At 38.8% G+C, this 60,948-nt stretch overlaps 1 long non-coding RNA gene across 1 annotated transcript; it reads right to left on the bottom strand.

Moving 5' to 3' along the window:
- Positions 1-12,594: 12,594 nt before the first annotated feature.
- Positions 12,595-30,110, bottom strand: LOC122205972. The gene is made up of 2 exons (XR_006196321.1): positions 29,939-30,110; positions 12,595-12,792 (listed from the first exon to the last, which is right to left on the bottom strand). It is a non-coding gene; the product is annotated as an uncharacterized LOC122205972 (long non-coding RNA).
- Positions 30,111-60,948: the final 30,838 nt, after the last annotated feature.

Raw genomic sequence — 60,948 nt, 5'->3', positions numbered from 1 at the left:
TCCTTACTCTTGCTTATGGGCTTTCCTTTCCACTCAGAGTCCCTTTGACATTTTGTGTAGAGCTGGTTTAGTGGTCATGAATTCCTCTAACTTTTGTTTGCCTGGGAAACTCTTTATCTCTCCTTCTATTCTGAATGATAGCCTTGCTAGATATAGTATTCTTGGCTGAAGATTTTTTCCATGAAGCACTTTGAATATATCATGCCACTTCCTTCTGGCCTGCAAAGTATCTGCTGAAAAATCACCTGATAGCTTTATAGGGTTTTGCTTTTATGTAACTGCTTTCTTTTCTCGTGCTGCTTTAAAAATTCTCTCTGTATCACTACTTTTTGCCATCTTAGTTATTATGTGTCTTTGTGTGGGCCTCCTTGGGTTGATTTTGTAGGGCCTCTGTGCCTCCTGGATCTGGATTTCTGTTTTCTCCCCCAAATCTGGGAAGTTTTCAGCTATTATTTCTTCAAATAAATTTTCTGCCCCCTTTTCTTTCTCCTCTCCTTCTGGAATCTCTATAATGCAAATGTTATTACACTTGATGGTGTCACTGATTTCCCTAAATCTATTCTCATTTTGCATAATTTTTTTTCCTTCTTATTTGCTCAGCTTGGTTACTTTCCGTTACTCTGTCCTCTCAGTGGCTGATTCATTCTTCTACCTCATCTAGTCTACTATTTATTCCATCTAGTGTATTTTCAATTTCATTTATTCTGTTCTTCATTTCTGATTGTTTTTTTTTTATCTCATTGTTAAGGATTTCACTGATGTCCTCCACTCTTTTTTCAAATCCAATGAGTATCTTTATGATTATTATTTTAAATTCTTTATCAGGCATGTTGCTTATCCCTATTTCAGTTAGGTCTCTTGCTGTGATTTTGTTCTATTCTTTCATTTGGACATATTTCTCTTTCTCCTCATTTTGTCTAACTCTCTGTGTCTCTTTCTGTGTGTTAGGAGACAGCTGCATCTCCTGCACTTGAAAATAATGGCCTTATTATGAAGAAGTCCTGTAGTATGCTGCTGTGCTGTGTTCCCTGTTCACCAGAACCTGGAGCTTCAGGGGTATCTCCTATGTATGATGCGTGTGCCTTGGTTTTGTGGCTGAGCTGCTTTTTCCTTTAGTCCAATTGTCTGCAGTGGATCTCTCTGCATGTTGTGGGCAGTGTTTTGCCCTGTGTTGTTAGTGGGCCAGTCTGGGTATGCCTTGGGCTTGAGTTGTGTCATACTAGGCATTTGCCAGAGATGTAGTAGTGCCAAACTGCAAGGCACTTTCCCTGTGTTGCCCTTGAGAAGCTTACATCTGTGAGTGGGTCCAGCAGTCAGACCAGTTTTTTGCCTCTAGCCTATTAATGGGACCTCCATCTGATGGGTATAGATGGTTATCTTACCCCTTCTCTGGGGCAGGAATCACTTTGGAGTGTTGCTGGCCACTGTAGAGGCTTGTACACTGCCAGGCCTGTGGCACCACGCTTTATTGGTTCTGGCCAAGAGTATATTGGAGAGAGCAGTTCTGCTGAAACACAGCACTGGGGGAAGGGGGGAGTTGATGGCAGTACCCCAATATAGTTTTTACTCTTACATTTAGGTATATGATCTATTTTAAATTTTACACATAGAAATTTTAATTAATATTGTTGAATAAATGAACAAATAGCATTGTTAGAATTAAACTATTCATATTATCCACTATTGATGGGGAGTCTGGTAAATAAAAGCTCTCACACAATATTTTTGGGAGTATAAATTGGTACATCCTTTTTGGAGAACTATTTGACAACAGCTGTATAACTTTAAAATGTTTATACCCTTCAATACAGTAATTGTATTTTTAAGAATTTATCTTGTATATTGTAGTTCTCTTAATCAGTCTTCAATTAAACAGCTCACCAGCATAACCAAAAATAACTACAATTCTGTCTCTAAAGTATACTGACAGATGCCCACAACCCAGTGAACATTACACTAAAAAAACTAAAATGAGAAATTGTAACCCATGTGTTTTGGCTATGGTTTATGCAAGAAATATGATGTAAAACTATAATCAGTGACTCATTCTGAAAGACCTTGACTCTGTCAAAAAATTGGAGAAGAAAAATACATTTGTGTGTGTGTGTGTGTTTAAAATTTTTTTTTAATGTTTATTTATTTTTGAGAGAGATAGAGACAGAGTGAAAGCAGGGGAAGGGCAGAGAAAGAGGAAGACACAGAATCTGAAGCAGGCTCTAGACTCTGAGCTGTCAGCACAGAGCCCGACGTGGGGCTCAAACTCATGGACCACGAAATCATGACCTGAGCCGAAGTCGGCCGCTTAACCCACTGAGCCACCCAGGTGCCCCCACTTCAGTGTGTTTTAAGTTTATATAAAACATATAAAATATGTTATATCAATTTTTATGATGTCTTGCTTGAATTGATTAACCAGTCAACTATTGGTCCCAATAGGGTTGGATTGGATGGCTTCTACTCTACTCGTTCAAGAATAGGAATTGCAGCATAACATAAAATAGCAAAAATTTGGAAATGGTGGGTTTAAATTATAAAACATTTATATAATGAAATGCTATGTGACTATAAAAAAAATTATGTGGATCTCAATTTAAAAATGGGCAGAACAACAACAAAAAAGGGCAGAAGACATGAACAGGCATTTCTCCAAAAAGACATACAGATGACCAACAGACACATGAAAAGATGGTCATCATCACTTATCATCAGGGAAATGCAAATCAAAACCACAATGCGATATCACCTCATACCTGTCAGGGTGACTAAAATAAAAAAACACAAAAACAACAGGTGTTGGTGAGGATGTGGAAGAAGGAGAACCCTCTTGCACCATTGGTAGGAATGCAAACTGGTACAGCCACTGTGTAAAACAATATAGAGTTTCCTCAAAAAGTTGAAAATATGATGCAGCAATTGAGCTAATGAATATTTACCAAACCAAACCAAACCAAACAAAAAAACAAAACAAACAAAAAAACACTAACTCATAAGGATACACATACCCCTGCATTTATAGGAGCATTAATTATAATAGCCAAACTATGGCAGGAGTCCAAGTGTCCATCAATTAATGAATGGATAAATATGTGGTATACACACACACACACACACATACACACACACAGACAATGGAATATTATTCAGCCATAAAAAAGAATAAAATTGCTATTTACAATGACATGGATGGAACTAGAGAGTATAATGCTAAGCAAAATAAGTCAGTCAGAAAAAGACAACTACTATATGCTCTCATTCATATGTGGAATTTAAGAAGTAAAACAAATGAGCAATGGGGAAAAAAGGAGAGAGAGAGAGACAAACCAAGAAACAGACCCTTAACTATAGAGAACAAAGTGATGATTACTAGAGGGGAGGTGAGTGGGGGGATGGGTGAAATAGGTGATAGAGATTAAAGAGTACAATTGTCGAGGCACCTGGGTGTCTGAGGTGGTTAAGTTTCTGATTCTTTATTTCGGCTCAGGTCATGATCTCACATTTTGTGAGTTTGAGGCTGGCATTGGGCTCTGCACCGACAGCTTGGAGCGTGCTTCAGATCCTCTGTCTACCTCTTTCTCTGCCCCTCCCCTGCTTGTGCTCTCTTTTTCTAAAATAACATAAATACTAAAAATAAAGTGCAATTGTCATGATGAATACTGGGTGATGTATGTAATTGTTAAGTCACTATATTGTACACCTGAAACTAATGTAACACTGTATGTTAACTGACTGGAATTAAAAAACAAAACTTTACAAAAATGATGTAGATCTATTTATACTGACATCAACATATATCTAACATATTTAAATGAAAAAAATCAAATTACAAAGCAGAATGTATAGTATAATATCATTTCCATTTTTTATCAACAAATTCCAAAAAAACTCTTCATATAAGAGATATAGCTGTATATGTGTGGAAAGGAAAGAATGTTAAATTATGAGTGTTTTCCATTGCTGCTCCTGGTCTCCCAAACTTTCAAGGAAGGAAGAGTCCTTTATTTACCTGACTAATGAGCCAACTATGGGATTACTTTCTCTGAAAAATGAAAAAGCCTACAGACTGCTTTACTTGAGAAAAGAATAGAGAAACATAAAGGAAAAGAAAGGGAAGAGGAAGGAAGTTTGAGAAAAGGTGCCTATGAGTATGGAGGGAGAGAGAGAGAACATGAGCATGTGAGCAGTTTTGAGAGATGAAGAAAAAATGGCTAAGGTAGACATTTTGGAAGTTTTATGGTGACATACAATATCATTTTTCATGTTATTCATTTTCTCAAATGAAAAATGTAAAACTGACATTTGTTCCCTTATTACAGGGCAAAAGATGAAAGAAGTGAAATAAAAATGAATTTTATTTTATTTATTTAAACAATTTTTTTTAATGTTTGTTTTTGAGAGAGAAAGAGAGAGAGAGAGAGAGAGAGTGCAAGGGGAGAGGGGCAGAGATATAGACACAGAATCCAAAGCAGGCTCCAGGCTCTGAGCTCTCAGCACAGAGCCCAATGTGGGGCTCAAACTCAACAAACTGTGAGATTATGATCTGAGCCAAAGTCGGATGCTTAACCGACTGAGCCACCCAGGCACCCCTAAAAATGAATTTTAATTCTACCCAATGCTTTTAGATCAAAGCTCTCTCACTGATAATGCTAAAACAACCAGCAGCCTTTATTTTTGAAGGCATTGACTAAACATAATTTTCACTACAGATATTTGCTCAAGTGCTGTAGCAATTGGGATTGTCAGCTATATAAGATGTGTATATGTGTGTATAATCACATATTGTTTAAAACTTTTTATCAGATCATAAGCCTTCTGCAGTTTCAATGACTGCTTGCTTGTATATAATTTTTTCTTCTTTTTAAAGTAGACTATTAAAAAAATAAAATAGACTTTTTCAGAACAGTTTTAGGTTCACAGCAAAATTGAGAGGAAGGTACAGAGAATTCCCATGTATCCCCTGTCCCCACATATGCATAGCCTTCCTCATTATCAATATCCCTGTATAGAGGGTGCATTTGTTACAATTGATAAATGTACATTGACACATCATTATCATCCGGAGTCCATAGTTTATATTAGGGTTCACTCTTATTGTTGCATATTCTATGGGTATGGACAAATGTGTAATGACATGTATCCATCATTATAGTATCATATAAAGTAGTTTCACTGACCTAAAAATTCTCTGTTTCACCCATTCAACCCTCCCTCCCTCTTAAACCCTGGCAAACACTGATCCTTTTACTACCTCACTAGTTTTCCTTTCCCAGAATGTCGAATGGTTGGAATTGTACGGTATGTAGTCTGAAGATTGGCTTTTTTCACTTAGTAATATTCATTTAAGTTTCCTCCATGTCTTTTCATGGCTTGATAGCTTATTTCTTTTTAGTGCTGAATACTATTCCATTGTCTGAATGTTCCACAGTTTATTTATTCATCCACTTACTGAAGGACATCTTGATTCCTTCCAAGTTTTGGCAGTTTTGCTATAAACATCCCTGTGCAGGTTTTTGTGTGCACTTAATACACAAAACTCCTTTGGGTATATACCAAGGAGCTCAGTTGCTGGATTGTTTGGTATGGGTATGTTTAGTTTTGTTAGAAACTGCCAAAGTGGTTATATCATTTTTAGTCCCAATAACAATGAATGAGAGTTCCTGTTGCTCCACATCTTTGCCAGCACTTGGTGTCAGTGTTGTGGATTTTGCCATTCTAATAGTTGTGTAGTGGTGTCTTATTTTAATTTGCATTCTCTGATGACCTGTAATGCAAAGCATCTTTTCATATGCTTATTTGAATGTGTATATCTTTTTTGGTGAGGTGTCTGATAATGTCTTTGGTCCATTTTTAAATCGGGTTGTTTGTTTTCCTATTGTTGAGTTTTAGGAGTTCTTTATGTATTTTGGGTAACAGTTCTTTATCTGATGTATCTTTTGCAAATATTTTCTCTCAACGTATGGCTTATCTTTTTATCCTCTTGACAGTGTCTTTTGCAGAGCAGAAATTTATAATTTTAATGAAGTCCATCTTTATCAATTTTTTCTTTCTTGGATCATCCCTTTGATCTTGAGACTAAAAAGTCACCACCAAACCCAAGGTCATCTAAGCTTTCTCCTATGTTATTTTTTAAGGAGCTTTATAGTTTTGTGTTTTACTTTGAGGCCTGAGATCCATTTTTAGTTAGTTTTGGGGAAGGATGTAAGGTCAGTGTCTAGATTCATTTTTTTGGATGTGGATGTCCAGTTGTTCTAGCACCATTTACTGAAAAGGCTGTCTTTTCTCCATTGCACTGCTTTTGTTCCTTTGTCAAAAATCCATTGACTGTATTTATGTGGGTCTATTTCTGGGCTCTGTATTCTGTGTGATTGACCAATTTGTCTATTCTTTTGCAAATAACACATTGTCTTGATTACTGTAGCTTTATAGTAAGTCTTGAAGTCAAGTAGTGTCAGTCCTCTGTGTCCTTCTCTTTTATTATTGAGTTGGCTATTCTAGGTCTTTTGCCTGTCCAAAGCTTCAGAATTAGTTTGTCAATATCTACAAAATAATTTTCTAGGGTTTGATTGGGATTGATTGATCTATAGATCAGGTTAGGAAGAACTGACATGACAACATGTTGACATGTTGACCTTAGAAATTGTTACAAGTAGTTCAACCAATTTATTCTATTTACTCAGCAGGTTCTGGTTCATATAAGCTGTGGGAACCAGGATCCAGACAATACTAAGGAGTTCTTGATTTTCTGTTTGAAAGAGCACTTAGACTTCCTGGACTTTCGTGTTTTAATGGAGAAAGTAATAACACACTTGCCAGATTCTATCCTTGCTCTGTGATAGTATTACATGGTTCTGTGTGTGACCTTGAGCAAGCTTGTTCACCTCTTTGTGCCTCAGTTTCCTCACATATAAAATTAGGGAATAATACCTTCCTTTATAAGGTTGCCATAAAAATTAAATAAGGAAATACATGTAAGTGTTTTTAGCATAACACCTGGCGTATGCTATGTATTCAGTAAGTGGTAGCTAGTAGTAGTTTGCTATTATGGAATTTTCTTTCTCCAGAATTTTAAACTATGTCAGAAACATATGTCAGAAACAGCTATGAATTTTACCAAATTTCACACTTAATTCAATCTGATACAAATCTAGCTGTATTCATGGTAAACTTGAAGTAGTAATAGAAAAGAATTTTGTTTGGTTTTGTTTATTATTTTTAATTTAATTTAATTTAGTTTAATTTAATTTTTTAAGTTTATTTATTTTGAGAGAGAGTGCACTGGGAGCATGCATGTGCACCTGAGGGCGGAGGGGCAGAGAGAGAGGGAGAAAGGGGGAGAGAGAATCCCAAGTAGGTTTTGCGCTGTCAGCACAGAGCCAGACATGGGGCTCAAACTCACAAACTGTGAGATCATGACCTGAGCCGAAATCAAGAATTGGACATTTAACCAACTAAGCCATCCCAGTTTTTGTTGTGTAACTTAAGTTATAAAAGGAGTTTAAAGGAGCAATAGAATGAAACATACTTTTTGTTGTTATTGTTAATTCAAGTTAGTTAACATACAGTGTAGTCTTGGCTTCAGGAATAGAACCCAGTGATTCATCTCCTACATATGACACACACTACTCATCCCAAAAAGGGTCCTCCTTAATGCCCATCACCCATTTAACCTATACCCCCACTCACCTCCCCTCCAGCAATCCTCAGTTTGTTCTCTGTATTTAATTATTAATTAATTATTATTTGTAAATGTTTATTTATTTTTGAGAGAGAGAGAGGGAGACAGAGTGTGAGTGGGGGAGGGGCAGAGAGAGAGGGAGACACAGAATCTGAAGCAGGCTCCAGGCTCTGAGCTGTCAGCATAGAGCTTGACGTGGGGCTTGAACTCACAAACCATGAGGTCATGACCTGAGCCAAAGTCGGACGCTTAACTGACTGAGCCACCCAAGCACCCCTGTTCTCTGTATTTAAGAGTCTTATGATTTGCCTCCCTCTTTGTTTTTATTTTTTTCCCTTCCCCTATGTTTGTTGTGCTTCTCAAATTCCACATATGAGTGGAATCATATATCTGTCTTTCTCTGATTTCTTTCACTTAGCATAATAAACTCGAGTTCCATCCACGTTGTTGCAAATGGCAAGATTTCATTCTTTTTCATTGCTGAGTAGTATTCTATTGTGTGTGCGGTGTGTGTGCGTGCATGCATGCGTGCGCGTGCGTGCATGTGTGCGTGTGTGTGTGTGTGTGTGTGTGTGTATACCACATCTTCTTTATCCGTTCTTGGGCAGTAATTGGGTGTTTGAGCTCTTTCCATAATTTGGCTATTGATAGCACTGCTATAAACATTGGGATGCATGTGCCCCTTTGAATCAGCATTTTTGTATCTGTTGGATAAATTCCCAGTAGTGCAATTGCTGGATTGTAGGTTAGTAAGTGGTGAAACAATATTCTCTTCCACCTAGTTCCCCACTCCTCTGCAATCATCAGCATAAATTCCTTTGAGCAAAGGATGATACAGGTGAAAAGTTACAAGACCTTGTAACCCTTTTGAGTTATAAGACCCTGAACTTTTGAGTTTCAAGAACCCAAGGGCCTAAAAGATTCAAGGTATGGAGTTCATGCCATCAACAGTGGATTTGGAAGAATAGATGAAGAGTGAGGCTGCTGACTCCACTCAGGACTAATAGAATGTTTTGGGGCCCAATAGGATGTGGGCACAAAGAACAAGTGTTCATGAGAATATACATGGAATGTGTAGGCCATAGGCCTGAGAGAGAGCCCACCTTATTGAAGGGGTCAGCAGACCCAAAGAGGCCCTACTGCCAGGACCAGGTAGGCATCCCAATACCTAGCAGGGCTTAGGTAGGAATGAACACATGGCAGTTTGAATAGATGCCAACCAGAGACATAACATTATGTCCACCTCTGGAACTTAGGTGCAGCCCAGGAAAAGGCAGGAGGGGGACATTCTACATTCACTGAGATTAAGTTTCTGCCATTGGGTGAAATGGAGGCTCAAAATAGGAATTAAATCTAGTGATATAAAAATAAAGTTAATTTTTTTTAACTTCATGTAAGACTGATTTTAATTTAATTTCAGCACTTTCCTAGAAGGGACTGTCCCAGATCTGTAACTGTTCAATGTTGTATTTACTTCACAGTGTATCAAGCACCAAAAATAAAGTTAATTTTTTACACTCCTGAGTTAAGATCTTAAATCTATTAAGATCTAAATATGTTCTCAATGTCTTACTATAATGTTTTGAAATGTAATATCCTTCTTGTATCTGAAAAACTGTAGGCTGCCTTCCAAAGATCATGCCTAGAAAAAAGATGTCATTGTCCTTTGAGGCTAATTACACACTACACAGAGGTAAATGCTTTAACCACACCTGGGTAGATTTAAAATATATACTTTATTTGGAAGGGCTGCTAAATTTGTAAGAAAACTACATTTTAGCATACCCATTAGTTAAATGTATAGATGCTAAGTTGTGTAGACTTGCTTTACGAAGATGGGCTCTCTCAAACACCACCATCTTAGATAATTCAGCATTCAATGCAACAGCAAAAACATAACACGTTAAATCTGGCTGGATGTAGATAGAGACTGGCATGTTAGATTTAGTACAACTGTAGAATTAATACTCAAAACCCCCATGCTGCACAGTTTTCCCATATGCTACATAAAAATGCTATATAGTTTCTCACTCACAAGCTGCTCTACTAGGGTGCTATCTGATTTTATGCCTTCAACTTGCTTAATGTTTTCATTTATATACAATAGAGTTTTACACCACATCAGTCAAACAACCTATTGCAAAATAATTTATGGTAAAATCATAATAAATTTGTACAAAGTATTGATTTAGCATTAATTTTCAAACTGTGAAAGTCAACGAATTATAAATCTGTAAATAAGCCAGTGAAGCAAAAGACATAAATGACAAAAAAATTAGTCATTGTGTTGTATATTTGCTTTTTAGATAGCTACACAGAGAAAATATATGGGAGAAGACTTCATAAAATTTAAAATTAGTAACATAAAAATAACATAATACACAAAGAAGTAGACTATCTCAACAAAATTGTGAAGAAAATCACCCAAGAATCTGGTTCATAATGTTGACATACTGGCATCACTGTTCAGTTGAATGATACCCTGCAAAGGAAAGCAACTTCACACTCTTATTCTTCCAAAAAAATTTGGAAATAGATTGATAACACAATCTATTTAATTCTCAGAATATCATGTTTCTATTTGTGTGTGTATGTTTGAATATCTTTACTATTTAAAAGACCACATTGAAGACATTATCTTGGCAATGCAATAGTCCAAACCCCAGTAGATGTGTGAATCTCCTCTACTACATGCTTTATAATAGACAATCACCCAGCCTAGGTTTGATCACCTGCAGGGATGGGAACTCACTATCTTTGATACATAATGGTCTATTTGTCTTAGCTTTGTCTGGTTACTTAGAGTTTATGGCAATGCCAGTTCAGTCTCCATATTGGTCAGAGAAAACCTTTTTTCTAAGACCATATTTACCAGATCCTTTGCAACCCAATCTCAGTGGTATCAAATGGGCACAATAGAGATAAGAGTCATTATGTAAATGAAGATACCATTATCATTGTTTGGAAAAAAAGTTAAGCCCTTCATTTTGGCACATTTTATTGAAAATTGGTATCTTCATTAGGTGCTATTAGTTTAGTGAAAAAAAGTCAAGGTTTTCATTTGGAAAATTATGTCATGAGAATGTACATTCCTGTCAAGGGTCCTGAGATCCACTGTGATTGGACTAGTTTAGGTTTAGTTCATGTGCCCACCATTGGCCAGGGGAATGGGATGCATTAGGCCTGGTTATGTGCTTTAACTCTAGGCCCAGGAGTAGTATCTAATTAGGTCACATTGAATGTGACAGTGAGCAGTGAATCACAAAGGAAAATAAGGGCTGTGATCAGGTCTACTTTGAATATTGTGCAGGGCTGTGCACTGCACAACTCCCAAGGGTCCACCATTCACACAGTCCACAATGTGATTGGCACCCTCTTGGAGTTTTTCAGTATATAACCTATGCAGCTATATGCTATAATACTAAGCTGTGACTTGTAAAAGAAATAATAAATGCTGGAGAGGCAAATTACAAATGTCCTCCATACTGATTAACTACTTTTGCTTATCTATCTGTTCCCCAAAAGCTTAAGAGGATACTTGTGATCTTCATTTTCAATCGTTTCTCTGGTCTATTTATGTATATTGTCTCTAAACCCGTAGTTTTCTTTTCTTTTCTTCCTGCTACAATCTGCACAAAGAATGACTTTCAAGGGTAGCCCAGTTGTTTGGGCATTTGACTTCAGCTCAGGTATGATCTTGTAGTTGGTGAGTTCCAGCCCCACATTGTGCTCGCTGCTGTCAGCACAGAGCCTGCTTCAGATCCTCTGTCCCTCTCTCTCTATCCCTGCCTCTCTTGCACTCTCTCAACAATAAATAAACATTAAAAAAAAAGAATAACTTTCATACAAATTTACACCTAGGTTATGTACAATCTTGAAGTGTGTTCTCGAACTCTACTCTTTTGTCACTCATTCAAGAAAGTACATCTGTGGTCTACTGAGCACCACAGGAAAAGAGAGCCATGAGCCTCTGGGGAGTGCAGTGTTCATGAAGTGAGTCCTGCTCTTCCCCACAGCAATCAAGTAGAGAATGTCTTATAAACTGTGTTTTTAGAGAGGTACTGCAAGCAGGGGTTACTGGCATTTTAGTATCACAGATGTCCACACATCTGTTTAGGTGACACCCCTGACCTATCACCTGTGCCTGTCTGAGCAGAGGAAGAGTAACTATGAGAGAAATGAAGAGAGAGATTGAGACTGGGCTTCGTGGAGCAGCCTACATTCTCCTGTATCAGAATAGGGATGTGAGCATTTCCCAAGGGTTGGGGAGCTATAGAGGCAGCTACCTGTCCAACTGAGTTACTCATTGGCTGAAGGTACCCCAACAGCAAGAGGCTGAAGGAGGTGAGGACAGAGGCGGCAGAAGTGAAGCTGGAACCAGACCTCTCAAGACTGAGAACTAAGTTGTGGTGAGGCCCCATCAAGATCTCCATAGAAACCCATATAGTAGCCTTAGAAAGAAGTGGGCAATTGGACGTCTGCCACACAGAAGATAACTTTGGTGGTCATGGTGGTGAGCTACCCAGATCTCCATTCAAGAAAGAACTTGCTTTTCGACTGCAGGGAGTGCAGTTAGTTGCCACTGCAATATCTCCAGGATTAGATGCAGAATTTGAGCTGGGCCTATGCTTTTACTGGGTAGCCCCTGGTCAGTGACAACACAGCAGGAGTAGTAAGGCCTGGCTGCTTCTGCCTGGTGCAAGACTCCTCTAGTATGCAATCATTGCTCCAGAGCTCCTCATAGGTTAGCTGAGACTTTATCAGAACTTCATCGCAGTCTGAGGTTTTCCCTGTCCCAATTATGTTTCCCCCACCCTATCCTTTATTTTTTGCAGGCTTTACTCCTTGGTATCTCATATGCCTAACCCTGTTGCAGCATCTAGTTCTTGGACGACACAGCATCCTTGGACGACACAGTATCCTTGGCCAGTTAGCATTTACCAGAGAAATAATGACAAGCTACTTCCATCCCCAGTTAGAGAAAGAGATGTTTGCCTTTTTCACCCTTTCTGCCACTTCCAGCAGCTGGTGAGTAGGACCAGAAAGGTGAGGAGAGAGAAGTAAAGCAGATGATGGGTCCTTCCCACTCCACATCCTTCCAGTTTTGGGTCAAGCCTGCCCTGGGAAGGAAAGGGGTAAAGAAGAAACGAAGTCAAAATTAGGGTTGCCAGATGTGCAAATAAAAATACAGGACATCCAATTTAAATTTGAATTTCAGATAAATAAGGAATAATTTTTTAGTATAAGTATGTCCCAAATATTGCATGTTTCTTAAATACAACACTTAAGTTTGAAGGTTTTACCAGACCTGGGTTTTTTTTTGTTGTTGTTTTTGTTTTTTAAGGGCTAGACTTTTAATATTTCAAAAAGGATCAGAAAGTTATAGAATCTGCCCAAGATGTTGAAAGGAAGAAAGAGATTCAACATAGCACAGTTGGGTCCATGAGAGAAAAAAAAAAGTTTCAGATTTGTACCCCTGAGGTGAAATTCTTCAATGAACTGGTTATATACATAAGCACATAAAGCAAACTTTTCCAACATTTCTATATTAATTGTGATTAGTAACAATTACTAGTTGCTAGAATGCAACAACAGCTTGGTGTCTTCCAGTGAACCTGGCTCTCAGAGACACTTAAGTGGAGCATCATTTATGGAATTCAAAGGGTGGAGGGGCACCTGGTTGAGCGTCTGACTTCGGCTCAGGTCATGATCTCATGGTTTGGGGAGTTTGAGCCCCACATCAGGCTTGTGGCTGTCAGTGCAAAGCCAGCTTTTGAATCCTCTGTACCCTTCTTTCTCTGCCCTTCCCCTGCTCATGTGGACGTGGGCATGCACGTACTCTCCTCTGTCTCAAATGAGCATTAAAAAAAAAAAAGTCAAAGGGTGTAAAAAACCTGTTTTTTTTAAAGAATTTATTTTTTTAATTATGAGAGAGAGAGCGTGCACACACCCACGTGCGTGAGTAGGGGAGGGGGCAGAGGAAGAGAGAGAATCCCAAGCAGGCTCTGTGCTCAAGCACCAAGCCCCACAGGGCTCAATCTCAGGACCCTGAGATCATGCGCTGAAACCAAGAGTCAGATGCTTAACTGACTGAGCCACCCAGGTGCCCCCCAAAAACCTTCTTATACTCTCAAAAACTCTTAGAGCTGTCCATAAGAAGATGAAAGAAAATAATTTTGTCCTTTTGCCCTGCACTTGCTTGAAACTTCTGAACCTTTAACTTGGGGTAACAAGTTCATCTCATCAGCTTCTAGCCATTGTTGCCTACTGCAGAAGAAGAAGTAGCAATGCACCCTCTTCTCTCAGCTCTCTGTCAAGGTCAGCAGCTGGAAAGAGCCTAGAGTGGAGAGGGTGGAACTTAAAATTACTGATGAAATACATTTGTTCTGAGAAGCTGAGGAGCTAGTTCTGAAGGAATAAACAAGAGACAATTTTCAGAGGGCAAGAGAACAAAGTATAGTGAAGAAATATAGCTCAGACACACATTTTGTATGTATTGGAGTGGGGCAGGCAATTACAAGTTTATGCTTGTGAATGAATTAATTAATTGAACAAACATATTTCTTGGTTCTGGAATCTTTTTTTTTTTTTTTGGTTCTTGAATCTTAATCACATCTGTAAAGAGTATTTCCATAATATTTATGTAAAAACATATATGACTGAGAAGAAACATACCACAATGCTATTTCATACTTGAAATATTTTGAATGATTTTTGGTATATTCTTTTTCTATGAACTGTGTATATATCATTTTTATGATTCTTTAAAAAAAATTTTTTTTAACGTTTACTTATTATTGAGAGACAGAGAGACATAGAGCGTGAGCAGGGGAGGGGCAGAGAGAGGGGAGACACAGAAGCAGGCTCCAGGCTCTGAGCTGTCAACACAGAGCCCGACGCGGGGCTTGAACCCATGAACCGTGAGAGCATGACCTGAGCTGAAGATGGTTGCCTAACCAACTAATCCACCCAGGCGCCCCTCATTTTTATGATTCTTAAACAGACCCATTTGTACTAGCATTTTAATACTATAAATAAATGCTCATAAAATATATTTTTTATTTCTTTTGACTTTTTGCTATTTTCATTGTTTATAGCAATGCAGTGATTAAGAATATTTTTTCATCTGAAATTGACTTGCAAATAATTACCTACTAGCATGCGTCAAATAGTTGTATAAATGGAATGAATAATGGAGAATTCTGATTTTACCCCATACACTCCCATAGCCTTATTGAAAAGTGAGGTTTGTAAATTAATGATTTCATGTTTGGGGACACCTGGGTGACTCAGTTGGTTATACAACTGACTTCCACTCAGGTCATGATCTCAGGGTTCGTGAGTCGGATCCCCGCATCAGGCTCTCTGTTGTCAGCATGGAGTCTGCCTCTGATCCTTGGTCTTCCTCTCTCTCTCTCTCTCTCTCTCTCTCTCTGCCCCTCCTCTGCTTGAACTCTCTCTCTCTCAAAAAAAAAAAAAAAAAGAGAATATTCATGTTTGAGTGTAAAAGACCAACCTAAATAATTTATATGTGCTACTATATTAACACAATGTAGTATACTTTAAGTGAAGGAAGTACTGGATTAATAAGAACCATCAAATTTACAATTCTTTTCATATCAGGCATTTCATAGAGAAATATTCTATAAAGGCCACATAGAACCTGAATTCCGTAAAATCCAGGTAATATATTGGTCTCACATCTGTAAATCAACAATTTGATCTTTACATGGATGCATTCTACTCTATGCCTCATAAGAAATTTAAATTGAAAGTTATATAGGTTTTATATTTTTTTCAATAGAACAATAAAATCCCAGCATAGAAGTCATCAACTGAGCCTCAGGCCTCTAGGCAGAAGCATAATTAAGTCATCTTAGACAGGTAATTGTCCAGCCCAATGAGTGTCTATAACATGCTCAGTATTCCATTCCTATAAGGATCTTTCAACAGAAGTTTCTGTATTATGTTTAATTCAAGTATTGCCTTTCAGTTTAATCCCACTCCATCTGACTTTATATTACATATATGAATTCATCCCATTGTAGAAATTTATGCAGTAAATGTCCTTATTCCATCATTTCATTTTACTCAGTATCACCCTGATGAGAAAAGTGTTTCATTTCATATTTATCATTAATGTTATTTGTGTATTTTAATTCATTTTCTTCTCTTTTGTCAGAGTGTAATGATTTGCTATTACATTGCCCATTTAATTGATATCTGTATATGGTGCTTTCTTTTGATATGGTTTGCTTTGACAAAGCCAAAATGGCTCTCATATATTTATCTGTAATTTATGAGTATACTAGGTTGTAGTGATTTGAGTTCATACAGATGGCTTACCTTGGGTAAAATTACTGAATGCTGAAATGTATGTGGATGAGAGAATATGATCATCTACTATCATATCTAAGATTTCTAGCAACCTATAATTTTACTAGTGTTAAGTTGTTTTCTGTGCCTGGCACAGTATTTGGGGCTGGGAACAGAAATTAGTATGAATAATAATTTAATCACTGGGATGCATCTCCTATTTATAAAATATCCCTTAAAAGATGACAGTGTTAGTCTCTAATCTGTCTAGACAGCATGGTGCCCTGCATTCTCCTTCCCTGTCACACCGAACCACACTTGTAGCTCCAGACAACCTAAATATAACATGTAAGCAAGGATGGGTTTTCATCAAAGCAACCCTATCTGAGAAATGAGGAAATAACCAAAGTACCAGCTGCATAGGTTATGTATAGTGGGGAATGTCTAGAGATGAAATTAAAAGTGCCACACGCTGAAGGGCTTTGTATATCATACAAGAGAGTTTGGGTTTTGTTCTTAAGAAGAATCCATTGAAGGGGCACCTGGGTGACTCCATCGGTTAAGACCCCAACTTTGGATCAGGTCATGATCTCACAGTTGGTGAGTTTGAGCCCCACATCAGGCTCTTGGCTCTCAGCGGGGAGCCCACTTTGGATCCTCTGTCTCCGTCTCTCTCTGCCCCTTCCCTGCTCACGTGTGCATGCAAGCTCTCTCTCTCTCTCTTTCTCTCTCTCTCTCTCTCTGTCAAAAATAAACATTTAAAAAGATGAAGAAGAATTAATTGAGGCAGGGACCTTGAAGAAGTATTATGCAGATTTAGATTTTAGAAAGAGCATTCCACGGGAGAACTGTGGACTTGGAGGTATACAGGTATAAAAATGACAAAGGCTTAATCTAAGGCAATGATGTGGGAATGAAGGGAAGGGGTGGAACTGAGAATTATGAAAGAGACTTATGAAAGAATAAAGAGGATTGAGTGGTTGATTAAATATGGAAGAAGAAGAAAAGATTTGGATGACTCCCAGGTTTCTGATTTACACTTTGAATTGCATAGTCATGCTAGAACCTGCAACATTATATGGCTTCCTTGAGTCATTCCATGCAGGATTTCCTTACTGAACCAAACATGATTCTTGACTGCAAACAATAAAAACCAGAGCAGCTGGGTGGCTCAGTTAGTTAAGCATCCGACTCTTGATTTTGGTTCAGATCATGATCTCACGGCTTATCAAATCGAGCGCCACATTGAGCCCCACATCCGGCTCTTGGCTGACAGTACAAAGCCTGCTTGGGATCTCTCTCTTCCTCTCTCTTTGTCCCTCCCCTGTTCATGCTCATGCACACGCATCATGCACACTTGCACATGCTCTCTCAAAATAAATAAACATTTAAAAAGAAAAAACAGAACTTAATTAAAAAAAAAAGGAAATAATAAAAACCATCTCTGATGATCGTAGGTATAAAAGTAATTTATGGAAGGTGTCTGAAAGAGAGTGCTAGTTGTTACTTAATTTCTGTTCTTTCCTTTTTACTCAGTACTGCCTACCAGAATAAAGACCACATTTCCCAGCCTCCCTTGCATTTAGATCTGGCCTTGTGACTAACTTCTCATTAATGAAATATAAGCAGAAATAACATATGCTACCTCCTGCACTTATCCTTAAAGGGTGGAAGCATATGGCTCTTCCCTTTTCCCATCATATATGTGATGGCTGGAGCTCCATTTTGGACTATAAGGAAGAAGTCTGTACCTTTAATTAAAAAAAAAATTTTTGTTTTAGGGGTGCCTGAGTGGCTCAGTGAGTTAAACATCCGACTTCAGCTCAGGTCACGATCTCATGGCTTGTGGGTTCAAGCCCCGCCTCGGGCTCTGTGCTGACAGCTCCAACTCTGGAGCCTGCTTCAGATTCTGTGTCTCCCTCTCTCTCTGCCCCTCCCCTGCTCATGCTCTGTCTCTCTCTGTCTCAAAAATAAATAAAAACATTAAAAAAAATTTTTTTTGTTTTAATGTTTATTTATTTTTGAGAGAGAGAGAGAGAGAGCGCGCGCACAAGTGGGGGAGGGGCAGAGAGAGAGAGGGAGACACAGAATCCGAAGCAGGCTTTAGACTTTGAGCTGTCAGCACAGAGCCTGATGTGGGGCTTGAACCCACAAACTGCAAGATCATGACCAAGGCTGAAGTCAGACAGTTAACCCACTGAGCCACCTAGGCACCCTTATTCGTGGAATTTAAGAAACAAAGCAAACGAACAAAGAAAAAAGAGACAGACAAAGAAACAGATTCTTTTTTTTTTTTTTTTTTTTTTTTTTCAACGTTTTTTATTTATTTTTGGGACAGAGAGAGACAGAGCATGAACGGGGGAGGGGCAGAGAGAGAGGGAGACACAGAATCGGAAACAGGCTCCAGGCTCCGAGCCATCAGCCCAGAGCCTGACGCGGGGCTCGAACTCACGGACCGCGAGATCGTGACCTGGCTGAAGTCGGACGCTTAACCGACTGCGCCACCCAGGCGCCCCCAAGAAACAGATTCTTAACTATAGAGAACGAACTGATGGTTACCAGAGGGCATGGATGAGGGGTGGATGAAATAGGTGAAGGGGATTAAGCGTACATTACTTGTAATGAGCATTGGGTAATGTATAGAATTGTTGAATCACTATATTGTACACCTGAAATGAATAGAACACTGCGTGTCAGTTATCCTGGAATTAAAATAAATAAGTTAGTCAATTAGTCATGAGAATGAAAAGTACAACATGGGGAATATAATCAATAATATTGTAATAACACTGAATGATGATAGGTAGTAACTACATTTGCAGTGAGCATATATATAGGATTGTCTGATCACTATGTTGTACACCTGAAACTAATATTACATTGTATGTCATCTATACTTTAATAAAAAAAATTATACAGGTAGACATTAAGGACTCATTAAACTGACAGAAGCCCGGAGGGCTTTGAAAAAAGGCTGAATACAGGGGAGACACGGAGATACAGTTTTAGCACCATGCTACTGCTGCTGGGAGCAGTCTGATTCCAAATGCCCCTAGCCTTTGGTTTAGACACTCAAGATGCAAAATTCTAGCAGAGAGCATTTTATTGTTTGAGTTAGGCCATGTGTCTTCTCCCTAGTGACACCAAAGGGCAGCTGGAGAAAAGATCTGGTGGTCCTCTGTTTCCATAGAAAGCCTCAGCAGTGGGACATGTGTGGCAAGGATAGTCCACACATTAACAAAACACACAACATGGAATTTCACCCAAAGGAATATTGAGCTACTGACAGAGGGAAGGCAAGGATGCTGGACACACACAAAAAACAGCAAATATGGACTACTGAATGAAGGCAAATTAAGAGAGGCTATTTTTCCATTTAACTTAAAACTTTCTTATTTCAGTGCATCCATTTTGTCATAAAGCACTGCATTTTTCTTAAACAATACGCTTACTTTAAGTGGCACACATTTATCATTTCTTCTTCTAAATTCTGTTGCAAGCAGATTCACAGGCAGTTTATAGCACTCATATGCTCTATCCTACTTTTTGGCAATAGCATCATGAAAAATAATGGCAACATTGCATAAAAGCTACAATTAAAGTTCTGTCTTTAGATCTTCAAAATACCTTTTAAGAATAGTAGGAGTATTTTGTATGTATTAGAAAAACCTCTTAGTGACTGAAAAATTATTAGCATTTTTTCAAAAGCCAGTGTCAGTCTTGGCAATCTCGTATATTTTCCAGCTTTACTGAGCTGTAATTAAGTTGTGTAAGTTTAAGGTGTACAATTTGTTAACTTGATATACTTACATATTACAAAATGATTTCCACAGTAGGATAGTTAACTCTTCCATCATCTCACATAATTAACATTTCTTTTTTGTGAGTAGAATATTGAAGTTCTACTCTTAGCAACTTTCAAGTATATATTACAGTATTTTTAACTAAAATCACCATGCTGTACATTAGATTCCCAGATCTTACTCATTTTACAACTGAAAGTTTGTACTTTTTACCAATATCTCATTTCCCAGCCCCAGCCTCTGGTAACCACTATTCTGGATAGGACTTCCAACACTGTGTTGGATACAAGTGGTGAGAGTGGGCACCCTTGCGCTGTTTCTGATTTTGAATGAAAAGCTTTCAGTGATTCACTGCTGAGTATGATGTTAGCTGTGGGCTTATCATATATGGCCTTTATTACATTGAGGTACATTCTTTTTATCCCAGTTTATTGAGAAATTTTATCATGAAAGGATATTGGATTTTTCCAAATGCTTTTTGTGCAGCTATGGCTATTATCATATGATTTTTCTTTCATTCTACTAGTGAAGTCATATTTATTGATTTGCCTATGTTGAACCATCCTTACACCCTGGGATAAATCCTTCTTGATCATGGTGTATATGATCCTTTTATATGCTGCTGAATTCAGTTTGCCAATATTTTGTTGAGAATTTTTGTATCTGTATTCATTAGGGATATATGCCTATAATTTCCTTTTTTGTGTGTGGTATCCTTAGCTGACTTTGGTAGAAGGGTAGTGCTGTTCTTGTAAAGTGAATTTTGGAGTCTTTCCACCTCTTCAATTTTTTGAAGAGTTTGAGAAGGATTGGCTTTAACTCTTCTCTAATGTTTGGTGGAATTTACCAGAGACACCATCTGGTTCTGGACTTTTCTTATTGGAAGATTTTTGATTACTGTGTCAGTCATCTTACTCATTATTAGTTTGTTCAGATTTTCTATTTCTAAAGATCAGTCTTGGTAGGTTTTACATTTCGAGGAATTTGTCCATTTATTTTTGGTTATCCAATTTGTTGATATATAATTGTTCATGGTAGTCTCTTATGGTCCACTGTCTTTCGGTGGTATTAGCTATAATATCTCCTCTTACATTTCTGATTTTATTTAATTGAATCTTCTGTTTTTCTTAGTCTACTAGAAGTTTTTCAATTTTGTTTATACTTTCAAAACGCACCTCTCTAGTTTGTTGATCTTTTAAATTGTTTTTCTGGTCTCTATTTCTGCTATTAATTTGTTGTTTCCTTTTTTTCTGCTAACTTTGGACTTAGTGTGTTTTGTAGTAACTTAAGATGTAAAATTAGGTTGTTTGAGATTTAAAAAAAATTTTTTTAATGTTTTTATTTTTGAGACAGAGAGAGACAGAGCATGAGCAGGGGAGGGGCAGAGAGAGGGGGAGACACAGAATCTGAAGCGGGCTCCAAGCTCTGAGCTGTCAGCACAGAGCCCAACACGGGGCTCGAAGTCACGTGAGCTCATGACCTGAGCTGAAGTTGGACGCTCAACGGACTGAGCCACCCAGGTGCCCCTGTTTGAGATTTTTAAAAAATGTTTTATTTATTGTTATAAATTTTTCTCTTTGTTAATTGATTTCTAGTTTTAAACCATTGTGGTCAGAAGAGATACTTAGTATTATTTTACTCTTCTTAAATTTGTTAAGACTTGTTTGTGTTATAACACATAATCCGTCCTGGAGAATGTTTTGCATGCACTTGAGAACCATGTATTCTGGGGGCACCTGGGTGGCTCAGTTGGTTGAGCATCCGACTTTGGTTCAGGTCATGATCTCACAGTTCATGGGTTCAAGCCCTGTGTCAGGCTCTGTGCTGACAGCTCAGAGCTTGGAACCTGGAGCCTGCTTCGGATTCTGTGTCTCCCTGTCTCTCTGCTCTTCCCCTGTGCACACTCTTTCTCTCTCTCTGTCTCTCAAAAATAAATAAACATTAAAAAAAAGAAGAAGAATGTATTCTGCTGCCTTTGGATGGAATGTTGTATATATATTAGGTCCATTTGTCTAAGGTTTAGTTTAGGTCCAACATTTCCTTACTGATTTTCTGTCTGGATGATCTACCATTGTTGAAAGAGAGGCATTGAAATCCTCTACTATTATTGTTTCATTGTCTGTTTCTCCCTTCAATTATGTTAGTATTTGCTTAATATATGTATGTGTTCTGATGTTTGGGGAATATATGTTTATGCTTTTTTTTTAAGTTTATTTATTGAGATAGAGAGAGAGCGTGCATGCAGTCAGGGGAGGGGCAGAGAAAGGGGGGCGGGTGAGAGAGAATCCCAAGCAGGCTCAGTGCTGTCAGCACAGAGCCCAACACAGGACTCAATTTCATGAACAGTGAGATCATGACCCAATCCAAAATCAAGAGTTGGGTGCTTAACAGATGCCCCTGTTTATGACTGTTATACTCTCTTGATGAGTTGAACCATTTATCATTATATAATGAGCTTCTTTATCCCTTGTTATAGTTTTTGGCTTAAAGTCTATTTTGTGTGATATAAATATAGCTTTCCTGTCTCTCTTTCAGTTTCCACTTGCATGGAATATATTTTTCCACCTCTTTAAGCCTATGTGTGTCCTTTTTTTTTTTCTTAGGTTTATTTATTTATTTTGAGAGTGAGAGACAGAGAGAGCACGAGCAGGGGAAGGGCAGAGTGCAGGCTCTGCACTGTCAGCGCGGAGCCCAACTTGAGGCTGGAACTCATGAACCATGAGATCATGATCTGAGCCAAAACCAAGAGGCAGGTAGATAAAAATCTTTATCTTTCCTTCATTGTGAAGGACAGTTTTGCTGAACAGAGTATTGTTGGTAGGCATTTTTTTTCCTTTAATGCTTAAAAATGCTTAAAGCATTTTAAATATATCATCCTACTCTGCCCTGGCCTGTAAGTTTCTGCTGAGAAATCTGCTGATAGCCTTATGAGGGTTCCCTTGTACATTACAGGCATTTTTCTTGCTGCCTTTAAGATTTTCTTTGTCTCTGATTTTTGAGTTTTATTGTAATGTGTCTTAGAGAAGACCTTTAAGTTGAGTTTTGGGGGGACCTATGAAATTCATGAACTTGGATATCCAAATCTCTCCCCAAATTTGGTAAATTCTCAGACATTACTTCTTTAAATAAGCTTTCTACCCCTTTCTGTCCTTTGTTCCTCTTTTCTCCATTTGGAACTACAATAATTTGCAGATTGTTTCTTTTGATGGTATTCTATAGATCACATAGGTTTTCTTCATTATTTTTCATTCTTTTTCGTTTATCCTTCTCTGGGTAATTTTAATTTCTTTGTCTTCTAATTCAAAGGTTCATTTTTCTGTTTGATCTGTTCTGATGTTGGTGCTATTGCATTTTTTTCATTTCATTCATTATATTGTTCAGTTCCAGAATTACTGTTTTTATTTCTTTTATGATTTCTATCTCTTTGTTAAACCTCTCATTTTGTCCATGTATTGTTTTCCTGATTTTGTGGAATTGCCAATGCTTTCTTGTAGCTAATAGAGTTTCCTTAAAACAGCTATTTTGAATTCTTTTTTGGGTTAGTCACAGATATCCATGTAGTTAGGATCAGTTACTGAAAGGTTATTGTGATCTTTGGTGGCCTCATGTTTCCTTGATTTTTCATGTTCCCTAAAGCCTTATGTTGCTGTCTTCACATTTGAAATAGCAGTCACCTCCTCCAATTTTTACTAACTGCCCTCTCCAATTGTCCAAACTTACAACAGCTGAGAGGGACTGGAGTTAGTTCATTGGCCACTGTAGGGTCCATAGCTGGGAGTGAGGCCTATATACCTATAACCTGATTCATAGGTGGGTGAGATTCTTCTAGATCCCTCAGCATGTGGTGCTTAGTCCCACAACGTCCATAAAGACACTTTTGTCCAAGGATGGATGCCAAATTGTTCTTTTTTGGGGGAGGGATATAAACAAGGGACATCTTATTCAGCCATATTGCTGAATCTAGCAATCTTGTGTTTTATTGCAATATTTTATTGCATTTCAGAAAAAAAATCACAAAGAATTCAGCCTCTTAATTTATTTTTCAGAAACTTAATTATGTCCTCCTGAACAGGAAACTATCACATGGACCCAAAATATAGTTGTTGAAAATGAGTATTATTTGAAATCAGCTCAATGTCTTTACTGTTCTGTTGCAGTTATCTGACAACAGAATTATTCTTAATACCTGTTTTTTTAATGCCTCTGAAATTAGTAATATTAACTGAGATGCCAATAATTTATAAATAAGTCTTAGTGTTGTTCAAAATTAAGAAATTATTCACAGTCAAAAAAAAAAAAAATAAAATAAAATAAAATAAAATTATAACTACTAAAAAAAAAAAAAAAAAAAAAAAAAAAAAGAAATTATTCACAGTCACACCAAATAAAACATCTGGCTTTGTAACTCCAGTACTTTCATAAAAGTACTTAGTAAAAACAGAAAGTTTCTTTCCTTTCCACACTCACTCCTTCCTTTCCTCCTTCTCATTCATACATATCTGACCTAATAGTGAAACATGACATTTTATACTATTTCTAATGAAAAATCCTGTGCCTTTTTGGAGGAAGAATTTTTAAAAATAATTGTTTAGGGGCACCTGGGTGGCTCAGTTGGTTAGATGTCTGACTTCCTCTCAGATCATGATCTCATAGCTTGTGGGTTCAAGCCCCACATCAGGCTCTATGCTGACAGTCTGTTTCAGATTTTGTGCCTCCCTCTCTCTCTGCCCCTCCCCCACTCACACTGTGTGTCTCTCTCTCTCAATAAATAAATAAATATTTAAAAAAAAAAAAAAAAAAAGAAGTCCAAGTACCCAGAGATCACTGTAATGTGAGAAAGCCCAAGTTAGTCCTATGGAAAGTCTGCATGGAGAAAGAGAGACAGAGAGACAGAGAGACAGAGAGATTGATTCTTGGCGACTTCTCAGCTGTTCCATCTATTCTAATTAAGACACAAAACATGAGTGAAGAAACCGTATACTGGACATGCAACTCAGTTGAGCCTTCAGATGACTCCAGTCCTAGTCTCTTATTGCAATCTCATAAAAGACTCCAAAAGAGAATTCTCTGGTTGAGCAAATCAACCTGTAGAACTATGAGAGATGATAAATTGCTCTAAGTCACTAAGTTTTGGGGTGGATTATTACACAGTAATAGATAAAGGAACATTTTTATATGTAGAGCCTTCTCTTCTCTTTTAATGCCAGATAGTATTCTGTTTTATAACATATGCCACAATTTATTTAATCAGTCTTCAGTGTTTTATTATTACAAATAATAGCACACTGAATATCTGTACATATGTTATGCATGTTATGTATATGGTGAAAATATACTTAAAGGACAAATTCCTAGAAGTGGATGTTGGCTCAAAGGATTTATGCATGTGTAGTTTTTTTAGATATTTCACAATGGCTCCATAGAGTTACATCAACTATCATTCCCTATTTTCTCATATTACTTGTATAGTGTGAAATCAACTTGTTTGCTTTTTTTTTTTTTTTTGTCAGTCTTCTAGGTGAAAAAAATGATATCTCAATTGTAAGCTTGTTTTTTTTTTTTTTTTTTTTTATGTTTACTCATTTTTCGAGACAGAAAGAGAGAGACAGAGCATGAGCAGGGGAGTGGCAGAGAGGGAGAGGGAGACACAGAATCTGAAGCAGGCTCCAGGCTCCAAGCTTTCAGCACAGAGCCTGATGCAGGGCTCAAACTCACAAACCATGGGATTATGACCTGAGTTGAAGTCTGGTGCCCAACCAACTGAGCCACCCAGGTGCCCCTCAAGTGTAGTTTAAATGGGCATTTCTTTTATTATGAGAGAATTTGAGCATCTTTTCAAATTTTTAAGTCATTCATTTTCCTTCTCAATGAATTGTCTGTTCATATTGTTTTTTCTGCTAGATTGCTGGTCCTTCTGATGAGGGAGGTTGTGGCAAGCTGAGGGCAAAGTACTAACAGCACCCCCCACCCTCAAGTGGGATATGTGTGATGTTCCTCAGACACTCCTGGCTATCCAAGAACAAAGGAAAGGGGTTTAAGTGCTTACCATGGTGATGTGGGAAACTAAGGCAAATGAAAAATTAAATTCCAGGGTGGCCTGGGTGGCTCAGCTGGTTAAGTGACCAACTTCGGCTCAGGTCATGACCCCATGGTTTGTGGGTTCCAGCCCCGCATAGGTGTCTGTGCTGACAGCTCAAAGCCTAGAGCCTGGAGCTTGTTTCAGATTCTGTGTTTCCCTCTCTCTCTTTCCCTCCCCTGCTTGCACTCTGCCTCTGTCTCTAAAAAATAAATAAACATTAGAAAAAAAAGAAAAAGAAAAATTAAATTCCCTTACTGCCTACAGCCCATTGACAAGTCCTTGAAACAGGCAGAGTGACCTCCTTCTGCCACAATCAGCAGCTGTGATGACACTTTGCAATGGGCAAAAGGGAATCTTGATTTAACATTATCCTGACCCCCCCAGGATCCTGTAAGTCAACTTTAACATATAAAAATTCCTTTGGAAACTTCCTTTATTTCAACTACCTCAAGATATATGCTGGCAATCATGCTCCAAGCTTGTAGCCCCTTGATACACATCTGAAGGGTCTCATGACTGAGGTTTTACTAAATGGTAATAACTGGCGTTTTCCTAACAACACCTAGCCCCTCAAGGTCCAGAAAACCTCGCTTCCAAAATACCTTAGAGACTTAATCTATCCCTAACTCTTTCCCAACCTGAAGGTATAAAATCAGTTACACATCTTTCTGCCCACGGGTCCTGTCCCCATGCTTTAATAAATTCACCTTTTTGGACCATAGACATCTTCAAGAATTCTTTCTTGGCTGTTGGCTCCGAACCCCCGTCATCACCCCAAAACCCCATCATATCTTTTTATTGATTTGTTAGGGCTCTTTAAAGAAATTCTGTCTCTGTAACATGCTGCAAATTATTCCTAGTTTTTCATTTTTCCTTTGCTTATGATGGTTTTTAATTATGCAGATTTTAAAAAAATTGTTGGAAGGACATTTAACATGAGATCTACCCTCTTAATAAAAGTTTAAGTGCACAATATTTTTATATATAGGCACAATCTTTACAGTATGAAACATTTTTTATACAGTAGAATTTATGAATTTTATTTTTGGTATTTTCTGGGTTTTGGATCATACTTAGAAATGCTTTCCCTATTTCAATAAGATTTAAACCTTTTTTCCTAGTACTTTAAAAAATATTATATCTTTTATCTGTCTGGAATTTATTTTGGGGTAAGGAGTGAGGTAGAAATCAAACTTAATTTTTTTTCTTTTTAAAATATTTTTAATGTTTATTTATTTTTAGAGACAGAGACAGAGTGTGAGTGGGGGAGGGGCTGAGAGAGAGGGAGACACTGAATCTGAAGCAGGCTCCAGGCTCCGAACTGTCAGTACAGAACCTGATGTGGGGCTCAAACTCACGAGCCATGAGATCATGACCTGAGCCAAAGTCAGCCGCTTAACCGATTGAGCCACCCAGGCGCCCCTCAAACTTAATTTTTTCCATGACCAGCCATTTTTTTCTACTATCATGTATGAAATACATATATTCTTTCTTTGCAAAGCATCATTAATAACCACATCTAGCCTAGAAAAAGGACTTGTATGCCGGCATTACTAGCATAATACTTTGTAGGTGGCACCAGAAATGGTACAGAACTTTTTGCATGATTTATCTCATTTAATCTTCAAAGAATTCCTAAATCTACGATGTATTCTCATTTTGTGCCTTGAGGACCCTGATTTTTTGAGTAGTTTAAGTAATTTTCTCAAGGGAATTTGGCTAGGGTGTGGCAGAACCAGGATTCAAAACCAGTTCTGTCATGCCCCAAATTCTGTTCTTACTTGACAGTACTCTATAATAGAGTGGTGATGCCTGGTCCGAAACCACTATGCCATTCAGCTTACCTCTTCATAATAGGCACTTAAAAAATACTTGATTTAACAAATTAATAAAAGTCCCTTTTTAACTAAAAAAAAATCATGATGCTATTTTATGGCTCCAGAGAACACCTGCTTCAGAGAAAAGTCTTGCTGGGAAGTAAGTTGCCTTGTGCTGCAAACCTGCTGATGCTTGTGGGAGTGTGCGTGTCACCTGTTATCTGTCTACTGTGTGTATTATCACCCTAGTCCCGTCAAAGTGGCTGAGAAATTTGTTTGGTAACTGAGATATCTAAGAATGTTCAGTTCAAATTCACTCTGATCAGCTACAGATCAGAGGTTCCAACAACCTCCTCCTTGGATTTGATTAATTCGCTAAAGCAGCTCACAGAACTCAGAAATATCTTACTTACTAGATTACCAGTTTATTGTAAAAGAATATAACTCAGGAACAGTCAAATGGAAGAGATGCATAGGGCAAGGTATGGGAAAATAGACACGGAGCTTCCATTGCTGTCTGAGTACACCACTATCCCTGACTCTTTACGTGTTCACCAACCCAGAAGCTTTCTGAACGCATGTTTTTGGTTTTTTTTTTAAGGAGGCCTCATTATATCAGCATGACTGATTAAATCATTGGCCATTGGTGATTGAACTCAATCCTCAGCTCCTCTCTTCTCCCTAGAGGCCAGGGAGGTGGAAATGAACTTTCCAACCCTCAGTCACGTGGTTGGTTCCCCTAACAACCCATCCCTATTCTTAGGTGCTTTCCAAGAGTCACCTCGTTAACATAAATTCAGCTGTGGTTGAAAGGGATATATTAGAATATCAAAACACCTTTGTCACTTTCATCACTTAGGAAATTCCAAGGGTTTTAGGAGCCCTGTATCAGAGATGGGGATAAAAATAAAATATGCATTTCTTATTACAAATCACAATATCATGATAGTATTAAAGTTTCATTCCTGGATAACTGAACAAATTATAGCTTTAAGTTTGCACATATTTAATGTCACTTTTAGTTCTGAATTTGGTATCAAAATTTTGAATTTCAGGAAGATAGTGCCAAGTAATGGCAATAATGAGGTCATTAATGTCAATATATTTTTCTTAAATCCTGGTGTTCCGGTTATAGTTTGTTAATAAATTTATTTGGTATATTTTGTCCTCTTGATTTTTCTTTTATTTTTCTTCCCTTAATATGGTGTTAAAATTCAACTGAGTAAATTTGAAGATCTAACTTGCTTTATTCAATGATTTATGAAGCAACATGTCATCTAGCAAATAGAAAGAAGCTCCAAGTTGGTGTACAAAAATGTAATGGTTTTTATAGACAGACGGGGGGTGGAAAAGGAAGTTTTCTAACAAAGAATGGATTGTTTTAAGTAAAGATACCTTTCTTTGGGGGGAGGGCAAGGGTCTGTCAAGCAGATTACCTCACTAGTATTGATCAGGAATTTCCAGATTGGCTAAAGGTCACATTCCTGGGAAAGGTTGCAACTTCAGTTCAATCTTGTTTTGCTGTCATGAGGGTAAATGACTCCATTTTGGGCCTATTGTGGCCTAAATTCCCTTCTTTTGATCAGACTCAACCTAATTGAAAGATAGGATCAAAATTGAAGGCATTTGCACCTTGCTCAGCTACTGCTCTGTAGTTGTGGCTTTTACCAATCCTCTGTGTGATATTCATAGGTCATGATTTTTTTTTTTCTCTTTTTGCTGAATCCCTGTAGTATTTACGAATTATGACTTTAGGTTCACAGTTTTTAGTTGTCATTTTCTTCATTCCTATCCTGGCATGCAAGTTTTAGTGAGATCATTTGCTTGGTGGTTAGTGTCTGTGAAAATGCATCTATGCTTTTGAGAGAAGACAGTGCACCAGAAAGAGTAGTATACTTACTGCAAGCAGGATAATTCCTGATGTCTGGAGTGTACTTCTGACCCAAACCAATCAAAATCAAATAAGTCAAAGAAAGATATGTTGAAGGAGTTACCTTTTTTTTTTATTTTTTAAAGTTTTTTTTTTTTTTTTTTCCAACGTTTTTTTATTTATTTTTGGGACAGAGAGAGACAGAGCATGAACGGGGGAGGGGCAGAGAGAGAGGGAGACACAGAATCGGAAACAGGATCCAGGCTCCGAGCCATCAGCCCAGAGCCTGACGCGGGGCTCGAACTCACGGACCGCGAGATCGTGACCTGGCTGAAGTCGGACGCTTAACCGACTGCGCCATCCAGGCGCCCCAGGAGTTACCTTTTTAAGCCAAGTTGCTTGCTCAGTGATCTTATATAATTGAACTTCCAACTTCTCCAAAAGTGTTAATCCAGGTGCAGCAGATGGTGTTGACCATAGCACAGATGATGAGGTTTCGGGGTGATGGGGGATTCACGGGTTTCAGAGCTGACAGCCAAGAAAGAATTCTTGAAGACATCTTTGGTACAAAAAGGTAATTTTATTAAAGCATGGGGACAGGACCTCTGGGCAGGAAGAGCTACAATGGGGTTGTGTAGAATGGGTGGTTATATACCATGGACTTGGGGGAGGTAAAATCAAAAGGGAAGTTTCCAAAGAGACTTTCATATGGCTAAAGGCTTACTGGAGGCCTAGCCACCACCATGCTAAGGTTGTTTTTCCCTCTAGCAAAGCATTAATTTTAAGACAGTAGGGAGTTCCTGGACTTTAGGTCGTGGATGGGCTTGCCTTTTTCTTGTAAACTGGTGGAGACTTATCAGTTTAACCATTTGTTTTCTGTCCATTCCTTAGTCCTTGGATAGCCAGGAGTGCCTGAGGAATGTCACATATATCCCACCTAGGGGATATAGTGCTGTTAGCCTATACTTTGCCCTCAGCTTGCCCTACACTCCCTCATCACAGAAACGTCCTCACTCAGCTAAAGGATAATAAAAGGCTACCTTATTATGAAGAACAACTTTGGCTGGAGAGTCTATGGGCTCTCTTTGTTGGGCAGCTATGGTCGTAGCAGTGGATGCTGTAATATTTTCAAGAATTTACATTTACTCCTGACCAGAAAAGTAGGGATCTACTAAAGGAAGCTAATTTTGAATCATGAATACTTCTTGACAGGTCTTTTATAACTTGATGTAAATTCAGGGGAGTTGACCAGTGGGGTGTCTGTCTATAAACAGTTAGGGACACAATTAGATAACCTAAGAGGCATTGTCCAATTATGTGCCAGCCATTTGGCATTCATAGACCCAAGGAGAATGATAACCACCACAGACAAAAATAACTCCTGTCAGGGCACAATACACTTCCACTAAGGTGACACTGTTAATGGCAGAGATTGTTGTATTTATCTGTTCAAGCCAGGGGTCATTTAGGCTTTCACCTAGCCTGAAGTAAAACATTGTTCTAAACTCTAGACTGTACCCTTTCTAGAAATAGCCTGGAGATACAGATGGTGGTATTCTCTTTCCAGGCCAATGCCAGAGTAAAGGAAAGGAAGAGAAGAAAAGGTTTTATGATTTTTTTAAAGTTTATTTATTTATTTTGAGAGAGAGGGAGAGAGGAAATGCCAAGAAGGCTCCACGCTCAGCATAGAGCCTGACTCAGGGCCCAATCTCATGAACCATGAGATCATGACCTGAGCCAAAATCAAGAGTCAGATGCTTAACTGACTGAACCACCCAGGTGCCTTGAAAGAGTTCTATGTTTAGTTAAAGTATGAAATCTTGATCTGGCATCTTGGTAGGAAGCAGTCTGCTTCAATGCCAACTACTTCTCTTCCAAGTCAATTTGATTTGGAGGTCTCCAGCATTTGAAATTTTTTAAAAATGTTTATTTATTTTTGAGAGGTGGGGGCAGGGGCAGACAGAGATGCAGACAGTATTTGAAACAGGCTCCAGGCTCTGAGTTGTCACCACAGAGGCTGACTCAGGGCCTGAACTCAGAAGCCATGAGATCATGACCTGAACTGAAGTCAGATGGTCTCCAGCATTTGTACAGGACAGGTATCAGGTGAAGCATTCTTTAGCAGTGAGATATACTATACTAAAGGTTCAAGCCTGAAGTTTAGTAAAGAGGACTTGGTATAATCCCTTCCAAGGAGACCAGGGAGTGCTTTGTTCTTAATCATTCAAAATCAGAAGGGTGGGAGAAAAATGGAAATATTAGCTTGGAGAGTTTTCCAGATATTTAGGGAAACTAGAAGCACTTAGGATCCAGTTTAGTTTTCAGGTATGTAACAAAACCTCAGAAAATTAACAGGATTGGAATCTAATATAGACAAAGGTGAAAACATAATATCTTTCTCTATAATTGTGTCTATTTTTTTAACCAAAGACAATCACAGTAAAAATAACTTATCTGCATTAAACCAAAAGAATTTGGTTATTTCTCTAATGTGTAACATTTTAAGATGATAGCTAGAATTATGACTGATAACATTATACCAGGACATATCAGATTTCTAAGAATTTTACACAATTTCTAGAACACTTATATACCCATGCAAATACAACATAAATAAGGCTTAATATTATTTCTTATTTAACAGTGTTTCCTATGTAATTTAACATATCAAATAAACTTAATTAGTTTAACATTTTTTTTTTTTTTTAATAAGGAGGCGGAACAAATCTTTTCAGATGTTCCAGGGACCCTCTGAAAAATTGCAAAGTTAGTTTGAGGTCAAAAATACTTCATTTAGAATTTGATTTTAGAAAGTTTTGTCATAGATACTGAAAGGCGTTAGAAACACCTAGTAAAATAGGATCATAGGTCACTGTAAAATAATACTTAGTTATCTATTTAACCACAGTGACAGTTAAAAACTTTTCAGGCAAATAAAGAAATTTTAATAGTTGGGGCATCTGGGTGGTTCAATTGGTTAAGCATCCAACTCTTGATCTCAGCTCAGGTCTTGATCTCATGGTCATGAGTTCAAGCTCTGCACTGGGCTCCATACTGGGCATGGAGCCTACTTGAAAAAAAAAAAAAGAAATTTTAATAGTTGTTAAAAAACAAAAACAAACTTAACTCTTTCAATAGAGAAGACTCAACTTTTTAAAGTAATCATAAGACTTGATAAAGACGACATAGGAAAGTTCTTTGACAAGAGACAAAACCTTTTTTTTTCCCTAGGCAAATTACTTAAAAGTAATTTGTAAGGAAAACATTTTACAATCTTATATCAAAAGCAGACTGAGTATAAGAAAACTTTGTGCGGGCACCTAGGTGGCTCAGTTGATTTAAGCATCCCACTTCCGCTCAGGTCATGACCTCGCGGTTTGTGAGTTTGAGCCTTGCTTCAGGCTCTACGCTGTTAGCTCGGAGCCTGGACCCCACTTCAGATTCTGTGTCTCTCTCTCTCTCTGCCCCTTCCCTGCTCATTCTCTCTCTCTCTCTCTCTCTCTCTCTCTCTCTCTCAAAAATTAATAAACATTAAAAAAATTTTTTTTAACTTTTTGTTTTTAGCAGATGAAAGAAAATGAAGTTCCTATTTGGCATAAGTACATTACTGATTTTTTACCTTAATTTTATAACCCATATAATAAATTCATTTGATGTTAGCCAAATTGACCACTAAGGTCAGATTCTCTCTCTCTCTCTCTCTGTCTCTCTCTCTCTTTCTCTCTTCTCAACTTGCTATTCATTTGTGTTTTTTAATCTCTTCTTTACCATTCTGAAATAACCAATTTTGCTTTAGGACAAAATTACTTTCTTTTCCCTCAAAAAAAAAAAAAATCCCAAACAAAACAAAAAACGCATCCCTGCTCCTAACTTCTCTTATCCTACTTTTCTCACATACAAAGATATTTCCTTTATCATTTTTAGAAGCTTTAATTACATGTATTAGAATTTTTAACCTTTAAAAACCTAAATTTTTAATGAAAATAAAGAAGTAAATAATTGTGAACTTTCTTTAACATTAGCATTCTATGGCTTGGCAAATTTATAAATATATTTTATAATTTCTAAAAACATATGCTTTCTCACAGTAGATTTTTCTGTATGGCACAAAACATGCTTACTAACAGACCCAAATATCTTTTAGTTTCTTTGTGAAAGGTAGCCTAAAGTGGATAAATCTATGTTCAATAATTAATATTTCAGTATTTTATCTTTTTTGGAAATGATCTAGAAATCCAGTGACTATCCATCATTTAATCTAACTTAGAAAAATTTTAAGGTTTTGAGTTACCAAAAATATTTGAGGAAATCGTTTTCTTTCTTTTTTTTTTTAAGTTATTTATTTTCTTATTTTGGGAAAGAGAAAGCACCCTCACATGAATGGAGGAGAAGCAGAGAGAGAGGGAGAGTGAGAGAATCCCAAGCAGCCTCTGCACTGTCAGCATCGAACCCAATGCAGGGCTCAAACTCATGAACTGTGAGATCATGACCTGAGCTGAAGTTGGATGCTTAACTGAGCCACCCAGGCGCCCCTTTTTAATTTTTTTTTTTTTTTTTAAGTTGGAATGCTTTCCTTTCCCTCTGGGTATATTTGTCTTAGGAGAGAAGGCCTGAAAAAATCCTGTGAAGCTCTGAGTATCAGCTTCCAATTTGGCCAAATTCAGGATCATAGAGTTATAAAATCCTTTCAAATATTTCATAAGTTTCCAGCCAGAACAAACAGTAAATATTTCTGGCAATATTAAAGAATCCTGTGGATTCAAGAGGTGTCCTCAGAGAAGGTGCAAGAGATATTATCTTCACAAGATCTGGAGTTACTCCCAAAGATAGCCAAAAGAAAGAATCAACAACCTGCATGTGCCAGGCAGGAATAAAGCCAAGCCAAGTTCTTGGGACATAAAATAAGGCAAGCAAGCAGTCAGTAGCTATCCCTGAGAGCAAAAGGATCAGTAACCACTGCATCTGGATTTGGAAAGGAAGAGACAGCATGAAATTTATTTTCCTTTCTTTTATAAATTTTTTAAGTTTACTTATTTATTTTGAGAGAGAGAGAGAGAGAGTGAGCATGTGCATGCGTGCAAGTGGGGAAGCGGCAGAGAGAGAGGGAGAGAGAGAATCCCAAATAGGCTCTCTGCTGTCACCACAGAGCCTGACATAGGCTCCTTTTCATGAACCGTGAGATCATGACATGAGCCAAAATCAAGAGTCGGACCCTTAACTCACTGAGCCACCCAAGCACCCCTATTTTCCTTTCTCAACTGGATGCTACAGAGATTCATGAGAGCTGACTCTGATGAGAATTCTTAGTGTTTGCTTGCTTCTGCCAGTTTTCCTAGGATTCCCTCTGCATGCAGGCTCTGGTACTTACCAGAATTTGGGAAGATTTTTTTCATTAATTTTAATTTCAGTTTCTCTTGTTTATTTAAGGGAATAACAGAGAAGTTTGCAAGAAAAACTTGCAGAGTTCTGTCAGCTCTAGAAGGGGACATACAGGGGACCTTTGAAGGTAGATATGAGGATGTCTATAAGGCCATTAACTTAGTGGACTTTTGTTTAAAGTCATATAGTCATTTTCAAGGTAGAAAAACAATTCAGAGTACTCAAAGGAGCATAGAAGGGAGCAATAGGAGTTACATCAGTCTTATAGTCTCGTTTTAGGTAAGTTTTATATCTTTAATATTTATACCTTTGCAATGAACCTTTCAATGAAGCTATTGTGGAATATGCCAATTAAAATAGGTATCCCAAGGGCACCTGGGTGGCTCAGTCAGTTAAGGATCCGAATTTGGCTCAGGTCATGATCTCGCAGTTTGTGCGTTCGAGCCCTGCGTCCAGCTGGGTGCTGACAACTCGGAGCCTGCAACCTGCTTCAGATTCTTTGTTTCCCTCTCTCTCTGCCCTTCCTCTGCTCTCTCTCTCTCTCTCTCTCAAGAATAAATAAACATTAAAAAATAAAAATAAAAAAATAGGTATCCCATTCTTTTGGTTTGATTTAGGAATCTTTGTTTTAAAGTATACTGCTTAAATGATCTTGTCTAATTGGAATGTTCCTCATTATGGCCATTGTGGGGTTTTTTTGAAGATTTTTGTTTTTAATTTTAGAGAGAGAGAGAGCATGAGCAGGGGAGAGGGGCAGAGGGAGAGAGAGACAGAGAGAGAGAGAATATCCCAAACAGGCTCCATGCTCAGAGTGGAGCCTGACACAGGGCTCGATCCCATGACCCTGGGATCATGAACTTTGCTGAAATCAAGAGTCTGCTGCTTCTGAAATTCCCATTAGCAATAGCTGTTAGCTATACAAAATGAAACAAATATGTGCACCTTAATATACCAGCAGTAACCAATGAGCTAGAGACTGGGGAAAGGACTGAAACAGCAGACCTCAAAGATGGAGACTGCAGACTGATTCCAAACAAATGGAGAACTGCAGCTGCCACCAGCTGGAAGGATGCTCCCAACATGGAACCCAGGGAAGGATTCGAAGGGGTGCAGTTTAGATGTTACTGTGTAGTGGCCAGTGGAAGGTCCCATGCACATCTCCAGCAATTCCTATTGTGGAACCTTGGACTGGGTACAGGATTAAGCCAGCAGACAAACAGTAATAAATATCAACAAATGGGGACTGCAGACCAGGAGCTCCACATAAATGGGGAACTGCAAATTGCTAGTAGCAGTTCTCATGTGGATCTTGGGACAGAATCAAGGGCCGGGAAGTTACACAAATTGGGAATTGCAGACTGAAAAGCCAATTAAATCAGGAGCTTGATGCAAAGAGAGCAGAGCTCTGAATCAAAAGGAATTTACCCATGGCGCTTAGAAATGTTGAGAAAGGCAAAGAACTCAAAAAGAGTTCACAGCACATTTATGTTTCTCATTATCCCCAAATCTGTTGGAAATCTTTGGTCCTGCTGCTACCCAAATCTGTTAAAAAGCAAAATTAAGGGGCATCTGAGTGACTCAGTTGGTTAAGCGTCCGACTCTGGCTCAGGTCATGATCTCTCAGTTTGTGAGTTCCAGCCCCACGTCGGGCTCTCACAGCTCGGAGCCTGGAGCCTGCTTTGGATTCTGTGTCTTCCTCTCTCTCTGCCCCTCCCACCTCATGCTCTGTCTCTCTCTGTCTCTGAAAAATGAACAAACCTTAAAAATTAAAAAAAAAAATTAAAAATAAAAGCCAGGTTTAATTGGGTAAATTTAAAGATCCAATTGACTTTATTAAATGATTCATGAATCAGGCAGCATCCCATCTAGCAAGTAGAAAGGAGTTCCTAGAACCTGTATAAAAGAGAAGGTTTTTATAAATTGGATTGTTTCAGGCAAGATCACCTTTCTTGGAGGGAATGGCAGGGATCTATCATGCAGATTACTTCACTAGCATTGAACAAGAAATTCTAAATTGACTAAAGGTCATGTTCTTGGGAGAGGTTGAAACTGCAGTTAAAGTCTTGTTTTGCTGCCATGGGAGGAAGTAACTTCATTTGGGGCCTATATTTCTTTTTTTTTTTTAATTTTTTAAAAATGTTTATTTATTTTTGAGACAGACAGAGACAGAATGTGAGTGGGTTAGGGGCAGAGAGGGAGACACACATACAGAATCCGAAGCAGGCTCCGGGCTCTGAACTGTCAGCACAGAGCCCGACGCGGGGCTCGAACTCACACCTGTGAGATCATGACCTGAGCCAAAGTCGGACACTCAACCAGCCAAGCCACCCAGCTGCCCCTATATTTCTTTTTTTTTGAACAATGGAGAATAAATATTTTAAGGCAATATGAAAGGACAGAAACTACTGGTGTTAGAAATAGACATTTATTAACAACAGTACAGAAATAATGATGTTTTGTCAAATATCAAATTTGCCACTTACTATAAACTTTATTAATAATTTATTTGATTTATAGTGGATTAGCAGATGGTAAAATAGTTTAAAGTCTACAAGTGTAAAATGGTTTGGGAAAAGGAAATGAGTTAAGATATCTGTGCTAGAGCAACATCATTTAATGTGATGTTCAATAAAATAATTAGAAGTTTGGTCTGGAAAAAAATTTACTTGTTTAAAAGAATATATGCAAACAATGAAAAGAAACCCAATAGATTATTGGATTACATATAGCAAGGTTCTGGTTTACATAGTTTTTAAAACTCTAGGATTTGGACTGGAACACAATGAAGACTGAGGGCAAGCAGATGCTTTATATATCCTGGGATAGTTGTGTCGCCAAGTGTTTCTTTCACATCTGTCCCTTCATTTCCATTCTTAATGCTATTATCCTATTTCAGCTCTTTATGTCCTCTCCCACAGTCTCTGGTAATAATCTTTTAATTGGTCTGTCTTTCTTGGAGCTTCCCCTTTTCTGACTTATTTGTATAGAACTCTGAATTAATCTTAATACAGTTTTCTTCAATTGTTCTTCATGACCTCTTGAATGAAATCCAAGCTTCTCAGCTGAGCACTCAAAATCCAGTGTGAATTCCAGCTTCACTTCCTGTCACACCTGAATAACTCATGTCTCCTGAAGACTCAGAGGCAGGGGAGTAAAAACAATGGACTCACATTCACAAAAATAAACAATGTTCTTCAGTCCCATCCCCACTGCTGCAAAGACCCCCATTATTCCAGACGTTCTTTTCCTTGTTTTTCATTACGCCTATCTGCTGAGGTCTCTTCTTGTTAGTAAGTCCCTTTATTAAGAATGATAACACTAAAGATTAATTCTTTCACAATCTATACAAATATCAGATTATTATTATTTTTAAATGTTTATGTATTTATTTTGAGAGAGAGAGTGAACAGGGGAAGTGCAGAGAAAGAGGAGGAGAGGGGCGCCTGGGTGGCTCAGTCGGTTAAGCCGCCGGCTTCGGCCCAGGTCATGATCTTGCGGTCCGTGAGTTCGAGCCCCGTGTCGGGCTCTGTGCTGACAGCTCAGAGTCTGGAGCCTGTTTCAGATTCTGTGTCTCCCTCTCTCTGACCCTCCCCTGTTCATGCTCTGTCTCTCCCTGTCTCAAAAATAAATTAAAAAAATGTTTAAAAAATTTTAAAAAAAAAGAGAAAGAGGAGGAGACAGAATTTGAAGCAGCCTCTGAGCTGTCAGTGCAGAGTCCAACACGGGGCTCGAACTCACAAACATGAGATCAGAACCTGAGCCGAAGTTGGATGTTTAACTGACTGAGCCACCCAGTCTCCCCATAAATATCAGATTATTATGTTGTACACCTAAAACTAATATAATTTTATATGTCAATTACATCTAAATTTAAGAAAAAAAAAAAGAAAGAAAAATAACACTAAAGATTACTATGAACCAGGCACTGGGTCACACTGTTTACGTATGATACATGAGCAAATCCTCATAGCTCCCTGTGGAGTTACGGTACCAGTAGGAAGTAGTAAATAGCAATGCCAGGATCCAAGATCTCAACCACCCTTTGAGGACACCTTCTTTTGTCACCACGCATCATTAGAGATAAGAAAGTCCACAGATGCCATGTCCCTGAGCTACTTTCTTTTGCTTCTTCCTTTTGTTGCTCTCCCTGCTTAAAAGTCATTGGTGCTGTGTCGTCAGAACCTCAGGCCTGAACCTGTACCATTCAAGCCACTGGTGAGCTAGGAACTTTGATGTGTCAAAGCTTCACTCTGCCTCTGGAGCTTTCCCAGTGTCATAGCCCTGTGGGTTCTTACCCAGTTAGGTAGAATACATTCTCAGGGCACCTGGGTGGCTCAGTCAGTTAAGTATCTGAATTTGGCTCATGTCAGGATCTCACAGCTCGTGGGTTCGGGCTCTGTGCTGACAGCTTAGGGCTTAGAACCTGCTTTGGATTCTGTGTCCCCCCCCTCCTCTCTCTGCCTCTACCCTGCTTGTGCACTCTCTCACTCATTCTCTCTCTTAAAAAAAAATACATTCTCACCCTTTGAGCTACCCTCTCATACCAGGACACCCACGGTCTCTATATGACTATCTTGTGTTCCCCAGATTATTTCAGAGTTTTAGTGGACATAGATCTTCCACTTTTAACTTTGGACTCCCCCTCTCCAAGTGGCACCTAAAAATGGACTCATGGACTGCACTGGAAGATCTAATGTGAATAGTGGCCACTAGTATGAACTCCAAATCACTCCCTCTCTCGCTAAGGGACTGGGATGGGAAGGCAAAGTGTTTTTCATTGAATACCTCTTTGAACTGTTAGAATACATACTCTCCTTTTTTTTTTTAAGATCTTTTAAAAAGTTTATATATTTATTTTGAAAGAGACAGTGGCAGTGTGAGTGGGGGAAGGGCAGAGAGAGAGGGAGAGAGAATCCCAAGCAGGCTCTGCACTGAGAGTGCACAAAGTGGGGCTTCAAGTCCTGAAACTGAGAGATCACGACCTGAGCCAAAACCAAGAGTTGGGCACTTAACCAACGGAGTCATCCAGGGGCCCCTAAAAATTTTATTTTTAATTAATCTCTGCACCCAACGTGGGGCTTGAACTCACAACTTGAAGATCAAGAATTGCATGCTCTACTAACTCAGCCAGCCAAGCACCCCCATCCATGCCCTCCTTTTTCAATTAACAAAGTCTAGTTAAAAATAAGCAGTTAAAAAAATACAAATCCCCCCTGTAACCGAACTAATTTGAGTTGGCTCTTTGGTGGTACAGATGGAAACTATACCAGGTGAGTTGTCGCACAAAGAAAACTTTATTTGCAGCAAATAAAGAGTTCACGGGAATAACTTCCAAAGCCATGACTCCCTGAGCAAGAGTGAGTGGGTTTCTTTTATTTAAGGTCAGGATGAATATTTAGATAGAGGAGACTTGTCATCATATAGAGGTGGGCATAAGGTGGCGCATGTACCACATGCATACATTGTGTGTTAGGCAAATGAGGCTTGTGTTCCTCCTTGGGTGGAAATTTTAGTATTATAATGAGGTAAAGGGAACTGTCATCACTTTTTGGGTCACTCCATGGTCCATCCTTGCAGACAGGAGTTGGGGGTTAAGTTGAAACTGGTCTGGGTGGTGTGGGCTGGTTGGAACTCTGTCCAGGCAGCTGTTACCGCTTTCCCTCAGGGGATGGTATGCCCCCCAGATCTTTTGCCTAAGAGATAAGCTGGAAAGAAGAGCTTAAAAATGTGGAACAAAGGACAGCAGGAACCAGCAAGTGAGCAGTAAAGGTCAGGTCTTGGGGTCTAGCTGGTGAGGCCCTCTCCCAACACCCCCATGATATGGTTAATAGGTAGTTTGTGTAATTTTTTTTTTTTCTGGGAGGCTGCTCAGTTTTCATACAAACAGATTCGCAGCAGGTCCCAACTCATGAGATTCCTGAATCTAGCTGTGTTTAGATAAGGGTTGAACCCCACCATACTTACATATTTTCTTCAGTGTCCATGTGAACCTTCTGGAATCTAACAAATGGAAACATACCCCAAACCAGCCCTGTGCTTTCTTGGAATACCCTTTCTTAAAGAGAATAATTTTGGGGTGCCTGAGTGGCTCAGTCAGTTAAGTGTCCGACTTCAGCTCAGGTCATGATCTCACGGTTCGTGGGTTCGGGCCCTGCATCGGGCTTTGTGCTGACAGCTTGGAGCCTGGAGCCTGCTTCAGATTCTGTGTCTCCCTCTCTCTCTGCCCCTCCCCCACTTGCGCGCTCTCTCTCTCTCTCTCTCTCTCTCAAAAGTAAATAAACATTTAAAAAAGAGAGAGAATAATTTTATTTATTTACTTACTTATTTTTAAAGTTTATTTATTTTGAGAGAGAGAGAAAGAGAGAGAGTGTGCATGCAAGCAGGGGAGGGACAGAGGAGAGGAAGAGAGAGAATCCTAAGCAGGCTTCTCTCAGGGGGAGCCTGACACAGATGGCTTGATACCAGGACCAGGAGATCAAGACCTGAGCCAACATCGGGAGTCTAATGCTCAACCCACTGAGCCGCTCAAGGGCCCTTCTGTGCCTTTTCTTCATGACCTTCCTTCACCTAAATCTCCTTGCCTTCTCTACCTCCTAAAATCATATCTTTTAATGCTCAGGTCCAAGATCCCTCTTTCAGGAATTCTTCACTGAGCAACCTAAAAATCAACTTTCTCCCCCTACTCTCAGCTCCTAAGTGCTTTAAGTCATTTTCCTGACACTTATAATGGATAATTGTTTTGTTTGCCCAGCATCCCTTTCCACTATCTCCAGTAACAAGATCTACTTCTACCTCTTTTCATCTCTACTCCAACCATGTTATTCTGGTATAGATACCATTTGCAGTACCCCATTACACTGGACAAGGGGTAACACATACTCAACGTTGCTGATTATAACACCCTACTACTTTGGCTTTAAAGATTGGTGGGGAATATCTTATGACAATATGTCCAAAGCAGACCAAGGAGAGTCTTTCCCTGGATCCACATTCACTGAAGTGAGGAAAAAGAAGTTCTCTCTTCTCTTTGGGTCAAAAAACTTACATGGTGTTAAGAGGTACCCTGATGCCTATGTGTACATGTGTGTGTATGAGAGAGAACCCAACAATCTGGAGTCCCTCAATCTACTGCATCCTTCTAGTCGTATGAGCAAATAAATCCCCTTTATTGCTGAAGCCAGTGTGAATTGGTTGCTGACTACTAGCAACAGAATGAGCCTGGACTATAAAAGAGCCTGCCTGTATTATTAATAAAAATTTTAAATTTGGGACGTCTTTTTCTTACTACTGGGTTACAAGCTCCTGCCAGCAAAGACTATACATTTTTCATATTTGTACTCCCCAAACCTAGCACTATGCAATCATTTGTATAATATATATCCCAAAATATGCTCTATGAATGAATAACTAATTTGTATGCTATGCTTCAATTGACAAGCTAAGATTAAACTGTTTATTTCTTTTTGGACACTTTGTCTTTATACGAATTTAGCGGCTACCATGTATATACTAGTGTTTTGTTATATGTCTGAATGACAAGACTATACTACTTAGGGTTCTCTGGCCAAATAAGGAAGAAAGAAATTTATTAGAAAGATGTGGGGTGGCTTATATATTCATAGAAAAACCTGCACATCCAGGCTTTGGATGTTCTGAAGAGAGTGGCCAAGGCTGGATCATGAGCCCACGCCTGGTCCTGGGGGGCAAATCTAGACAAGTCCATCTTAGGCAAGGACTGTAGTTAGATACAAGTTGAAGTACTTTCTATGAACTAAGAAAAATGAGGGATAAAAAAAGTATAATATATGGTCCCTTCCTGCTCTCAAGAATAGAGAAACAAGACTTACCAAAACAAATATAATGAACAAATTAAAGCAGCATAATGTTAGCCTTGAATTGAAGGTACAGGAGGAGGTAGATGCTATGGTGGTAAGGATTGGTTTCCTGAAGACTGACAGCCATTTACCAAATGTGACAAACGTTTTCAGGCCTGTATGTTTCCTTAGTCTGAAATGCTCTTTCCTTCTATCAAAATTCCACATATTCTGCCAAATTTGAGAGAACATTTCCTTATGACGTCTTTCCAGCTGGGCCCCACCAAAAAACTCTACCCTTCCACAGAAATTTCTTTGTACCTCTGTAGTATAGCCATTGCTTCAGTCTTCTGTATTTCCTATCTATTTTTCCCACCACCCCTCAAGAACGGAAGTTGTGTATCTTTCAATTATGTAGTGTGTGTGTGTGTGTGCTGTGATGATGCTGTGTGTGCTGTGATGGTTAATTTTAATGTGTCAATTGGCTAAGCTATGGTACCCAGTTGTTTGGTCAAACACTAGTATAGATGTTGCTGTGAAATTATTTTTTAGGTGTGATTAATGTTTATAATCAGTAGACTTTGAATAAAGCAGATTACTCTCTATAATAAGTGTGTGGGCCTCATCTAATTATTTGAAGATATTAAGAGCAAAGACTGAGGTTTTTTGAAGAAGGAATTATTCTCAAAACTGCAACATAGAAACCCTACCTGAGTTTCCAACTTTTGGAATTTGGACTCAAAGCTACAACATCAACTCTTACTTGAGTTTCCAGGCTTCCAGCCTTTCCTACAAATTGCAGACTTGTGAACCCCCATAGTCACCTGAACCGATTCATTAAATCAATCTCTGTCCCCCCACCTTCCTTTCTCCTTCTTTTCTCCTTTCCTCCTCCCTCCACCCCCTGCTTTTTCTCCCCTTTTCTCCCTCTCTCCCTCTTCCTTTCCCTCTCCCTCTCCCTCTTCCTCTCCCTCTCTGTGAGTTTTGCATTTCCTCACATATTTAATGAGGGCCTACTATCTGCCAGGCCATTTTAGGCCCTGGGGATACAGCAGTGCACAAAACAGACACGAATTCCTCATAAATAAGCAATCATGAGCTTACATACTAGAGACAGAGGCAAATTATAAAGGAATACATAAAATACATAGCATATAAGATGGTGGTACATTCTGTTAATAAAAACAAGGCAGGAGAGGGGGAACAGGGAGTACCACCAGTGGAGAGAGGGTGTTTCAGTATTAAATAGGTCAAAAAGGCTTTATTGAAAAGCTATCATTTGAATAAAGACAGGAAGTGAGAGATCAAGCCATGTAGGTGGATACTTGGAGGAGGTAGGAGGATGCTCCAGGCAAAGAAAATAGCAAATATCAACTCTACCTCACCCAACATCATGCCCGCTGCCCTGGGGCAGCCTGCATCCAATGGCTGGTTGATGTGAAGAAATGAAAGTTTTGCCCTCCTTCCTCAAGACAGAGAGCCTTTCGGGAGGTACCCTATAGGTTCAGCTGAAGTCTCTCTTCCAGCTGCTTCATAGTTCAACTTCTCCCCCTTCACAAGCCTTCTTCTTCACCTCTCATAGGTGTTGTTCCCTAGATAGAGTTGCCAGATATAGCAAATATAATCACAGAACACCCAGTTAAATTTGAATTTGAGATAAACAAGAATAATTTTTAATATAAGCTTGTCCCAAATATTGCATTATTTGTTATTTATCTGCAATTCAAACTTAACTTGGCATCCTGTATTTTATCTGGCAACCCTATCCCTATAGCACTCTCAAATAAACTGCTTGCATGTAAATCTCAGAGTCTCAGAGTCTGATTCCCAGGGAACCCAATTTATGACAATTGGTATAGGGAGATATCATGAGAACCAGACACTAAAATGGGGTTTTGAAACTGTTTCACCCAACAGCCAGTTTACAACGAAGACCTGATCACTGGTGTAGGTATTGACCCTTGGCAAATGGTTGCGGTGTAATTGTTAAAACTCCACTAGTGGGGAACTGTGTTAGAAGACTGGTGGAAAAGGACGCAATGGAGGATCATGTGAGGGTTTCAAGGGTCATAATTATATAAGAACTTTGGAATTGGATGGCCATTTCTTCTAGCTATTAATGTATTAAAGAAAGACAGTGAAAGGCTAAGGTCATTAATCACCTATATAAGGTGAAGCATGAAACCAGAGGCCTTGGCAGCATACAAAGAGACTCTCATTGCTTATAGCTGAGGGCAGAAAAGGCTGAGGTACAGGAGCAGGACTTAATTATTTTAAGAATAGTGGAATTCCAAAGAAAACTGGATTGTTTGTCATGTCAGATCTGCTACACGAAGGTCAGGACAAGGAGTAGCAAGGATTGGCAAGGTGTGAGACCCTGAGATTTGGGATGAGAACCTCTGGATCAATGAACTAAAAATCTTCTTGGTCAATGCACTAAAAATTCTTTGGAATCCTCTGAGCCTACAGAAGTAGCACATTTCTCCTTATTAAAGGATAGCACTCTCCCCTTTCTTAAAGATTCTTGGGGATTCTCTCTTATAGGACAATTCATGCCCTCCATAGGATATTCCCATTTCCTCTCCTGGCTAAAAAAAAAAACAATTACTAGAATCAAGTAAAAAAAAATTCAGCACGGGAAGTGCTAGGCCTACTAAGGGAGAAAAGGACTATATACTAAAGGAGCTGAGGGCCTAGTTCACATACACTCTTAGCAGCCAGGAGAGCATGTAAGCCATAGATTAGGTTCCCTGGGAAACAGACTCTGAAGTTGTTGGATGAGAGGTCATTGAATAAAGTTGGATAGCATAGAGTTTATTCATATGGGGCCAATACCCCATGAGACAAGATTTAATACCTATTAAAGATCTTCAAAAATGGTTCTATTAAGCTGCTTTGTTGCCTCTTGGAGGCTTGAAGAGTGATGGTCCACTCCAAGTGAGGTGGAAATGCTAGAACCATCATGGAAAATGATGGAGGAAGGGATCAAAACGCTAAGAGAAGTGGTCCTGTTAGAGTGGACATTTTGTATAATGCCAGAAAACATGAACATACTTGAGAGTTAGCAGAACCCCTGTATTCCTGTCTGGGACTAGGAGTTTACTTTTCTTACAAGCTGGTAAATCAGCTTTTATTGTTTCATGGATGCTGGTAGTATATGAGACTCCTGAGTCAGAAACAAAGGACTTTTTTATAGCACAGCAAGCAAGCAGCATGAGCAGCATATTTACCATGGTTCCCCTTGCCCCTCAATTTCCAAGGGGGCAATGTGGAGGGTCCAGCTGGGTGCCTGTATACAATGTGTTGCATCACTGAGCTTGGGGAATCTACCATTTTTATAATAAGCAGTATGCAAGTCTGTTCTTTGTCCTGGTGGGAGAGATTACCTCATGTCTCAAAGTTCCTTGCTGCAAACACAACCCTAAGAAATCTCCTAGACAGAAAGAAGTTGTGACCTTGGCATAAGTCCTGGAGTACCCAACAAGATTATGCAGGTATATTCAGAACTCATGGCAGATTCCCTCTCCCAACAATTTGTTCTTCTGCCTTTGGGATAAGCGATATTACGGTGGGAAAGGTCAAGTAGAAGCCTCTGAAACTGTTCCCTCCTGCCCATCCAAGACGATAAACAAAAAACAATATTGCATTCCAGGGAGCATGGCAGAGATGAAAGCCACCCCTAAAGACTTAAATGCAAGAGTGATGTTTCCCCATTTAATTCACCTATTGGACCCAAACAAAAATGCCAGGTAGAACTTGAAGGAAGAAAAACTCGTCTAAGTTGTAGTCCCAATTGCAGTAGCTGTCTTACAAGTGGTATTTTTGTTAGAGCAGACCAACATGGCTTCAGGTATGTAGTATTGGCCATTAATCTGATAAATGCATTCTTATCCATCCCTATCTGAAAGAAGTTCACATTCACATGGGATGGACCACAGTGTTCATTTAAAGTCTTGCCCCAGAACAATGACTCTCCTACTCTCTGTCATGATAAAGTCTGAAAGAAACTTGACCATCTGGACATTTTGCCGAACACCACAGTGGTCTACTTTATTGATGACATTGTGTTATTTGGGCCAGATAAGAAAAAAAATACAAGCATTTTTTGGAGGCCTGGATAAGAGACACATGTTTCAGAGGTTCTACAAAGATTCAGAGCCCTGCCACACTAGTGAAATTTTTTAGGGCCTGGTAGTTTTAGGCATGCTGGGACATCCCCTCCAAAGTAAATGTCAAATTATTCCATCTTGTACATTTAACCACTAAGGGAAGCATAATGCCTGATAGTCCTCTGGGAATATTGCTTCACACTTTACCAAGTGATGAGGAAGTCTGCCAGCTTTAAATGAGACCCAGAGCAGGAAAGGGCTCCACAGCAATTCAGGCTGCAGTACAAGCAGCCCTACTTTGGGCCATGTTGACCCATCATATTCTATGGTATAAGATAATCTACAATGAGAAAATGTATCATGTGAAGTTTATGCGAGCTCCAAAATGAAAATCACAATTGATACACACAGGGCTCTGGAGTAAGGCCATGCCACCTGCAGCAGAGTATTATATACTGTTCAAAAAAGAGCTCCTGGCATGCTATTGGTATGGTAGACACCAAGTATCTAATTAAGGGACCATGTGGCCAGAGCTGTTCATTAAGGCATAGATCAGCAGATCTAGCAGCAATCCATTGTAAGATGGAAGTGATACTTTCAGAATTGGGCATATGCAGGGCCAGAGGGCACAAGTAAGTTATATAAGTAGATGACCTATACTCCCATGTTATTTACTTCTGTTTCACTCGCACCTCTCACTCAACTCAAACCTATGTTCCAGGCTGACTTCCAGAATGTCAGAGTAAAGGCCTTTGAAAATCCACTTTTCCATAAAGGCAACAAGGAGCACTGGAAAAAACTGACAAAATTAGCTTGTTCAGAACTTTGGAAATTAACAAATGGCTTGAAACACTCTGAGTAATGTTTACTCAGAAAAACAGCTTAATTTAGTAAAAATTTGATGAACTTTACGGTGTTTTAGTTTTCCCTAATTCCATCCCCACTTTCCAGCTCTGAAGTAGCCTTGAAAATTAACATTACTGCAACTACTATATCTGTGAAAACCAAAAGCCTAGCAACTGTTGGAGAACATAAAATGGGTTTGTGTTATTGCTTTTGCAGAGCCCCCTTCCCAGACAATTGTGACTATTTGACTTGTCTAGTGGTTTGAAGAAAAGCTCCATTTTCAGAACTTGTCTTTATTTGGCTTGCCTGAGAACTTTCTCTGTGCAAATAGTACTGTCCTCAGGACATTTGTCAAAAACAATCAGTGGCAATTGTTTAAGACTATAGCTGTTCCATGTGATGTTAGAAGTTGGGGCTAGGGGTGCCTGGCTGGCTCATTTGGTAGAACATGAGACTCTTGATCTCAGGGTCATGAGCCTAAGCCCAACATTGGGTGTAGAGATTACTTAAAAAAAAAAGGAGGAGGAGGAGGGGAAGAAGTTGGGCCTAACAAGAGGCTGACCAAAAAAACTTAATTTTTTTTAATGTTTATTTATTATTGAGAGACAGAGCATGAGCATGGGAGGGGCAGAGAGAGAGGGAGACACAGAATCTGAAGCAGGCTCCAGGCTCCAGCTGCCAGGACAGAGCCCGATGTGGGGCTCAAACTCGCAAGCCTCCAGATCATGACCTGAGCCAAAGTCGGACGTCTAACTGACTGAGCCACCCGGGCACCCCTGGCCAAAAAAGCTTAAAAGAAGAGATGGATATGGTAAGTTTGTAGATATTTTTTAAAACCTCTAAGGTATTTCTTCAGATCTAGAAGGCCAGATGCATATACAGAGCTGTGTTATTTTGAGAGAGAGATAGCATGAGTGGAAGGGCAGAGAAAAGGAGAGAGAGAATCCCAAGCTGGCCCCAAGTAGGGCTCCATTCCATGACTGAGAGATCATGACCTGAGCCATATCAAGAGTTAGCCGCTTAACCAACTGAGCCACCCAGGTGTCCCCTCCTGGAGCCCTTTTGTACATTCTTTGGGATTTTCTATGTAGATAATCACGTTGTCTGTTCCAGATCACTTTTTGAATAGCAGGAGCTTAAACTAATATTAGATAAAGTCTTATTACTTGCACCTGAAACCATTCCTATTTGAAACAGTGACTTGCTAAAATTTTGACAATATATATTGGCTTCCCAATATGAAAGAAGAGGAATTAGTTCACTTATATCTCACTTACTATCTGTATTATCTTTTTCTCAGCAATGGTCCAGTTGTTTCTAAATCTCAGACCTCTACAGGGCATACTGACTTCTTCCATATCTGTAGTCCCCAGTGCATATCCCTGCTACATCCTTCTTTGTTCTGCTTCATCAATTAGTAACATTTCTCTACCTGCTTTTTTCAACCAAAAATTTGAGGAAATTTCTTGTTTACTGGATGATTCCTCTGGTAGAATACTAGTTGTCCCCCCTGTATCTCCTTCCTTAATAATAGTACTCCCAATTTTTAAGTGGATATGTGACCATGCAGAATAAAGTTTATTATCTCTCATTCTTCCTGCAACTAGATGCAGCCCTATGACTAAGTTTTGGCTAACAGGGTATAAGTTTTGGCTAACAGGTATAAAAGGGTATCCTTTTAGTAAGAAGCATCCTTAAATGGAAGGGTGCATCTTTTTTTTTTTTTTTTTAATCTCTTCCTTCTTCCTTTTGACAATGTTGCTCTTTACTGGCTATAATTCCAGCACCCGTCTTGGACTATCAGGTGATGTCCAGAATAGAAACAAGGTTGAGCAGAAATGAGGAGCCTAAGTCCCTAACACTGGGCTGACCACCTCTGGACTTCTGGAACAGAAGAGAGAAATAAACTTCCATCTTCTTTAAGACACTATTATTTTAGATTTTTTTCTGTTATTCAAAATGAACTTAATCCTAACTTATAGACCTCTTCTCCCCTTCAGTCTCTTTATTGTTGTATTTTACTAACTTTTTTTATTCCTTCACAATCATTTTAAGGAATATTAAGAGAAAAAAGTTTCAACTCATGCTTCTGATCAGATATCTGGAATCAAACTCTAGATTATTCTTTTTTTTTAATTTTTAATGTTTTTAATTTTAATTTTAATGTTTATTTATTTTTGAGAGATAGAGACAGAGCACGAGCAGGGGAGGGCCACAGAGAGACACAGAACCTGAAGCAGGCTCCAGGCTCTGAGCTGTCAGTATAGAGCCTGACATGGAGCTTGAACCTACGAACCTGAGCTGAAGTCAGTTGCCTCTGAATTCTAGATTATTCTTTAAAACAATTATATATTATAAGAATGTCATTGAGATGGCAACAAGGGAATTCAAACAAAAGAAAAAGAGTCACCTACCTTCTCACCATGTTACCACCTTGTAAATTCTTTTTTCTTTAGTTCCCTTTTCAGGTTTCCAGATTTAATCACAGTTTTGTTTTCTTATTTTTCTATTTACAATCAGCATTTCCATAAGCTATATAGTACTTCTAATTATAATTTAAAATAGCTGTATTTTATTTTATTAAGTATATATCATAACTGACTTAACCTTTCTTTTATTTCTGTTTATTAAAGTATAAATTCTCAGGAGTGGGTTTGCTAAATCCAAGGATTTGAACATTTGTATGGTTATTGAAATGTCTTATCAAATTGTAACTCCAAAAGGTAGAGAATTTCTATGTAGTAAAATTCATTTCTATGTAATATGAAGAGCTAGCACACTGCTGTGAAGGACAGATTGAATTAAGATAAACGAAGGGGAGGGAATTCAGACAGGATAAAGGCTAGGGTAATAATGTCAAGATAGGCAAAGTCCATAGAATGTTCAGGGACAATGGTTGTAGTGAAGTTTGAGTAATGAGTACACTAGCTACCACAGATATTAGTTTCTCATTCTGCATAGAATTACCACTTTAGCAATCAGTAATCTGCCTCAGTAGTGAGTGGTATAAGTGTAGACTCACATATTGAGATCAGATTGTGGAATGGTAACCTAAGGAATTGGGTCTTTATTCTGTAGGCAATGGGAAACCTGTGAAGACTGACAAAATAACAAGGATATTTTATAACTATAACTATGGATGAATTCGGGGGAAGGGAGTTGAGAGGAAAAATGAATAGATGAGGATTTTGGGAAATAGGGAGACCTCTTTGAAATTATTACAGTATTTCAGAGATGAGAAGATTGATAATATAGGAAATGGAATGAAAACCTTCCAGGCTAATGGTGGTAGATTAGTTGGGCTGGATATACATTCTTTCAACTTCTTTTGAAAATACTCAAAGAAACAAAAATTTTTTTTGTATAGATACACAGAAAGAAACAAATTGGCAATGATAGCATAGATTGAAAAATGAAAATTTATGTGCCAAAGTAGGTTCTTTCTCCTAATTGCATCATGATTTGGTTGGACTGAGAAATTTTTAATGATTCTCTTTTGAACCTGTGTCTAAGAATAGAGGAAATACTGACTCACCCCTACCATCTGCTTAATCATCTGCCCTTACCCCAGGATAAAGGGGCTGCACTGGCCAGAAAAGCAGCCAGTCATCTCCCAAACACAGAAGAATGACCCTTCTCTTCTGGAGACTAATGGGAGGGGGGGTTGGGGGGAGGGGAGAGTGGCAAAAGAAGAGTAGTCATAATTCTTATGTTTTTACAAAGAGAATATATTTCAGTATTGTTCACGTAATTGGAAATATCACTGGGCAAAACAAAACCCATAAATACTACTTTTGTGTTGTGTGTGTGTATGTGTGTGTGTGTGTGTGAGAGAGAGAGAGAGAGAGAGTGAGTGAGCAGGGGAGGGGCAGAGGAAAGAGAGAGAATCTTAAGCAGGCTCCATGCTCAACATGGAGCCCCTTGTGGGGCTTGATCTTACAACTGTGAGATCATGACCTGAGTGAGCCAAGATGAAGACTCAGAGGCTCAACTGACTGGGCCACCCAGGTGCCCCTACTTTACTGCATTTTACACCAACCTTTGACCTTTATTTATCACATAACAATCTTTTCCCAATTTTCTTACCAGGCTTGAATGGAATGCCATGTTTCTAATTCATCTTAAATCCTGTCTCAGAATAATGTCCTTTCCAAGGTTCATGTTGAGACTTTAGGACTTGAAGATATTTTGCCGCCAAAACATCTGCTCTGTCTTCCCTGTCACAATCACTACCTACCAGGTGATTCTGTGTGGCAGTTGGGCTAAGTAATGGGATGTCTGGCCTCAGGCTTCACTTCTTGTTTCTCCTTCCTTTCTCACAGCTGACATAACTGAAAAGCTCTTTTTGGTCCTGTAAGTATATCCCCATACAAGCGGCTTCTGAGAGAAAGCGAGCACTTCAGAGAAGAGATCAGCTGTCACAAATATTAGTTTCTCATTCAGTGTAGAATAACCACCTTAGCAATCAGGGATCTGCCTCTGAGACAGCAATTTATAAAATCTTCATTTAAGTCATAAACTCTTTTCTGAGGTCAACATGTCTAATAGGATAAATGCTATTTTTTAGCCAAAATCCAATATTTAAGCCAAAACAGGATTTCAGAATGGGATTTCCTAACAATTATATAATGTATTTTTATCACAGTTCACTAAGAAGAGAACAAAGGGAGATGGGTTTAGGTTTAGATTTGCTAAAAGGAAGAACCTTTTCAAAATATAGATTATATATCGAAACAAGTTATTAGAGATTGCCTTTCTTAAGGATCTTTAAAAATAGAATAGACAATCATTCTTCTTAAATGAGTTAGCTGCAGACCTGCTTGGAAGAAAGAACTAAAATAAATGTTCTTTTGAAGACCCCTAAGGTTTGGCTAATCTGTGATTTCTTACAACCCTTGCCCCTACCCACTTACTTTATCCCAGGTCATCATTGCATAGCAGAGATGTGGAAGTTGATGGGAGGTAGATGATGATAGTGACATTTGGGATTACTTCACCACAGGAATTGAGAAGAAGTGATTACAGTGCTCTGTCAGTCTACCAACTGAGCAGTTAATGTAAGCAGGTGGTACAGCATAATCCTTCAGTTATTTCTAGAATCTTGATGAATCAGTCAATCCATTCTTATACAAACTAGGGAAAATAGTTACCCCACTTCCAAAGAAATATGATAAAACCATAATTCCAATCTGAAAATGATATTGATCAGAACACAGCAAAGATGTTCTTTTCTTCATACCCCCTATATGATATCAACTCTTATTCAAAGCCTAATACATAAGACATCTTTATTTTTTATTTTTATTTTATTTTATTATTTTTTTAATGTTTATTTATTTTTGAAGGAGAGGGAGACAGAGTGTGAGTGGGGGAAGGGCAGAGAGAGAGAGGGAGACACAGAATCCAAAGCAGGCTCCAGGCTTTGAGCTGTCAGCACAGAGCCAGACGCGGGGCTTGAACTCACAAACCACGAGATCATGACCTGAGCCAAAGTCGGGCACTCAACCGACTGAGCCACCCAGGTGACCCTAGTTTTTAAAATTTTTTAATGTTTATTTTTGAGAGAGAGAGAGAGCGTGAGCAGGGAAGGGCAGAGGGAGAGGGAGACAGAGGATCTGAAGCAGGCTCTGCCCTGACAGTAGAGAGCCTGAGGCGGGGCTCAAACCCAAAAACCACTAAATCATGACCTGAGTCAAAGTCGGACACTTAACCGGCTGAGCCACCCAGGTGCCCCATAAGACATTTATAAACAGTATTTGGTTTGTGGTGTACATGTATTAGAAATTCTATAGGATACATGTAACTGACATAAGTCTAATAATACAAATCAGATTTGCAAGAAATGTACCTTTTTTCAGTTTTCTACAACTTAATTTCTCTCTCTCTCTCTCTCTCTCTCTCTCTTTGAATGACATTCTGCTAAGTGACAGATACTAAATCTTAGTTTAGGGTTCCTGTTGCTCTTTTCCTCTGAAATCTGGGAATTTACCATAGTGCCACAGCATCAGAGTGGGGACGGGTAGCGTCTTGTCTTTGTTCATCAGTCCATGCTGGCATCTGCCGAAATATATACCACCTCCTGTCTGATTCCTCCGTCTTTGGCCCAGGTCCTTTGTCTCTCCTCCTGACTGCAGAGCCTTTCTAGATATATTCTCTTCCCCTACTCAAATGCTTTTCTACCATTCCTGGATGGCAGAAAACTAGGTGGCATGTCCAACTTACTGCCCCAAGTCTGCATTACTCTCAGGTGTGTGGAAAGCATTTTGCTTCTCCCCAACCACACTGAGGCTCAAGGGATGCTTTGAGACTGCATCTGTCCCACCGGCCAAGGTACAGATGTTTCTTCTGTGCCCTCAACATTCTGGGTAAGGAGGACTCTGGTATCTTGAAGTCTCCCTGGGTTCTCTCTGGGGGTGCATCATAAGTTTCCTCTACCCCTGGGTTTCTCATTCCAGATGAGATGAACTGGGGAAGGACCCTGAACTGTTTCTTAGGAACACAGTAACGTCTAAATTTACCTTTTCTGATTTTCTCTCTTCATCTTGCAGTCAAAGTAAACTTTATTTAGTCTCAGGGGTGGCACCTACATATCTTACAAATTGTCCATGCTCAGAGAACTTCAGGGTTTGGGCTCGTCATGTTCAAAAAACTTTTACTGCCATAACAGCCCTTCCCCAAGGGAATTGGTCCTCCACAGTATAGCTTTAAATGGGGTATAAAGGAACTGCCAGGGATTGGAAACATATCTGTTTTTTTTTTAATGTTTATTTATTTTTGAGAGAGAGAGCATGAACAGGGAAGGGGCAGAGAGAGAGGGGGACAGAGGATCCAAAGCAGGCTCTGCACTGACAGCAGAGAACTCGAGGTGGGACTGGAACTCACAAGCTGTAAGATCATGACCTGAGCCGAAGTCGAAGCTGGACGCTCAGCTGAGCCACTGGTGCCCCAGAAACATATCTGTTAATATATCAAAATATGGTGCCACTATGCTGCTATAAAAGAAATTTAATAACAGGAGACAATGAGAATTAGAAGATTTCAGTTCCAGGTGAGCAGCAAAGCATCCCTTCTCTCTGTCTCTGTCTCTCTCTCTCTGACAATGCATAAAAGACACCCAGCTCTTTCTTGTGGTTCAGTACAATTTTCGTTCTCACTACATTCTCAGGCAGGTATTTATTACATCAGTTGAGGTCTACCTCGTCTGCATCTCAAAAATCCTCTCTAGAGAAAAGGAGAGAACATTTACTTTGGGGTTTGAATTAGAACCCAACCCTCCTAAATCTTGGGAGGGGTGTCCCTCAGTGGGTGCATGATGGCTGCCCACATACCCTTAGAATGGAAAACTGGGAAGAAAAAGTAGAAATAAATGAATCTCCCCTACCTTGGAAATTAGTTCTTTCAACAGATTGCGTTAGCACTTGAAATCACTGCCTTAACTACTAAAATTGATTAAATTAGCAGCTCTGTGTTTTGCCAAGATCTTTATAGGCTCCCCCCCCCCCCCACCACTTCTCAACAAATTAAAACCTGGCTTGGAGGGGAATGTAGTAGACTGGAGACATTTCTCCTCCTGTTGCTGGATGCTGGTGTAGCAAGCTTTTGACAGTTTTTAAAAAGAAAAACTTAATTCTTGATTACTACTCTTTACGTGTCTTATATCAAGACTGCAGTGTGGGTGTGTGGGAGGAAAACTGAAGTAACATTGAAGAGTTTAATAAATATTTGTAATTTGAAGTCTTTAGATCATTGGTTCACAGAAGGCTATTATTATAAGAAATGGAATTATTTCATTTCAAAGGTAATGCTAAATTTTTAGTAAATGTTAATGAATTGAATAAAATATTCCATGATATAAATGTCATACCTAGTGCAAACTAACAGATTTAAAGCAACATGTTTAATTTGTAATAAAATATAACAACTACTAGTAATTATATTCACTGTCCAAAAAGACAACACTTGAAAATCTAGAAAAGATATAATGTTCAACTTAAATAATGCAAAAGGGAATGGTAGAATGGTGAAGAAATATGTTTTATGATGCTCAAAGTAATATTATAATCTTAACTTCCAATTCAAATGAAACACATATTTTTACTAAACCGTGAACTCACATCAACTTTCAAAGTATGCATTTTTGCTTGTGTTATAATTGGAAGTGAAAATAGGACACAAAAGTATGCATATATATATATATATATGTATATACATATATATATGTATATACATATATATATATATATGATCAAAGCAATTTTTTTTCAAAAACTGCACATGAATAAAAGCCCAAAAGGAAATGCACAGAAGTATCACTAATGGTTATCTTTTGCATAGTAGGTATGAACATGATTTTTTATTTCTTTCTTCCTTTTGACATTTTCAAAATCTTCTGTAATGAGGACATATTTTTTATATTGATCAAATTAATTAAAAACTCTCTTTTTAAAAGTATTCATCTTCCACACTGTCACCTGTTTATTAAGTACAATAGTTTCTTTTATTATACTCCTCATGATTGTTTTGGAAAGTGGTATGAGCAAGAATTAAATGCTAAAGTGGAGGCTGAGGTGCATCAATGTTCTCCATACAGTGTTACCAAGGATCAAGCATCAGAACAAGGATAAAAAACACACCTTGTTCTTTAAAGTAATAAAGACACTGCATAGTCATAATATCAGTTTAACTCTCCCCACTCTGTTACCAGATTGCTTTGCCCTTGAACTGCCCACTGGAAAGATCCAGGTGTGTATCTTCTAAGGTCAGATCTTTCTAAGGTTGACAACTACTTCCCTTCACCACATTTCATTTTACATAATGATTTTGATGTAGGATTGTCATGGTGTAAAGTGGTAGGGGAAATGTAAGGTGATAAAATAAGATAGAGCAATATAGTTAAAAGGCTGTGGAGTTGCCTGTTGATTGCTGAGATTTCTGCACATTTTATCTATAGACTTAGTGAATTCTACTGATGAGGAAAGCAATAGAATCTAAACAACTGGGATCAAAGGGAGAGGATGTCTTTGATCATCTGTTTGACTGCAAGTAATAGTCACAATTTACTTGAGTATTTTATAGGTGCTAAATTCATCCAGAATAACTTTCTTATGTACTATTAATGCATGCATTTACATTGGTTTGTATAAAAGTTTTTGCAAGAGTTTTTAGGAAAATAGGGATACATTTTCCTGATTTATCCCCATATTAGAGTGCAAAAGAAAAATGTCAGGCATGAAATTATGAATCCTATCAATGTTGTCAAGCTAGACAGGTTCATGAATTGGTTATTTTCAAGTAGATCTTTTTTTTTAATTTTTAAAAATGTTTTCATTTATTTTTGAGAGAGAGAAAGACAGAGTACTAGCAAGGGAGGGGCAGAGAGAGAGGGAGACACAGAATCTGAATCAGACTCCAGGCTCCAAGCTGTCAGCACAGAGCCCGATGTGGGGCTCGAACTCATGAACTGCAAGACCATGACCTGAGCTGAAGTCAGACGCTTAACTGACTGGGCCACCTAGGCGCCCCTCAAGTATATCTTAATTAACATGTTTATAACATGTTTATAACAGTAACTATTTCTTCAGGTTCTATTATTCTGCTTTAGCTCTGTACTCTGAGAAAAGCCACTATTTTATTAAACTTGCATGTAGAGCCTTAGGGGAAATCCCTAGTGCCATATGTCAAAGACTATCTTTAAAATTTTACAAGTGAATTATTAAAATGAATATCCAAAGATCGTTTCAGTGTTTTCCTGTCAGAGAGGAGACCTTGGGTAATCATTTATGTTAAGTAAAATAAATATCCAGTGTATACAACAAGGTGTAGAGATCATGAAAATCTAAGTTTCCAGGACAGAATGAGCCTTGATGGGTACTCCACCTGAGAGTGTCCAGAATATGTTATAGCTCTGAAGCCTACCAAAAAAGACTCCCAACTTTGTTAACACATTTGTGCCTGTCAGAGTCCATGTGCTAGGACTAATTGACAAGGACAGCAAAGAGGGAAAGGATGGGCTGGAATACTGACAGAATGGGAAGTTCCTAGGCCTAGAGCATGGTCCAGAATGGATAATGATTTCAAAGATCTGGCAGATTGGAAGTGGGCAGCATGGGTGATGGGACGAACAAAGCCTACATCTAAGCAAACCTAAACAAGTCAATCAGGCCCAGTAGAGGAGGTGCAAGGGTGGAACCAAAAGTAAAACAATGGTAGAGAGTTGAGTTGGACAATGGGTCTACCTATAAAAATTCAAAGAGCAGAGACCTGGTAGCCAGAAATAGGTGGGAAGCTGGGATAGATAAACAAAGACAAAGTCAGGATCAGTTCCTCTATAAAAGGGTGATAATAATAAAACACCATAGGAAAAGCCAAATAACCAAAAATAATCCAGAACAAGAAGAAGCATAGAAGTAAGCAGAGAACTGGAATGAATGCCCAGGATTCTTTGAATGGTTTTTATGTGTCCAATTTTCTAATTAGTGCTTCTTGTCACTTCTAGAATCTCAGAGCCTTTTCTGTCACAGCTAGCAACTATATACAGGTATGATTCCATTACCATAACTAATGTAAGGTTCGGCATAACAAAGCTATTTCTGCAGCCCCAAAATAATGCGTATCAATGGCACTATTTTCCATTTGCTTAGCATTCACTCCTCACAGGGGAATAATCTTGTAGGCAAGTACATCATGTCCTACCTGATCATAGACTCTCTGAACCATTTATATTCCTGTATTTGTTGTCTATCATTGCATAACAAAATACCCCAAAATTTAGCCACTGAAAATACTATTATCTCACAAGTTTCAGAGGGTCAGGAATCCTGCAAGCAGCTTAGCTAGGTGGTTCCAAGTCAGGATCTCACATGAGGTTGCAGTCAAGCTGCTGGCTGGGATGCAATCAGCTTAAGGTTTGAGACTACATGATTCACTTCAAGTTCACTCACATGGTTATTGGCAAGAAACTTTGAGTTCTTTATCATGTGGGCTTCTTTATAGGGTTGCTTAATATATGATAGCTGGCTTCTCTCAGAGCAAGTGATACAATAAAAGGAGAATAATGCCATATTGCTTTTTATTACTTTGTCTCTAAGTCGTATACCAGCATTCTGCCTTATTCTATGCATTATAAGTCATTAAGCCCACAGTCAAAGAGGGGATGACACAAAGGCATGAATAATACCAGGAGGTACAGATCATGGGGGCCATCTTGGAGACTGGCTACCACAGTTCCCTACAAGATTTTATCTAATGTTTACATAAGCACCTCCAGAGATGAGGAGCTAGTTGAAAGGCACTCAACCAATTCTCCAATTTCTTTTTTTCTTCTTTTTTTTATTAAAAATTTTTTTTATTTTAGAGAGAGCAAGTGAGCACAAGCAGGGAAGAGGAGCAGAGGGTGAGAGAGAGAATCTTAAGCAGGTTTCACGCTCAGCATGGAGCCCAACACAGGGCTCAATTCCACGACTCTGGGATCAGGACCTGAGCCAAAATCAAGAATTGGATGCTCAAACAACTGAGCCACCCCGGTGCTCCAGCTTAACCCATTTCTGGAGAGTAGTTTGGGTTCATGTACACTGAGCTAATATCTCCAATAACTTCTACATACCAGTTCTTTTTTTTTAATATGAAATTTATTGTCAAATTAGTTTCCATACAACACCCAGTGCTCACCCCAACAGGTGCCCTCCTCAATACCCATCACCCCCCCTCCCCTCCCTCCCACCCCTCACCAACCCTCAGATTGTTCTCAGTTTTTAAGAGTCTCTTATGCTTTGGCTCCCTCCCTCTCTAACTTTTATTTTTCGTTCCCCTCCCCCATGGTCTTCTGTTAAGTTTCTCAGGATCCACATAAGAGTGAAAACATATGGTATCTGTCTTTCTCTGTATGGTTTATTTCACTTAGCATAACACTCTCCAGTTCCATCCACGTTGCTACAAAAGGCCGTATTTCATTCTTTCTCATTGCCACGTAGTATTCCATTGTGTATATAAACCACAATTTCTTTATCCATTTGTTGGTTGGTGGACATTTAGGCTCTTTCCATAATTTGGCTATTGTTGAGAGTGCTGCTATAAACATTGGGGTACAAGTGCCCCTATGCATCAGTACTCCTGTATCCCTTGGGTAAATTCCTAACAGTGCTATTGCTGGGTCATAGGGTAGATCTATTTTTAATTTTTTGAGGAACCTCCACACTGTTTTCCAGAGTGGCTGCACCAGTTTGCATTCCCACCAACAGTACAAGAGGGTTCCCATTTCTTCACATCCTCGCCAGCATCTATAGTCTCCTGATTTCTTCATTTTAGCCACTCTGACTGGCGTGAGGTGATCTCTCAGTGTGGTTTTGATTTGTATTTCCCTGATGAGGAGCGACGTTGAGCATCTTTTCATGTGCCTGTTGGCCATCTGGATGTCTTCTTTAGAGAAGTGTCTATTCATGTTTTCTGCCCATTTATTCACTGGATTATTTGTTTTTCGGGTGTGGAGTTTGGTGAGCTCTTTATAGATTTTGGATACTAGCCCTTTGTCTGATATGTCATTTGCAAATATCTTTTCCCATTCCATCGGTTGCCTTTTAGTTTTGTTGATTGTTTCCTTTGCAGTGCAGAAGCTTTTTATTTTCATGAGGTCCCAATAGTTCATTTTTGCTTTTAATTCCCTTGCCTCTGGGGACGTGTCAAGTAAGAAATTGCTGCGGCTGAGGTCGGAGAGGTCTTTTCCTGCTTTCTTCTCCAGGGTTTTGATGGTTTCTGGTCTCACATTCAGGCCCTTCATCCATTTTGAGTTTATTTTTGTGAGTGGTGTAAGAAAGTGGTCTGGTTTCATTGTTGTGCATGTTGCTGTCCAGTTCTCCCAGCACCATTTATTAAAGAGACTGTCTTTGTACCATTGGATATTCTTTCCTGCTTTGTCAAAGATTAGTAGGCCATACTTTTGTGGGTCCAGTTCTGGAGTCTCTATTCTATTCCATTGGTCTATGTATCTGTTTTTGTGTCAATACCATGCTGTCTTGATGATTACAGCTTTGTAGTAGAGGCTAAAGTCTGGGATTGTGATGCCTCCCACTTTGGTCTTCTTCTTCAATATTACTTTGGCTATTCAGGGTTGTGGTTCCATACAAATTTTAGGATTGCTTGTTCTAGTTTCGAGAAGAATGCTGGTGCAATTTTGATTGGGATTGTATTGAATGTGTTGATTGCTTTGGGTAGTATTGACATTTTAACAATGTTTATTCTTCCAATCCAT

Source organism: Panthera leo, chromosome E1 (genome assembly GCF_018350215.1).
Source record: "Panthera leo isolate Ple1 chromosome E1, P.leo_Ple1_pat1.1, whole genome shotgun sequence".
Lineage (NCBI taxonomy): Eukaryota > Metazoa > Chordata > Mammalia > Carnivora > Felidae > Panthera > Panthera leo.
Note: the sequence above shows the minus strand (reverse complement) of the source record. Positions and strands in the feature narration are given on the sequence as shown.